We start from the raw sequence: 72,089 nt of genomic DNA, 5'->3' as shown, positions 1-72,089 counted from the left end.
TGATGGCTCAGAGCCTGGAGCCTGTTTCCGATTCTGTGTCTCCCTCTCTCTCTGCCCCTCCCCCGTTCATGCTCTGTCTCTCTCTGTCCCCAAAATAAATAAACGTTGAAAAAAAAAAACATATAATATTTATTCATTTTTGAGAGAGAGAGAGAGAGACAGATTGTGAGCAGGTGAGGGACAGAGAGAGAGGGAGACAGAGAATCTGAAACAGGCTCCAAAGTCTGAGCTGTCAGCACAGAGCCTGATGGGGGGCTCGAACCCATGAACCCTGAGATCATGACCTGAGCTGAAGTCAGATGCTTAACAAACTGAGACTCCCAGGCGCCCCCTGACTCCCTTTTAAAAGCATTCATTTGTGGGATTTTGCAAATTTACTACTTAAATTACAAATGTGGATTTTTTATAGTCTTGTTTAAAGCACGTATAGTTTGGACTGTCTGCATTGGAAATCAAGCCACCCCTCTGAGGAGTTCATTCAGTTTATTTGTTTATTCACCGAATATTAACTGAGCACCTGTGATTTTCTGAGGTACTATATTAGCCTTGAGGCCAGAACAGTGAATAATACTGAGATTCTGTCTTCAAGGATTTCATGGTTTAGTAGGAGAGATAGACGTATAAATAGATAAATTGCAATACAATGTGATAAGTGCTTTAATAAAGATAAGAAATGATTAATATAAATGAAAACCAAATTAAGCACATTAAGCTCTTCTCAAAAGAAGAGAAATTTGTTCATGTAAAATATTATTATTAAACTGTATTATTCTTCAATTCCCTAAATGATATTTGAAGATAATGTCTTGCTCTTTTCTCTTCTAGCCCCATTAGTTTTCATTTTTACTCCACTAGGATGGTTGTGTGCAAGCAGACACATGAGATACATGCATAGGTGGACTTTGTTTTGTCATTTTACCTCCATTTCCCTTAAAAATGTCAACAATTTTCACAGTTAAAATAAGAACTGTAATTAAGAGAGACAAATCTTAAGACATGAGAGTATTCCCTCTCTCTCTCTTTCTCTCTCTCTCTCTCTCTCTCTCTCTCTCTCTCTGTTTCTCTCTCTCTCTGTCTCTCTTTTTCTCCCTACCAGTCTTGTCCTCTTTGAGGCAACTAGAAGATACTAATGGGAAAGAAAAGAGAAAAATAAAGAAAGAAAGGAAAAAAAAACTGAGCAGGGAATAGAAATGTGGAAGGAATGAAAGAATACCAGAAATAATAACAACTAATATTTATTGAGTTTTTACTATGTGCTAGAGAGAGCTCTACCCTTTAGGTATTTTAATTCTTTAAGTCCTAACAACAACCCTATAAGGCAGATCTATTATTATTTCTGTCGTATTAATCAGGAAGCTGGGGCATAGGGAGGTTGATTAACATCCCTAATGTCACATAATCAGGAAATTCAGAGCCACAAGTTGAATCTAGCTGACCCCAGAATTCATGATTTAACAACTGCACTAGGCTATGTTGAAAAATGATACCTCACACAAATTTTTTTGTTAAAAATTCCAGAAGTGATATTCATATGAAATATTTATTAATAGAATGGAACACAGCTAGCAGGAGAAGGAAATGAAAGAATGAGCACTCTGTAACATCTCGTTTCCTCCTCTGTATTTTTCGTTTGTTGCTTTATCTTGCAGACAGCATAAATCATGACTATAGAAAGGATTAGAATTTTCAAGAACAGTAAATGTCTACTTGGTATCTATACTTCAATTTTTTTTTGGTAGAAATCTTCCTATCTACCACACAAGCCAAATATAAGAGGGAAAACAGCTTTCTACTTTTGTATTTACTAGAACAATACAGTTAATTGAGAATAGGATCACCTTAAAAAGGATTACCATAATACTAATTGTATTTCATTTGTTCAGGTCCACTTTTCCATGAATACAAATATTAATTAAAGGACTGGATTATCCCCACTCTCCTTGTAAGGAAGACTGAGGCACCAGGCAGTTAAGTGACTGACCCCCATCCCATGGAAGTGGTCAATTTTGGGCAGAAGAAGAAGTGAAATAGATGGGCTCTAACTAATATCTCATTGCTCTAGTTCAGGATATTGTTCTTCCATTTAACTGGTAGGCAGGGAGTTCAGAAAACTGACACATATGTACCCATTTGAGATCCTTTTGAATACACTCCTACCAAGTCATCAGCTTTTTCTAGTAAGAACATACAGCTCAATTCTGCCCTGATTCTTCTGCCCTTGGCCTCTCATCTAGATGTGCAAATAGTTTTTCCTTGACTCTCAGGAACTGATGCTCCCTTGATTGTTAGTTTCTAGTGGTGGCCTGATGTGTATGATGCCACATTATCCTGTGTCCTGAGCCTGAAGGGTCTTGTATTTTTGAACTGAGGGGGAAAAAAAAGCCTGGAGATTGTCCAATCACCTCTTCCCCCATTTTATCAATAAAGAGGCAGAGACTCCTCAAGAATCTGACTCCTCAAGTAGATGTCTTGTCTCTGATCCCTTCAACTGCTAGCAGTAATTACAGGAAGACTTCAAGGCTATCAGGAAGCCTTTGGGCTCTTGTAGCAGGATTCTTGCACAGAGAGTTGTGATACTGAGGCTTTTCTTTCCAGGAAGCAATTTTATTCATGCCAGCACAGCTCAATTGGGTTCGTACCAGAAGAGCTGAGTCCCGAATGCCACGTGGTGTAGTTTTCTATATATTTTCTACTTCTTTGTCTCCATATATGGTAACACAGGAACATGTAGTCTGATTAAGTGGTCTCATGTTACAAGGTCATGAGAGAGATCGTCACGTATTAGAGTATGGCGTATAGCCAGGTCGCCTTGAGGTTTTTTGTTTTTGTTCTTTTTTTCTTAGCGAGGAAGCCCTACCACACTCTCCTTTTTCACTTGCATATTTTTCGCTCTAATACCAAACAGTATGAGGAGCTTCCCTACCCACAGGATCCTGCTAATGAAAATACCCTGCCACTCATGGCAATGGTTTCCCTATGGAAGAGCACTGAACTTAAAACAAACAAACAAAAAAAAAACGAAAAAACAAAAACAAAACATAACAAAACCCCTAGGATCCAAAACCTGCCTGTGATATCATGCTGTGTGACGTTGGGCATTTGGGTTAATCTCTGATTTTCAGCATCCACATCTGTAGAGTCACATATATACAGGGTTGTTGTGAGGATTTACTGAAATGATAATCACAAAGATTCTGCTATTTTTCTCTGCTCAGAAGCTTTCGTTTGCCTTTCATTGCCTTTATGATAAAGTTCCAAGTCCTTAATTTGGCCTCAATGCCCTGACATGATTTCTCTTGCCTGCCTTATCCTTGTTCTCTTGTTCCCAAGAGTTCTAGAATTCCTTCAGTTCTTCTTTAAGTCCAGAGGTCCATGTTATCTCTTGTCAGTGGGTCTCTTGTTTTCTCTGTCTGAAACTCTGTCCTTAGCCTAGCTAATTCACATATCGGGACTCAGCAAACACGTCATTTCGGTTGGTGGGGTTACGTGTTTTCTCTTCCCAAGGCCTCATTCTGTGTTTTGTCAGTGTCCACCATTCTAATGAGCACTTCTGCTCTTCCTCTCTAAGTTGTAAGTATCACAAAATTAGACTCTGTGTGCATCTTGTAAACATCTATATCCCCAGCACCTAGGGAAGTATCTGACATCAGGTACAAGGACATCTGTAGGCTCTTTGATTGTCTGTATATACCTATCGCACATAAATGCATTACCAAGTGCATGAATATACCTACAGAGTAGGGCTAAATAAGTGGCATTTGTCTGTCTAGGCTAAATAATTGCTAAAGCTCTGTGGCTGCTCTTGGTAACCACCCTCCTGGCCGTAGCAACCATAATATATACAAGACATCATTGCATTAACCTTTCTACTCCAAGCGAATAAAGTATAGCTTAGACTTCTTAGACATTCCCTCTGGCCTGTGTACTGAGTTGGACTCATTCTGCTGCAACTCCCAAGTCCGCAGAAAACCTCATCCGGCTCCATTGTCAGCTAACAAAGGATCAACCCATCTCTTATCTCCTTTAAACTGGCGGCTTCAAAGTAAGAGCAATGTGCATCAATGTAAGCTCCAATCAGAGTTGCAAGTCACTTTCCAACAACTTTATCTTTTCACCAGTTTATCTTTTCCAACAACTTTATCTTTTCACCAGCTGGCATAAGTTTGACAGCATTGCTAGCAGTCTACGCTGTGGTTATGCCATTGTGCATAATACCATTCAGTAAGACTGATTTTAAAAATATCATACATGGCCCAAGAATAATCATCCCATTCTTTTGCTACCCTTACTTAATTATCTGCATAGCTTTTGATTGTCTTAGAGTTGAATTTCATCTTAAGGAATAAAAAAGCCTAAGAGTAAATAGTAGATATTTATGTAAATATTTTACTTCCCCCAAACTGTTTACTTGGACTTAATATGACCCTGGTTTTCTTATGTTTTACACAAATTTAGCAGGTGTTAGTGCTTTGGAGTCCATTTTGCAGTCACACACATGAATTCCAGTTAAACAAATGAAGTGAAATTTATTTAAACAGACTGGATTATTTGTATCCAAGGAGACTCACTTGGACTAATTTAGTTTATGCGAGAATAGGTTAATCTCTTCAAATAAGTCATTGCTTTATTCTGAATTGCCATTGCATCCCCAGCTTCCTCACCATTTTGCCTGAACTATAGATGGATGCTGAATTCACCTGTTGCTACTGCAGTCAACTGTTATGTTACCTTGGCAACTTGGGATACTCTAGTTTCAAAGAAAACTAGAAAGCTTTCAAAGAAAAATGAGACAGTTAAAAAATAAGTATGGAGATTCTTTTCATCTGAATAGCTGTGTCTTTGAGAGCTCTTCCTGAAAAGCAGCCTGTTGTTAGCTGATGTGACCAGATTATTGAGTACTAAATCCGTGTTTCCAGAGGAGAGTGTGTGTGTATGTCTTAAATTGATCATTCAGGTAGTATGATTCATCTGTCTCTCAGTAATTTTAGATCATCTTCCCTCGTTGTTTGAAACTCATTTTTTAACTTAGTGAAAAGCAAAATGTAGTTATGCAAAATATATTTTTTCCTTCAATTCTGAGACTTCTTATTTACTGCAGAATTTTATGGATAAACTTATCTTTGGAAGGAACAATTCCTTCCCCTAATTGGGGTTGTGTTCACATAAGATAAAACCAAAAAGGAAGATGTTAAGAAAAAAGGGAGGGGGGGTAGATTTAAAAGGGAAAGGAAACCTTTTACATTTGTTTTATTGTGGAAGTATTTTTACAAGACCTGTTTCATAGAAAATATTTTTGTGGATGAGTGTTTATGACAAAATAACTGTGTTCTTTTTTTGTGACACTAGGAAGTAAGAAGGTATTTTTAGTTGTGTGAGATTTTCTCTTTGTTGGAAGGTGTAAAACATGCTGTGATCACATTGCTGCACCTATCTGTTTTCTATGGAGGACTGGGTCAGAGGGGTCAAAAAGCACGTCGAGGGCTTCCCTTTATTCTCTCCTTAATCCAGGCATAGTATTTCTATTAATTTCGAGATTGTTAGGATTCTTTTTCAAGTCTCAGACAAAAAACAATTATTGATAGTTTTTGGGACTGTCTCAACTTGAACCACTGGGCCTTTTCCATGAAAGCTTTCTTCATGCCAACTCTCTTTTCCTGTTTTGTTGTTGTTGTTGTTGTTGTTGTTGTTGTTGTTATTGTTGTTTTTAACATTGCATGACTGGCTATTTACTTCCTTAGTGATGCCATTGCAATCACCTGCTCCTTCTACCCAGGGAGGGCACTTCCTCCTCTGGACTCCTGCAGCACCCTTTCTTTCATGCTATACCATTTCATCACTTGGGTTGTTAATATGTTTTCATGCTTCTCTCTCTCTCTCTCTCTCTCTCTCTCTCTCTCTTTCTTCTTTGAGCATCTTGAGCCCTGGGACTGGCTTTTTTATCTTTGTATTCACATGCTTATAACAGTGAGTGGTACATAATAGGCTTTCAAATTGAGAGTCCCAATATGTATGATAATAAATGAAAAAAAAATAATGATTTCATATTTTAGGATCACTTTGAATTCTGATTCTGTCATCCATTCCAGTTTGGTGTTACCTACAAATTTCCCAAGATTCATTCTCTGTTTACATCCAAGCCATTGATAGATATAGAACAGACGATACAGAGGTAGGTATAGATATAGATTGGGATGGCCTATGGCACATCTTGGAAAACATACCTTCCGTCTACATTTTACCCCCGATCAATGTAACATTTTGAGAAGAGAAGGTCATTAAATATTTCAAATAATTTCACATCTATCAGTCAGTCAAGTGAAATAGTACCTTGACTATATTCTCTTTATATTTTTCATATGCTTTTTCATATTACTTGGCTGAAAATGGGCAAAAAGGATCAAAAGACTTCTCCTGTTTGCTGCTTTATGGAAGAAAATTTATTTCCATCATAACTAGTAATAAGCACTCATAACTAATGTGTCTCCCAGTTCATTCTAGAATTTTGCTAGAAATCAACATTGAATTCAGCAATCCATAATTTTTCCCATTTCTTAAAATTGGGATTTTTGTCCACCTTTAATCTCTATGATTTAGTGCCTATTCTTTTACGTTCTTGCAATAAAATCTTTCCGGGCCTGGAAATTTGAAGACATTTAAATTGCCCAGGTAATAATTTACTGCCACCTCATCTGCCAGAACTTTAATTCGTTTTTACAATGTTTATCTTACCCCTTCTACAGGGAAGATTTACTTTCTTGCTAGAGAAGATGGATGAAACACAGGAGTTGAAAATCCTGGCTTTCCTCTTAAATTTGTTGCTAGGTCACTATCTTCCTTAAGTCACAAGCTTTTCTGAATAAACCTCACAAATATAGATACTTTTCTTTTTTGATTTCAGGATATTTCATGAACCTGAATCTCATTCTGGCCAGAAGCCTTCTTGACACTATGTATACACGTTCACAGCACATATAATATCTGTCTCTTATGTCTCACTTTTCATTTTTTATTGCACGGTTTTTAAGATATGAACAAAAGACCCTTGTATGATTATATTAACTTAATCACATCCTTCTTTTCTGAAAATAGTGATTCAAATCATTTCTACAATTTGTCATCTTCGTTAGATGCAATTATTTTTAAGCAATTTTGATTTGGGGTGGAAGGGGTATTCTATGCAAATTTACTCTGTACAAAATTACTTCCTTCAGAAACTTCACTTTTCTGTGAATCTGGCTTTATTTGCCTTTGATAGAGACATGGCTGTAATTATTCGAGCCCCTGCTTTGTTAGGTTCCTGAATTTTTATGGAAAGTCAATCCTCTTCCCAGCTGCCCTACTTATTACATCCTATACAACTACATACATATGTGGGAACAGAAACACACTTCCCTCCAGGAACTTTTTATGGAGTATAAATTCAAACTCATTGTCCCTGGACGGTTTTAAAGACTGAACGGAGAGAAACAGTCATTTCACAATAGATTGAACTTCAAAGTATTTCTTTAACTGAATTTCATTTTGATATAATATCATGTCCTATAAAGTATATCACAAAACAAGAAACATCCCTATGGAATTCATTGCTTTGCTAACTCACAGGATATTGCTGAGGCTGCTGTCATATTTCTATGCCCCCCACTATAAGCTACTTCTATATTATGTACTAGAAGAGTTATAATTTCCCAGTGAATCTTTAAATTGATTCTGCTTTCCTCTTCAAGAAAGTTAAGATGCAAATTTGTGACTCTCATTAAAAGTGTGCAGTATATTGGGGCGCCTGGGTGGCTCAGTCAGTTAAGCGGCCGACTTCGGCTCAGGTCACGATCTCGCGGTCCGTGAGTTCGAGCCCCGCGTCGGGCTCTGTGCTGACAGCTCAGAGCCTGGAGCCTGTTTCAGATTCTGTGTCTCCCTCTCTCTGCCCCTCCCCCGTTCATGCTCTGTCTCTCTCTGTCCCAAAAATAAATAAACGTTAAAAAAAATTTAAAAAAAGTGTGCAGTATAAAGGGGTGCCTGTGTGGCTCAGTCTGTTAAGCATCTGACTCTCGATTTTGGATCAGGTCATGATCTTGAGGTCTTGAAACTGAGTTCTGTGTAGAGCTCCCCACTAAGCATGGAGCCTGCTTGTGATTCTTTCTCTCCCTATGTCCCTGCCTCCCCCCACCCCATTCATGCTTGCACTCTCTCAGAATAAACTTAAAAAAAAAGTGTGCAGTATAGGACTTCATGCTTTGCATTTTAGTATTAGCTTCGTATTTTGAGCTTATACCTCCAGTTACTTGCCATGTCCACATCTTTGTGAATCGCCACAAATTCTTTTTGTGATAGTGTAAGATAAAAATAAGATAAAACTATCCTGTATTTCTTCTTCCTCCTATTATAAAGTTACAATGGTACTTTCTCCTAAGGGCCCCTACTTTTTCCAGTCCAATCCTGTTTCTTATTGGTCGTCATTGAAACCAACTATCATATACATCATCTGTGAAATCAGCAGATAGAATATTTTCATGTCCATTATAAACTTACTAACACATAAATATATCCAGTGGGCATTAAAATCAAATGCCATCTGGGTACTTGACATGCTTTTCCTTCTTCTAGCCTGTCAAAAGTTTATCAGATGCTTTACTTTGGGTATAATATTTTCTGCAGAAGTACAATTAATTGAAATTTTTCATCATTACTGTATTATACCTCTGTGCTAGCCCTATAATATATATTAGGAAAACATACATCCCTGCTTGTGAAATTCCCATAACAATATCACCTGTTTGTTTTTCATCCATTTGTGTAGTGTGTGTGTGTTTTAACTTCAGTTCTTATGTCAGGTGGATTATTGCAAAACTAGAAAGGAGGCAAAAACTCTTATTTATTTACCTGAAATGCACATTTTGTGGAGTTTTTTGATGTTGGCTTCGGGGTAGAGTCTGAAGATTATACTCAGGAAGCATATTCTATGAAGCATGTTAAATAAGCAGCATGTTTATATTCTTTTATTTTCAATAATCCAAATGGTTTGCAAGTTTTAATCTAATCAGATATTAGATTTAGCCTGACCTCATTTCTCATTAAAATTAGGCCAACTTTTTTTATAGCTGTTTCCAACTCTCTCTTTCATGTTTTTGAGGATTTAAAAAAAAATTTTTTTTTCAACGTTTATTTATTTTTGGGACAGAGAGAGACAGAGCATGAACGGGGGAGGGGCAGAGAGAGAGGGAGACACAGAATCAGAAACAGGCTCCAGGCTCTGAGCCATCAGCCCAGAGCCTGACGCAGGGCTCGAACTCCCGGACCGGGAGATCGTGACCTGGCTGAAGTCGGACGCTTAACCGACTGCGCCACCCAGGCGCCCCATCATGTTTTTGAGGATTTTAATAGGAGTGTTTGATTTTGGTCATCTGTATTAGATTCAAATCCAGTTCCCATTTACTTTCTGTTTTGAGGCAGCCTCTGGTCAGCACTTCCTTGAGATTCACAACGTCCCTCAGTTTTGGCAGGAGAAAGAAAAAAGAGAAAAGCACAGAAGTAGAAGAGGGAACATATCAAGGGACTGTGTCCTGGCATAGTCACGTCACGTCGGTGTCCTTACCTGTTCATAAGCCAACTCTGAAGACAGTTCCCAGTAGGAAGCTTAAAAATGCTTTGTGCTCCAAGGAAACATTGTTGAGGAACCCAAGGCGACTGAGAGTCAACAATCATGAGGGCGAAAGTTATAAACATATTGTTGACATGTATAAGAATATAAAATACATAGGCATCATTACTTTTATAAACCTAAGCAATTTGGATGGAAAAGTAGAAAGCCATTGTTACTAATCGCCACTTCTATTGTTATAAGACAACCAGCAAAATGTGTGGCTGCAGTGGGAAGGTTTTTGATTTTGTGGTTTCAGGATCAAACTTCGCACTGGGTGCCTTTGAGTTTGGACATTCAAGCCAAACCTTTCAAGCTTTTTGACATTGTGAAGTAACAGTCTTATAAGAAATCAAAGGATGAAAAATTCCGTGCAAGTGAAGGTTGGCTCATGCATTTTAAAGGCAGGTTTGACTTGAATATATTAGGGTGCAGGGTGAAGCTGCTGGTGGAGATAAGATGGCTACTCAAGAAATAAAAAAGAGAGACATTCTGTTTTCAAACCCAGAAGGAAGACAACAACTTGATCTCTAATATCTATTCCTGCTGCAGGGAAATTTACAGTGAGAAAAGAGGGCAACAAAATAACTCTCGGAATTATTTTATCTGAATTACATCAAATGATCCAAATTCTTCTCGAAAATGGTTTTCAAAATCCCTCAGACATGTTTTTCTAAATGCTAATAATTTCATAGAGATGGTATTTAAACACCTTTGTTTCCTAATTTGTTGACAAAAAAGCAGAAAATCATAATAAATGTTAGTATGTATCTCCTGTATCATTCTAGTACATTTTTTATGATTTATTAAAGTACTAACCTGTACAGTTCAAATATGAACAATAACTTTATGGAGAATTTATTAAACTGTTCTAAAATAGGAATTTTGTTGTGACATAAACTTTACAAGGTAAGATTGCTAGATCAGCCCTGGAATTTTCCTCATCAGATTTCATAATTCTTACTTAAGGAAAAGTTTTAACTTTGTTGTTGAGATAGAATTTCTTGGATAACTACAGCTCCTGTTTAAGGAAATTATTATTTTTTATCTGGTGCATTCACTGTAGTTAATAAGGCGTGATTGGATCCATGGTGATGAAGAGCATATAAAAGTGTAATATATTATTAAATTCACCATCTCATGTTGATGCAGGGTCAAAGTTGAGAAATTAAGCACTCATAAGCCAAAAGAAACTTTAGAATTTTAAGCTCTGAAACAAAATGCATTATGCATTTAAAAAATAAATGCCATATATTATGATAAGCATTTACCAGGAAAGGGAAAGAGTATGCAAAATATAAATTTATATATGTAGGAGTCTGCAAGAATTGAAAAATCACCATATTAATAACATTGGAAAAAAGTATTTTGGCATGCTAAATCCTCAGTTTTAATGCTGCTTGAATCCTGTATTCACTATTTTTATTATTCTACTTAGATAAAGTCAGTATGCAATTGAAAAGAAAATATGAAAAGCAAAGCATATACAAAGCCACATAATAGAAAACACATTTTTTATACCCTCCCCCAGATTAATTCAGGATTTCATTCCCACCAACCATCATGATTTACGGACAGCCTTCAATTAATTGCAGTCATCACACTATATTATAATTATATATTTCCTTGCTTTATTCATTTATATCCACTGAGCCCTCTATGTGAAAGGAATGTCTACCTCTGCATCCCAGTGCCTAATCTCTACACCTATTCAGTGTATGACACATAATCAGTAGTCATTATAAGTTGTTTGATCACGGAACAAATATATGTATATGTGAATGTAGGATAAAGCACGGAGTAGGCAGAATGTATGGTGCTTTGGGCAGAACTATAAATTTGAAATATTTTTAGATGTTGTGGAATTCACGTACTAAAAAAATTCACTTCCAGATGTTATTTAACTGTAACTTAAGGGAAAGAGTACACTTCCACCAGTCCTTTGTGCAAAGGCCATTCGATCCAATGGAAAATTTCTTAATTTTATCATCTTTGGAAGAAACCCTTCCATCCTGACCGTGCTAATTAATCTGGATCCTGTCTAGTTCCATTCTGTATCCTGGAAAGTGATGTGCAAATGCATGATGTACCCATGTGTTGTCACACTATGTTTTGTTTTGCTTTGTTTGCAGTGCAAGGTTGGGTGTAATGCTTTTGGTTCTTTTCATACAAAATTCCAGAGAAAGCACAGCATTTCATGCGTCTCTTGGCCCAGGCAGCATTTTCAGCCATTGTGTTCAGTGAATAATGCACTTGCAGGTTTTCGTTTTGCTAGTGATCACTTAGAGCCCGTAATCTTGTAGTTTGGATTATTTCCCCCAAAACTTATTACCTTACATCTACTCTCGCTAGATGAAGCTCATATGCTGATATGCCACTTTCATGCCCACTTACCGGGACACGGAGGAGTCTTCCTGAATGCCATCCCTGTCACTTCAGCATTTCCGTACCCACTAGAGCTTACTGTCATGTGAGCATATAGAGATTTCACGACATATAACCTCTTTAACTGCATTTAAAAAGATACTAGAAGTACTAATTGGTTTCCGAGCAAATGCCTTAGATGGTTCAGTGTGGGGTACAGTAAACAGGGTTTGTGGCACAATTCTGAGACTCTTTGTTTCACAGAAGTTAGTCTTTTTTTCCCCTCCGCATCTGTCAGAACCAACAGGCATTTCCTCCTGTGCATCTGTCTACTTTTTTTGCATCTGTGAGCTTTGGGCTGCCTGCCTTCTTGGGTTAGCTTGCTTCTGGCAGAGAATGGATATGTGCTTGTAGATGCAGGGTCCTTGACCTTGCTAATCTTTTTGACTGGCTTTTTTTTTTTTTTTTTTTTTTTGCTATCACAAGCTTTATTGATGTATGATTGACACATAAAAACTATATATATATCTGTGGCATACTGTGCAATGTTTTGATATACATATACATTGTGAAATGATTGCTTTTGAGCTGTTTGCTTAAAGTGTGTGATCTATCAGGAAAGGGGACCTGACTGTAGAATTAAATAGTAACATAGACCTTGACTTTACCTTCTATTTGCACATGAATGAGTAATTTCGTTGGGGTTTCTCCCCCCATCTGCAGAGGAGATCCTAATGTCTAAATACAAGGTTTGGAAGATTACATGAGAGAGCATATTGCGTATCATGGTGTATCGTATTTTATATCATTTACACAATGAAGCACAGTCTTCAGGATACTTTATTCCCTTCTTGTCTTATAGCTGTTTCTCCTTTAATCTGAACCTCATTATTTTCCCCACTGCCCTGATGAGGCCCGCTCTCTTTTACGATGCCCATCTGACCTCTTGTCCTTGTTTTCCTGATTCTGTCATCTACCAGGTGACTTCTGTCCAGTGTGGCTAATTTCTGACTAAACATCCCCCTCATTAGGTAGCTTTGAAAAGAAAACAACCTCACAAACAGGTTTTAGAAATTCTTTGATTCTCTATAAATCATGCTTGCCTATTTATTTTTTATTTTCCCAGATCATGCGTGTCAACTACTTGGGCGTAATTTCCCCTTACATTATCACCAGCATATACTGAACAAAACACTCCTGCCCAGATGCAGGGGTCTTGGGAATACAGCATGGAAGTGATCTTTGAAAGTGCTGCCAGCATTGGAGACTTTGGGGTGGTTCTGGTTTGGGCGGGAACGTTCCCCATAAAGGGCTAGAGTTAAAAATAATATGAAGGGCAAGTTGCTATTTTGGTGGAGGAGAGGACTTATAAATCAAAATCCTCTGTCAGAAGGATAATCTATAATTAGGAGGGTCTAGTGAAAGGCAAGGTGACAAGTATATCCTATCCAGGCTGGCCAGCCACACACAAAGTAAGATAAGGTGATAAGGTTAAACGGAACAATTCTAGGCTATTAGGGAGATCCCTTCTATTTTTTTCTTTTCTTTTTTAATTTTTTTTAGAGATAGAGAACAAGCGAGTCAGGGAAAGGAGCAGAGGAAGAGAGAGAATCTTAAGCAGGCTCCATGATCAGTGTGGAGCCCAACATGGGGCTCTATCCTACAACCTTGCAATGCTGGCCTGAGCCAAGCTCAAGAGTCAGACGCTCAGCTGACTGAGCCACCCAGGTGCCCCAAGGAGAACCCTTTTAGAGAGTACGCAATCCAGTGGCACAGAGGAAGTCATCAAGGTTAGAGTAGCAGTGTGAACTGAAGCAGAGCACTCCACGCCTAGTTCCAAAATGTATACAGTAAACATGAGGAGATTTGGAAACCTGAAAAATATAGAACAGTAACTTACTGAGCATCTGAGGGCTTTATGTACATTGGCTTAAATTCTCAAAACAAAAAATATTCTTAAGATAATAAAGATGGCTTAGTTTGGGTTGTTCCCAAATATGACTCTTAGAAAATATTTGGGTGCAAGCCAGTAAAGAGTCCATTAATAAACCCGTGACCGCTGTGAGAGATCCTACCGGAGACCTCTGAGTAACTATGTAGAATATACTTCAGAATTGTTCCTAAGAAGCAAGGACAATGAAGTGTTTAGCCACAAACTCCCATCTTTCCTTGGTTGAGGACTACTCCTGGAAACACTAATTTCCCTGAACTACTGTTTTGCTCTACATGTTGGAAGAAGCTTTCAATGACTAAAGAAACAGAGAAACATAGGTGCTAGAGGGTAGGGAATTGTCCATGGCAGCTATCAATGACTTCCAACGTTGACTAAGAAGCATATGGGTGGGGCAATGACAGTGTCTGCTACCAAGGGGAAGTATATAATCCTTTCCATGTAAGCAGCTGAAGAGAGGGAGAGGCTCTGTTCAAAAACACTGATATCAACATATGATATTGTCTTACTTCAGCCACTCAGATCCAGGACCCGTGGTTAAGTTGCATCAGTGCATTTCAGTCTTTTCCACAAAAATTAACATTACATCAGGACCAGGAACTAGCATTTACTTTATGTGCTTCTTTACTACCCAGCGCAGTGTTTTCCTGAAACGAACTATGTTCATTTCCAGTGAGATTAGAAAGCAGCTGCTCCATAAGATCCCCTTTTCCCTAAAAAATCAGAGCATTTGCTAATGGTAACCTGCTTCCCCATGTCTATTTCCATAATGCTTCCAATCCCAGAGGATCCAAATACACAGAATTAGCAATTACCGTACAGCACATTTAGCGTGCTTAGAAGCCTCTTTGCCCACCGTTGGAATGCGGCCACAGGGATGGAGCACAACAGCTGTGCAGTAGCTACAATAACACACTGTAAAAACGTGCGATGCATAGCCTGACTGGTATGTGTTTCCCATATAGCAGGTTGCACATTTGCAGTCTCAGAGTCGCCTCTAGATCACATTTGAACTTCTAGTATCAAGAGTACATAGTAATATTTAAAGTAATTATCTTTAGGAGGATAAGAGCAATTCATACTATCCTTTAATCTTGCCCATTAGAATCGGAAGTGAGAGCAGCAGTCCACAAAGGGCCAATGTCTTTGTTATGAAACTGAATGCCCAGTAAGCAGGAACCTGTGTCCTGGGAGGTATGTATGCTGTGCCGTGTAGGGTGATGATGGTGACATCACAGGCACGTAAGTGGTTATTTGTAGTATGCAGACTCTTACACATATGCTATTTACTGCTCATAAAGCACCCACTTTGCAGATGGGGATATAAAGACCCAAAGAAGAGATGCATATCACACAGGGTCACAGAATTGTAGCAAGAAAAGTGTAGGCTTCAAGCCTGTTTGTTGCTTTTGTACCCTATGTCATTCCCACCACACGGGACCACTTCTGTATGTAGTGAGACATGGGCCTGTGGAGGGTTCAGTGGCTAACCAAGTGAAGTAAAAGCCCACTACTTCCTTTTAAAGCATCTTATACATTGTAAGTGGAGAGTTCCGTGGACTCAAAAATGTACTAAACTAGGTATCAGAAGATGATTCTTCTAGCCCTGGCACTTGTGCTTACTGGTGTATGATCTTGGATTAGTCACTTTATATACATGAGTCTCCGGTTCCTCTCTGTAAGTCTGTGAATTTTGATTGCTTCCATGGTAATTTTCCATACTTTTGTAACAGAGATCGTAGACATTTAAAGTGCTATATAAAAGGAAGGTAACCATCACTCATTGAGGACCAGACACTACCCAGAATTCTTTGTACATTTTGGTTTTCATTAACTTTTCCTACAGTTAGTTGTAGGTAATGAAACCTATTTTACATGAGGAAAAATTAAAGCTCATTGAGTTGTAGTTTCTTACCAGAGATCACAAAGCTTCTAAGTGGGAACAGAACTTAAACTCAAGCGTATGTGATTTTGAGCCCTGTGCTGTCTTCAGTGCATCTGAGGCCAATCCCAGGGTCTTCCCTATCATGGTGTGGAATGGGAATGTTTACCTGAATCTGTACTAATGCAGATCATCAATGAAAGTAGAAAGTCTGCAAATGTTCAGACAATCAGGATTTCCACCTCTCATGGAAAGAGGGTTAGCCAACTCAAGTTTTAGACACCAACAGGTCTGTCTCTTCTCCCTGACCATGATCTTTTCTCCTTTGCCCTCCCCATTCTCTTGTCCCAACATTAATGCTTTATCTCACTGTCCACCACTGATTAGAACCTCCATTAGGCCCTTGGGAAGGAGTAGTTCTTGCCCTCAAGAAGAGATGACAAGCAAACAGGCAGGTATAAAACAGCATGCTCATTATGCACCTCAAGAGAGGTAAGCTTGGGAAAGTGCTATTGGAGACAACCTGGAGACTCAATCTGGAGAACAGCTCCCTCCCCACCCACCAATGAAAAGAAACCCCTAACTCCTATTCATAATAAGGCACAAACATGTGAATGATAGGGTTGGAAATGTTCCCTTTCATCAGAAGTGTTTCCAGACTTGTAATAAAAACATGTAGCAACCTGAGTGACTTGAGGACTAACCAATCAGAGTAGAGACGGGTATGCAATGAGACCCCCTGCTCTGCCAATGTGAATTTAGCTGCTGGAGCACAGGGAAGGCCAGGAGGTCCCAGGAGAGGGCTGTGGTGGCCACAGCTGAGGAGGGGGGTAGGGACAGAGGTACTAGAGGGTCAAGATGGTGGCTTGATTCTGCAACTGATGTTGAGATATACCAGAGTTTTCACAACTAACAACTCCTCTAGTACCAGTTGAATACCAGTCCTACTATTTGCTTTTAGAGGCCACTCCTCTATTTGCATTAAGCTTTCCTGAGATCTGCCTTAAGCCCTGCTATGATATTTCATGCATCTATAGGCCACAGAAAGAGGTGCCCCAGTAATCACTCCATGTGCACAGCCACCTGCTTTATGAGTGGGTAATACCACATATCTACAGGCTATGAGAGAAACCTTAGAAAATTATTCCAAGTTAAGACTTGATCAGAGGAGAATCGATTGGTGACTTGTGAACACTCCTTGTTTAACTTCAGTGAAATGGTAAAAAGCATAACAGCATTAAAACACTTTTACGCTCTATCATTGAGAAAGCAGTTTCATATATACGATGTTATTTCCTTTTCACTGCATTTCTGTGGATTGAGCAGGGCTGTTATCATTATTATCCCAAATTAACAGATAAGGAAATGGAGATGCAGGAAGTATAACTAACAGAGTCAAGCAGTGAGCAAATGATAAGATCTGGTGACTCCTGAGGAGGTGAAAATGGGCTTTGGGTCTGAGAGCCTGAAACTGAAGTCTGGCTCCACCTCTATTGCTGGATGACCATAAACAAGATCTCCTTGAATCACATTAGCATCAGCTCCTCTTTTGTCAATTAGGGAAGTGTCAGTTATCTACCTCTTCGGCTTGTCTTGAGGTTTCAGTGAGGCAATGTTGGGATGCTACACAGTGCTTGCCCACAGAAAGCGCTCGATCAGTGGTGGCTCCTCCTGTTAGAAAGCTGGTCAACAGACTCCTAACTCCATGTCCTTATCACTGTGCACCGCCTTTTTTACACCTACTCATGATACACCCACAAACCCCACCTCGTATTAGAAAATCAAAACAGAATCCTGAATAATTTCAAATACCAACGGTTGTTAGTATGTTCTTTTAGTACTAAGTGCTGTGTGATAATATTTACATATTTAGTGCCAATGACAAAAGTACTAAGGAAAACAAACCCATATAAGCAAATAAAAATATTTCACATTTTGATTTCTAATATGTGAATCTCTCCATTCTACAGAATAGTATTTGAAGCTCCTTATCATAGTAAGATATTGATTAATTTTACAGACAAAACATTGGGACTAGTAAAGTTCTAGAGAATGGCAATGCACATATCACATCCAGAACGATTTGTTCTCTCAAATCTGTCTTGTGCAATAAACCATTCTATACAATTTTTCCACTGGGTTTTCCAAGCTGTCAACCAGTGGACTTCAACTCCTCACATTTTGTTTTAGGAGTGGGGCAGGGGAGGGTATATTGGATAAAAAGATGAGTTTTTCATAGTCTCCTGAACCTAATAAGATTTGTGTGTATCTTTAGAAGGTGCAAATTTCACGGTCTAGGAAGGAAAATATTTCATTTGAAAACCTTTTCTGAGATGATTGAAAAAATTGCCAAAACAATTCAAAAATGGCTTAGAAGACAGAGTATGGGTTAAAATAGGGATGTAATTCCTATCTTTGTATTTTATTTGAGGCAATCTGTTCCTTGCTCTGTGAGTCAGTAAGCATTTTGCTTTACTCTGTATTTGGAAATTGCATACATATCCCTAGACACTGAATTCTTCCTAAGTTTCTTGGACACACAACTACTAGTCACTGCTACTAAAAATTCACTGCCATTGTAGGGTTCAGCACTAGCTGTTGAATAAGAACTGTTGTAGAGGACATACCCCATCTCTGTCTTAAAGCTCTGCAAATCTGGATTTCTCGGCCTACCACAACCACACATGTGACTCATTAGCTGTCTTAAGCTTATCAAAACTATAGGGTCAAATACCCAACCTAATTGTTTTCTGGTGCTTAAAAAATACTGGGCAGCTTCAAATCTCAGTGAGTGGCATCATATGAAATTTCTTCCCAAAGCAGAAATTCCTCTCTGAGGTATTTCAGGACTTCCAAAACTGGCCCCCTGTTTTTCAGAGGGAAGACTTAGGGGCCAAGTAAAATTTGCAGAAGTAATGCCTTATTTACCATTATTAGATCTGGTGCTCATTTGTTTTTAATGTTTATTTATTTTGAAGAGAGAGAGAGGGAGTAGGGGAGGGGCAGAGAGAGAAGGAGACACAGAATCCAAAGCAGGCTCCAGGTTCCAGGCTCGGATCTGTCTGCACAGAGCCCAGTGCAAGGCTGAAACCCACCAACCATGAAATCATGATCTGAGCTGAAGTCAGACACTTAAGCAACTAAACCACTCAGGTGCCCCAGATCTGGTCCTCGTTTGTAATAAAAAGTGTTATCTCTACAGTTAGCACCTTTCAAAGTGCAAGTAGTCCTGAGAGAGGGAATCTCTGAACTTCTAGCCTTCAGTTTTGCCTTAGCTTTGGCTGTGTTCTTCCCTGTTTCGGAGTATGCATTGTTCCCTTTTAGTTACTTAAATCCTGGGCATTCTTCCAAGCCCAGATCAAGCTTTCCTCACCTGCTACAGTTTTAGCTTCCCCTTTCCCTTCTCTGAACAATCAATGAATTCGCCTGTAAGTTTCACCATAACACATTTGAACGAATAACCACAAAGGGGAGAATTAAAGATAGAGAGGTAGATGCTACTGGGAAAGTTAATGTAAGGAAAACTTTTATTCAGAGCAGCCAAAAGGGGGAAATAGGTTGGCTTGTGAGGTAATAACATCCTGATCACAGAAGATAGCTAATAGTTGGCTGAACAGTGGTTTGGGGGCCCTGTTCCAGGGACTCATCTATTAGATGTGCCATGAAAAAGACTGTAGGATCCCTGAGATTATATCATTTTATACTTTCAATAACATGTAGATTCATTGAGAAGAAGGCTTTACCTTATGCTGCTTTTGAATCTTAAAAAGCAAGACATGTAGCAGGCAGCACTTAATTCAAAAGTGATTGATTTGTATTTGTTTTGCTAGTTCGTTTCCTCTTATATCAAGAGGTAGAGGGCAACAAGGAAAAGACTTGGAGAAGAAGCTTACAAAAAATGTCATACAAAACTTGCAGCATATATAAAATAAGCTTAAGTTATAGCTCTTCATGTGATATCTTTCATTACTTTTTACTAACAGAGACATGCAGTCTAGGCCTCCTGATTAAGGTGATGCCAGGTCTGGTCACAGGAAAAAACAAAAATCTGAAAAATTCATTTATAACTTGATACCACTCAGAAAAAAAGTTCTCTTTTATTCTGAATTCGTAATTCAATCTCATTGGTTTCTTGCCTTTTCTTAAGGATGATATGATAAAAAAGAACTCGTCCTTATGGTATTTTGTTGTGATTGTTGTTTCAAAGAGCTCACACCCTTTCTTATTTAATCCTCAGTAGAGTCCTATGTAGAAGTTTTCAGTAAAAGTAATACCTTGTCAATTTACCAGAGGAAACTAAGGCTCAAAGGGGTTAAATGACTTGGTCAAAATCATGCAGCCATTAATAACCACAACCCCAATCTTTACTCTTAAACCCACTGATTTAAATCCATAGTAACACTGGCAGCATAATATAATGTATTTTCTTAAATTTCTATTTATTTATTTTGAGAGACAGCATGCATGAGGGAGGGAGGGGCAGAGGGAGAGGGAGAGAGAGAATCCCAAGAAGGCTCTGCACCCTCAGCACAAAGCCCGACATGGGGCTTGATCCCACGAACCATGAGATCAGAGCCAAAATCAAGAGTCGGAGGCTTAACCTACTGAGCCACCCAGGTGCCTCTAATGTAATGTATACTGCAACTTGCAAGGGTTGATAAGTCAGCTTAATCTAGGCAAAAGAAACTTTAAATACAAATATTTATGTACTGGCAGAAGAACAGACACTCAGATCAATGGAACAGAATAGAGAACCCAGAAATGGACCCACAAATGTATGGCCAACTCATCTTTGACAAAGCAGGAAAGAATATCCAATGGAATAAAGACAGTCTCTTCAGCAAGTGGTGCTGGGAAAACTGAACAGCAACATGCATAAGAATGAACCTGGACCACTTTCTTAACACCATACACAAAAATAAACTCAAAGTGGATGAAAGACCTCAATGTAAGACAGGAAGCCATCAAAATCCTCGAGGAGAAAGCAGGCAAAACCTCTTTGATCTTGCCTGCAACAATTTCTTACTCAACACATCTCCGGAAGCAAGGGAAACAAAAGTAAAAATGAACTACTGGGACCTCATCAAAATAAAAAGCTTCTGCACAGCAAAGGAAACAATCAGCAAAACTAAAAGACAACCGACTGAATAGGAGAGGTTATTTGCAAATGACATATCAGATAAAGGGTTAGTATCCAAAATCTATAAAGAACTTACCAAATTCAACACCCAAAGAACAAATAATCCAGTGAAGAAATGGGCAAAAGACATGAATACACACTTCTCCAAGGAAGACATCCAGATGGCCAACCAACACATGAAAAAATGCTCAACATCACTCATCATCAGGGAAATACAAATCAAAACCACTATGAGATGCCACCTTACACCTGTCAGAATGACTAACATTAACCACTCAGGCAACAACAGATGTTGGCAAGGATGTGGAGAAAGAGGATCTCTTTTGCATTGTCGGTGGCAGTGCAAACTGGTGCAGCCACTCTGGAAAACAGTATGGAGGTTTCTCAGAAAACTAAAAATAGAACTACCCTATGACCCAGCAATTGCACTACTAGGCATTTATCCATGGGATACAGGTGTGCTGTTTTGAAGGGGCACATGCACCCCCATGTTTATAGCAGCACTATCAACAATAGCCAAAGTATGGAAAGAGCCCAAATGTCCATCAATGGATGAATGGATAAAGAAGATGTGGTATATATATACAATGGAGTATTACTCAGCAATCAAAAAGAATGAAATCTTGCCATTTGCAACTACGTGGATGGAACTGAAGGGTATTATGCTAAGTGAAATTAGTCAGAGAAAGACACAAATCATGTGACTTCACTCGTATGAGGACTTTAAGAGACAAAACAGATGAACATAAGGGAAGGGAAACAAAAATAATATAAAAACAGGGAGGGAGACAAAACAAAAGAGACTCATAAATATGGAGAACAAACTGAGAGTTGCTGGAGGGGTTGTGGGAGGGGGGATGGGCTAAATGGGTAAGGGGCATTAAGGAATCTACTGAAATCATTGCTTCACTATATACTAACTAATTTGGATATAAATTTAAAAAAATAAAAAAGTTAAATCAAAAATAAATAAATACAAATATTTTAATATGTGATATAAGACCATTTTCTGCAGTTAAATGTTGTTAGAGTGCATACATGTTTATGCATCTGAAAATGAGTTTTATTATACTAATCTCAAGGATTGTAGAGAAAATTTAAAAAAATCATGGTAATGTTAACAAAAATCACAGAACTGTGCAGTTGTGTTTTCATGTAAGAGATATCACCAGGAAAGATGCAGAGGAGAACGCACTTCTGTCAAAACTGTCAACATGTTGAAACTCAGAGTCATTTAGAAAATTATCAGAGGAAACAAAGAACAAAGGATAAATCAAAGAATGAAGCAAAAATATGAATTAGATTAAATGAATGAATGAATGAATGAATATAAACATAGGGAAATTTTAAACTGTAGTCTCTGAGGCAACTGGATGGCTCAGTTGATTAAGCACCAGACATCTGCTTAGGTCATGATCTCATAGTTTGTGGGTTCAAGCCCCGCGTCGGGATCTGTGCTGACAGCTCAGAGCCTGGAGCCTGCTTCAGTTTCTGTGTCTCCCTCTCTGTCTGCTCACTTGCTCTTTCTCTCTCTCAAAAATAAATAAACATTACATAAAAAATCTTAAACTGTAGTCTCTAGGGGTGCCTCGGTGGCTTAGTAGGTTAAGCATCCAACTTTGGCTCAGCTCATTATCTCACAGTCTGTGAGTTTGAGCCCCACCTCAGGCTCTGTGCCGATAGCTCTGAGCCTGGAGCTGCTTCCAGCCTGCATCTCCCTCTCTCTCTGCCCCTCCCCCATTCACGGCCTGTCTCTCTGTCTCTCTTTCTCAAAAAATAAATAAATATTTGAAAATACTTTAAAATAACTAAAAATAAACTATATTTTCCAATGCACAAACTTGGCGGGCACTTTCTCTTATTCTTTGTGTACAGAGTAGGAGTTTACACGCCTGACTGAGAGCACACACCAGAGTGGAAGGGATCTACTACTTAGTGCTTGACCACACTTTACCCTCAGCCACCCACATGTCATAAGAAACAGGCAGCAGGGCTCCCAAGAGCAGGTATGTATCCTCACTGGTGCTTCTTAAGTGGCCATAAAGAAGTTGGCTGAGCATGAAATTTCATCATTAAAGTTTATGCTTTTAGTTGGGAGGAGGGGAGAAGAAACAAAAATCAAGACTAGGAAAAAGAGGAGGAGGAGAAATCGCTAACAGCTCATATGAGAACATGATGTAGTTCCTAGGAGACAGGTAAATTTAGGGAGGGGGTGAAGAAAGACATTTGTGATTCTGAATCCAATGTGTGCTGGTGGCCCTGACCCTTCCCGTCATCCAGAATGGAAGAGCAGGGAGACTGAAGAGGCTCTTGAACATGATGTGACAGCTGGTGCTTTGCTCCATTGTGAGGAGGGAATGTGACAACCTTCTCTAATCGTGAGGGGAATGGGGTTCCATTCAGGGAACTCAAGGATAAAAGTGATAGTTGAGAGGAGAGTTTGTATTTCTGTAGGAATACCATTCTGTTGAATTGGTTTGGAAATGTACACAATGTTACTCAGATGACAAGAAATGCAGTTGCTCTAATATTTCTCCCAGTCTTCTTTGTGCTTAGCACACTTAGGGGGTATGGGAGGGGGGTGAGCAGGGGAGGATGTATTTAACCACTAATAGTTTCTTTGTCTCCTCAGGCCTAAATAGTCTATTTTGGATATCCAGGTATCTTTTACATAAATACAGGTCTTTCTCAACTTATGATGGGATTACATCCCAATAGAGGCATAAGTTCAAAATATCATAAGTTGACAATGCATTTATTACACCTGACCTACTGAACAATAGAGCTTAGTTTAGCCCACCTTACGTGTGCTCTTCCTTTAGCTCTTTTTTGGGCAAATTGCCTCGCACAAAGCCTATCTTATAATGAAGTGTTGCATATCTCACGTAATCTATTGAATACTGTGCTGGACGTGAACAACAGAATGGTTGCATGTCCATTATTCACCCTTGTAATCATGGGTATGCCCTGCCAGAATCATGGAGAAGTATCGTACTACGTATCTATAGCCCAGGAGAAGATCACAATTCAAAATTCTAAGTACAGTTTCTGCTAAATGTATATTGCTTTCGCTCCATTGTCAAGTGGGAAAACCGTTAAATTGAATCTTTGTTAAATTAGGGACCATCTGTGGTGCCATTCACATTCACACTACTTTCTCCAGCAGTGGCCTAAGGTGGCATCTAGAAGCACAACATAATTTTGGAATGGGTCCTGAATGTCAACAGCGGGGCTCATTTCTGCAGTGGGGTGACTGCTCTGGCCTGGGCTCTGGCCTGGGCTTTGGACAGATATAATGCTCTGGTCCTGCATGACTTTTGGGAGGGATGTGCTGACAGGAACTGCTGGACCTGGTTCCAAACCTCCACTTCTTCATTCCAACCCTGGCCTCTGGTGATTGCTCTGTCCTCTCCGCACCCTCACATCAATGCAACAGAACCCACACAAATGTCCAGATCCCCAGCATGCCACATACAAGAGACAAGGATCCAGGAGCACTGTCTCAGAATCATCTCTCTGGTCAACTTTCATCACAAGACCATTACCACCCTCCCCTAATTAGACTGGAGCAATCTAGTACAACTCTCTTTTTCCAGGCAAAAAAAAACAAACAAACAAACAAAAAAAAAAAACACAAAGAAAAAGGGTAACTGATCTAATGTTTCTAGATTTCTATTCAACCTTTCCAGTACAGCAATGGCAAAAGCCACCTGTCTAACTTGCCTGATTTCTCTTCTTCCACGGTCCACCAGCCAGCCAAAAGAGGTCATCTCTCCTTTTCCTCTCTAGAAGGAACTTGCCCAAACTTTATCTTCCAGTTTCCCAGAGACACTAAACATCAGGCTTCACTGTAATGGTAAATGGCTTCACTGTAATGGTAAACAAATCTGTTTACCAATAAGAGATCACGTAGCAAGGGATATTTACAAATTATTATCATTATATTTATACCCTGTCATAAATTTGAGTCTGTTATAGTAGTATAAAGTTCATGAATTACTTGCCACTATTGGAAGCCTGAGATAGAATGAGATGTTAAGTGAAAAATCATATATATTCATTCTTTAAGGAACATTTTTGAAATGCAATGTCGGGAAAACTCATATGGCTTCACATGAGACAAAACATTCTTTCGCTAAAGGGAAGTAAAAAAAAAGATTGAAATGCTTGATTAAAACACACACACACATTTAAAACAATGGTGACAGTGGGGCGCCTGGGTGGCTCAGTCGGTTAAGCGTCTGACTTCAGCTCAGGTCATGATCTCGCAGTCCGTGAGTTCAAACCCCACATCGGGCTCTGTGCTGACCGCTCAGAGCCTGGAGCCTGTTTCGGATTCTGTGTCTCCCTCTCTCTCTGACCCTCCCCCGTTCATGCTCTGTCTCTCTCTGTCTCAAAAATAAATAAATGTTAAAAAAATAAAAAAAAATAAAACAATGGTGACAGTAAATATTTAGCATCTGAAAAGAGTGTCCAATTTCATCCCAGAGAGAGCATTTTCAGTAGTTTATCACTCCTACTGCCACTAAGGCATTTACACAGACACACACACACACACACACACACACACACACACAGAAATATTGCTCTAAATCACCATTCTTCAGGACTGTAAAGCTTTACTTTTACACTGGCCTCATTTTATTTAGTTCAGAAGCAGCTGCAAGATTTACCTAGTTCTGTCTTTGGGAATCATTAAGAATGGGTAGACAACTCTTTGTACTGTTAGTTGAAACATTTTCTTGAAATAATTGACTAGCATAATACTAAGACGTTGATCTTAATGATTCAACTACTGGATATCCCTTAAGTTTGAGAAAGACTTTATAAGAATAGAAACAAAAATAATTGTTATCTACTGATGCTTCTACCAAAGATGCTACTTTCATTAAAATATTTATCGAATGTTAACAGTAGTTTGGGCACCTTGATTGGCCCTAGATATACAGAATAGAAAGACCATTCTGATCTTCAGAGCTCAAATACAATTCTATTTAGCAAGTTGTTTCATTTCATGATTCTTCTTTATGTCTTTTTTATTTCCGCCCCCCCAAAAAAATAAAATTAACACACACACACAAATTTAATTACCAGTTCTTTTTCACCTTGGATATCTGACAGTTGTGCACTATGGATTCATAAATGAGTCACATGCACATATACATCATTTTGAATATGGTCTCTCAGTAATTATATTTTTTTGCATACTTGTTCATTTACTAGGAATAAATTATTAAGAATTTAAGATAATAGACACAGTTATGATTCTTTGGTACCACAATGCGATTCTTGTTTTTAAAAAGAGGGGGGAAAAAGGCTGATGTTTCAGGACCTCATTTTTAATCATATTCTGAGTAAACATGTCCTTGAACTATTCTGTCTTTGAACTTTTTCTGTTTTCGTTAGGGCAAAACTCCCTTAAGACTGTACATGCCAGTGTCATTAAAATACTGCTTTGTATCTATTTTTTTAAACCCAAAGTGAGCACAAATAAACACATGCAACATTAGTACACAGTTGTGCTTTTACACTGGTTAAGGGAGAACCAGAAATACTTTTTCCCTGCCTGAGATTTTAATTGCAAAAACCCCTTCATGGGTTTACATTGCATATCCAAGATTCTGTAAACTCCTGTCTCCATTTTATATTCTGCTGGCCTCCTCCCTGTGCATTTCAAAATCAGAACAAAGAGCCAGTCAAGGAAAGAAAATCCTTACAAAGTGCTGTTCTAATACAGCTGCCTCCTACTCTTCTTCAACCTAATGTTTATTAGCTTTTTGGTTTTGTAATGAATTGATAAGGAGTTTATAGAGATTAAAAGTCCTCACAAGAGTCATCACCTACCAAAGCAAATTCCACTGGCTTTGTAGGTGAAATGTGGTTGTAAATGGAAGATGGATGAAAGAAGCAGAACAATGTTAGCCTTATGATCCTACTGCAGAGAAGGTGGGGGAAAAAAGTGGTATTTAATTCCTTCAGTGTCTTGAGAATCTATCACTCAGACAGAACCCTTAACAGAAATCTAATTCTCCAGTTGCTGGACAAAGTTAATTAATTTGCAAATATATTTCATCTTCTAAGTGACAGCCTTGTCTACTGTAGGCAGTGAGGAAATAGAGGGCTGAAACTGGAGCATGAAGTGCTGTCGGGCTCACATGACATGACTCTAACCCTGGAGAATCGAGGTGACACCAGCTCGTTACATCTCCTCTAAATGAGCTCCTCGTAAAAGGGAAATATTTTGATTAAGGTAGTGAGGGGGGCACTTGCAATGCTCTCCATGTGCTGCTTCTAATTGCTTTGCCATACACTTAAGTTTCTTCAAAGGAATGATGCCTGCAGGGACAGGTGCCCTTCTGATTTTTGTCATCAGCCTCAAGGTGGGTGGGGAGTTGTTTACTTTTGTTTCCTGATCCCTCTAGTCACTGCTTTAATCTCCAGGGCCTTCATTTTGGATCTACTCATCCTGAATGGGAGTCTTTCTAATTACTTTAGTTAGAGACTTGCACTGCCAACTTTCTAGCACAAGATTCAGTAAAGACCCTGGGATTCTAGGTTGGTGCTGTTTCTATGTATAGATTTCCAACTGTGAGGATCCCTTCCCAGTGTCCGAATCACTTTATAGACCTGTATGTTTCTATGGCATTGGCAGAATAATTACAAAGTCAAAACTGAGGGGGAGGGGGAAATAAAGTCTACATTCAGACTAGAGTCAGGCTCTCTCTCATTCCCAACCTAGGCAGTTCTGTCGTTTGTAAGGCTGGACTTCTTGGCCCCATCTGCTGACTCTGTAACATCCCAGATGCTAGTACACAAATCAGGAGAGCATGGTTATCAGCATAATGAGCAATGAGGAGGACAAAGTTGGACAAGGACAAAGTTGGAGAGTTATAAAGGAAAGATACCATGCAGAGCTTTGTGCCATATGATAGACCATGGCTTGTACTGCAAGTGCAATGAGAGGCCAATGAAGATATTTAGATAGAGAAATTAAATGACTTGAATTTATGTTTTTACATATACTGTGGATATTGTATGGAGGATGGATGAGCAAGGAGAAAAGTAGAATCAGGGTTGCTGTTTTGAGAGGACTAGTCCCTGAAGATGGTGGGTTGGAAATGTTGACAGACTGAAGATGTATACTGGAAGTAGAAACAACAGGCCTTGCTAAAGGATTGAATGTAGAAAATGAGGGAATTGAAGGAAAAATGGGAGCATCAAATATGGCTACTAGGTTTTTGGTTTTGAGCAACTGAATAGACATAAACACCAAAGAACTCAGTCTTCTTACAACATGGGCCTTAACATGATTTTATTGGTTCCTGTCCAAAGGGGAGCATGGCCACTAACACTCAGTTTGGTGATCAGACCTTTAAAACAAACTTTTCTGGTGTTTTCTCTCTGTTTTCTGCCCTTGAGATATTATTGTTCTTTTCAGCAACTGCATTGGCTAGGACCACCCTTGTTACTCCATTCTGGATATCCTCATAGGTACACTGAGACTTAATCAGTTCACAAATCCCTCTTGGAAAAACCCTGTCTTTTGCACAGACACATGCCTCCATCCTCTGCTATTGTTTATTCTAGTCCCACACCCAGCACTTGCCCTGCCTTTGTGATGGGTATAGTTTTAGATTCTATCTCCTTTCATCTTGAATCTATTTCATTCTGGTTTACTGAGCCTTTTCCTGCTTAGTCTTGAAATAGAAAAGATAAATACAGTGGTACCAAAATCTGTATCAAGTTTTTACAAAAATTTACCCTCACTTTGTATCCAGCACAGCCAGAAAAACATACTCTGAAAAGCACCCGCCCCCCCTTTGGCTGTCCCTAAGCACCACCAGCATTATAGAAATATCAATTGCTTTATCTAAAGCACTCAGTTCATTAATAACCAAAGGCATACACTCTAGAAATAATTACACAATTGTGAAAAACTATAATTAAAAGGATTCCTAAGAAAAAAAGGAAAGAGAAATTTTATTTAAAAGAGAAAAGGAAAATAAAGAGAGAGAACTGTGTGTGTTCCTTTCCAAAGACCAGAACTATTCCATGCCTTGTTAGTGGGCATCCATTTGAAAATTTTAAGATGTACATCTCATTTACTATCTTGCAAAGGAGAAAAGCAAAAGTTCTGTTTCTCTTCATTTGGCAACCATAGATTTATTTCTAGGAGACCTTTGCAATATACCAATCAAATGAGTTGTAGCTAAATGATCATTTTATTCACATGCTGTAGGTCCAGTGAACTAATGAACAGGAGAACTATTTTCTTCATTCACAACTGTAGAATTCTGCTACACAAAGGGGCGGGGGGAGGAGGAGGCATAAGGGGGAAGAAAAGAAAAAAACACTTTTTCAAAATTGGTGTTAAAAGAATCCGTAGCCAGTTAAAAAAAAAAAATGATCAATCACCTCCTGCAATCTAAAAATGGGGATATAAAGCAATTTTTATAATTCCAGATAGCACTAAAAAGCTTGAAATTGCTTCATTCTTTTCAAAGAAAACATTATTCTAGCTAAACTTTCCACCCAGTTGTCATGACAACCTTGCGGTTTTCTACCATGTAGAGACAATTAGATATTAACCTAGGCATTTAAGAAAGACACTTCTAAGTTCAAGAAAGACTTGTTGATTTGTGTTTGGCTGAGTGGACCAAAGAATGACTATTATAATTTTGCCTGGAGCTAATATTATTTGAGCCTTCCAGGCTATTGTCTTAGAAAGGAGTAGCTCTGATTTTTATAGTACAATAAACACAGTCAAGAGAAAGAAGATATAAATGGGTGTGTTAAACAGTACACTACCAACTGGAAAACTAGAGAAAGTTGTATTTTTTTGTATTTCTTTAATATGACTGACATCACTGTAGATTTATACAAAATGGGAGAGTAATTTACCTAAGATTTAATTGGAGAAAGAAGTGGCAGGGAACTGTATCTCTATGCTTTAACAAACAACAGTTATTAAATCTGCAGCCCTCTTTCATTTTCTTATATATCTTGTTAGAGACAGCAAGGGAAGCAATGAGATGGAAACCACCTGAGAATGCAGAAATTAATCCTTCCTTTATTAGGGTTTTTGTCTAACTGGCACTCTTCCTTTTTCAATTCAGGTAATAAAATTCTTTTTTTTTTTTTTTTTTTCATTATCTTCCTTGCTATTAAAGTTTTTTTTTTTTTTTTTTCCAACTTACCTAATACAGCCAGAGTAGAAGGGTGGGTGCATATGGTTGGGAAGGAAGAACTTTTTAGATTAAATGGACTCCTAAAATGGATCTGAGGCATTGTTGTCATTGAGTATTTAACTCTAATACCATGCTATTTCCCTGTTTAATGTAGATGTTTACATAGACTAGAGCTATCACCCAAATATGTGCCATAAAGATGAGGAACGTGGTAAAATGCATTTAAAAATGTGACTATAAAAGAACAGTAATTTTTGTTTGAAAAAAAAAGTTAGGGTTTTTCTCTTCAATGTACTAACCCAAGGAAGCAATATATTTTCTCATTATGCTGTCATTGTTCAAAATATTTAGGGAGCTCTTCTCTTGGAAATTGCTTCTAGAGTCTCTTGCATGTTATTTCAATTGTCCTAAGAAAAGCAAATCTGTATTCTTTGAGAGTAAGCCAAGTCTATTAAAAAGGTGGATATTAAAGTTTGGAAAAACCATTTTTACTTTACTGGGTTTTTTCATATTTTTAAGGAGCAATGAAGATGGTATTTATGTGTGCCTGAGTGAGGGGACATGGGTGGCTATATTAGTTTTCTAGGACTGCCATAACAAAATACCACAGATTGGATGGCTTAAAAAACAAAAATGTATTTCCTCACGGTTTTTGGGCTGGAAGTCCTAGATCAAGGTTCTCACTGGCAGGGTTGTTTTCTTCTGAGGGACATGAGAAAAAGATCTATTCCAGGCTTCTATCCTCAACAATGATGGCTGTTTTCTCCCTGTGTCTTTACATAGTCTTCCCTCTGTTCATGTCTGCATCTAAATTTCCTCTTCTTATCAGGACATTAGTCACATTGGATTAGTGCTTCCTTTAATGACACCATTTTAACTTAATTACCTCTTTAAAGACTCTAGCTCCGAACACAGTTACATTCTGAGGTACTGGGGTTAGCACTTCAACCTATGAATTTGGGGTGGGAGGAACACAATTCATTCCATAACAATGGATATGACTTCTTAATAGGATTTGATTACAGTTCCCACAGAGAAGTTTCTGTGAAGGAAAATATTCATTGGATGTTGTATTAGTTATCATTTGCTGCATAACAACACATCCCGACATTTAGTGGCTTAAAAAAAGTGTTGTTGTGTTTCATAGTTCTGTGGGATGGTTAGATGATTCTTTTGCTGGCTCACCCAGGCTCACTTATATGGCTGCATTCAGCTTGAGAGCCTTCTGTATTGGAAGATACACCATGGATTTATTGACCTGTTTGGCAATTAGTTCGAGAGGAGGGATACTAAATTCTCTTCGTAGGGACTCTCATCCACCAGTAGGCTAGGCCTACTTTTTTACATGCCAGTCTCAGAGCAGTGCCCCAGGAAAGCACAGGAAAAATCTATAAGGTGTCTTGCGGCCCAGACTCTGGAACTCATGTCCTTTATTTCTAGTGAAATAAATAAGCCTTGGAAATACAATGTACAGCATGGTGACTATAGTTAATAATCCTGTATTGCATGTCTAAAAATTGCTTAAGAGAGTAGATCTTACAAGTTCTCCTCACAAGAAAAAAACCTGCAACTATGTATGGTGATGAATGTTAACTAGACTTATTACGGGGATCAGTTCACAATATATACAAATATTGGATTATTATGTTATACACCTAAAATTAATATAATGTTATATGTCAATGATTCCTCAATTTTTGAGCAATGGATTTTCTTTTGGTCAGAGTAAGTCATAAGTTAGTCCAAATTCAAGGAGTTGGGAATAGATTTTACCTTTGATGGGAGGAAATACAAATAAATTATATTCATATTTAATTTAACACACATGTATAAATTCTGTAATTTTATGCCATACTTTTTAATGGCATATGAACTTTTTGGAGGGAAATAGTGGCCCACATAAGTTGAAGTTTAGTTAGAGGTTTCTTTATTTTTTTATTTTTTAAAATGTTTATTATTGAGAGAGTGTGAACTTGCAAATGGGGGAGGGGCACAGAAAGTAGGACAGCGGGGGGCGCCTGGGTGGCTCAGTCGGTTGAGCGGCCAACTTCAGCTCAGGTCATGATCTCGTGGTCTATGAGTTTGAGCCCCGCGTCGGGCTCTGTGCTGATGGCTCAGAGCCTGGAGCCTGTTTCAGATTCTGTGTCTCCCTCTCTCTGACCCTCCCCCGTTCATGCTCTGTCTCTCTCTGTCTCAAAAAAATAAATAAACGTTAAAAAAATTTTTTTTTTAAAAAAGAAAGTAGGACAGCGGGTCTAAAGAAGGTTCTGCACTGACAACAGCGAGCCCCATACAGGGCTTGAACCCATAAACCACAAGATCATGACCTGAGCCAAAGTTGGTTACTCAACCATCTGAGCCACCCAGGCACCACAGTGGCACACATAAATTGAAACAGAATTTATTTTTTTTAATTCCCATTATTTAGCATTTGAAAACATTTTATTCCTATTTTGTTTTTAAATCTTACTGATTTTGATTAAGTATTGAATAAATCTTTAATAAAAGTAGTTTGCATTCTTCAAGCACACACTAGCTAAATGATGAAAGAGACAACCAAGGAAGTTGCTGAAGAGCAGAAAACAGAGGCTCATAGATAGAGTGTCTTAGATTATTTCATGTTCTAAGGAACAGAAAGATATCATCACTCAGGTAATAAAGCCTTATTGTAAAGAAACTTGAACAAATAAAGAAACATTGAAAATGACCTCTCCATTGAGATCCAGCCCCAGGATAATACCTAGAGTATTGGTACATCTTAGTAGGCACATGATATGGGGTATGGCAACTGTATTAGTTTCCTGAGACTTCTATAACAAATTACCACAAATCTGGTGGCTTAAAGCAAAAGATATTTAAGTTTTCTGGAGGCCAGAAGTCCAAAATCCAGTAAAGGCTATGCTTCCTTTAGGAAGTCTAGGAGAAAATCTTTCCTTACCTCTTTGGCTTCTGGTAGCTGCTCCAGAATTCTTGGCTTGTGGTTGTATCACTACCATCTCTGCCATTATTTTTACATTGCCTTGTCCTCTGTGTGTCTGTGTTGTATCTGCTTGCCTTCTCTTACCAGGACTTTTGTGATGGCATCTAGGCCCTACCCAGATAATCCAGGGCAATCTACTCATGTCAAAATCCTTAATTACATCTGCAAATAATTTTTTTTTCCAAATAAGAAAATTTACTAATTGCAGGGATTAGGGCTTGATATCTTTGGGTGGCCATTATTCAATGTACTACAGCTATCACCAACTCCAAGCATTGTCACATCTCTTAAACTGACCTGTTGTAGAAGACCAATAAAATGTAAGAAGGCAAGAAATGGAACTGGAGGGTATTATGCTAAGTGAAATAAGTCAGTCAGAGAAAGATATCATATGTTTACACTGATATGTGGAACTTGAGAAACTTAACAGAAGACCATGGTTGAAACAGAAGGGTGGAAAATAGTTATAAACAGGGAAGCAAATCATAAGAGACTCTTAAATACAGAGAACAATCTGAGGGTTTATGGGGGTGGGGTGGAGGAGAGGGGAAACGGGTGACTGGCATTGAGGAGGGCACTTGTTGGGATCAGCACTGGGTGTTGTATGTAAGCAATGAATCACGGGAATCTACCCCCAAAACCAAGAGCACACTGCATATGCTGTATGTTAGCCAACTTGACAATAAATTATATTAAAAAATTTTAGAAATGAAAAACCATTAAAAAAAAAAAAAAGAAAGAAAGAAATGTGTGGATATTCAACTGTGTCAGCCTGGCCATGTTTATCCTTATCATCAGACCCAGGACTATAGTCCTCCACTCACCCATGTTCCATATAAATATATGCAGCTCATTATCATTTAGGATTCCTCTAATTTAGGATTCAGAGGACTTTCTCAGTTGCAGTAACTAGAAGATGGGAGGATATGACCCACATTTGTGTATGTGTGTGTGTGTGTGTGTGTGTGTGTGTCTGTGTCTGTGTGTGTAAATCCCCTTGTGTTAGAATACCTGCATTAATTCTCCTGAATCCCAGTTTAGAAAAAGCAGCAAAACTCAGAAGAAAGAAGAGCTGAACCTTCCTCTGAGTTTTAAGGAGACACAGAAATGTCCACTGATGCCTTCCTAGATGACAACCAGACCACAGAACTCTAACTCTTGTATCCCAGAGACAATCTAGAAGGGCAGGAATGGCTCCATGTATTTTGGAGGCCAACTGATCCCATCTTTGTTCTGTTAAAATCTTTGGGCCAACTCTTATCTCTCATAAAAGTGCATATTCATGATATTTCACATATAATTTTGGGAGATATGGTAATTGCAAGTGTAACCTAAGATAGATTATATGTTTTACGAGAGCAGGAATCTTGGAATATTTGTATTTCAAGTGCCTAGAACAGAACCAGGGTATCTGAAGCCTTGTAAAAACCTTGCTTTGAGAGACTTTAGCAGGGACAAGAGATTTAATAAAAGCTTTTCTGTGCAGCACATTCCCTGAAATGTAGTTAATGATTTTAGGTTTATGGCTACTGGTTACCACATATAAGCATACTTAACTAAAGCCCGAGGCCATTCTAGTACTTTCTTTCAAAGACTTTAATTTATTTGTAACAGAGTCATCATATATAAGTCAGGGCAAGTTTGATAAGACAATCTGTAAAGGCTGTAAAATTTTCCATATGCCTAAGAATCACCTAGATGGTTTGCTTAAAATCTGCTTCCTGAGCCAACCACTCCAGAAACTGCAATTCAGTAGAGATGTGCCACAAACGTGATTCAGATTCAGATGGTAGAGGAGAGCATTTTGAGAAACACTGTCTGCAACAACATTCCAGAACTTCCAGGTTTGATATGCCATGTTCTAGCAAAGGCAACATAGGATAGTACTCAATAGGTGGCATGGGTGATATGGTGAACACAGTAATGCCAAAAACAGTGCCATTCTAAATTGTTTCCATGATGCTTTGAAGAAACGTGTCCTTTAAGTTGTGAGCCCCTCTTCTGGCCATAATAATAAGATATTGTTTACTACAACAAAGTAGCTACATTTGAACCTTCATCAAAAGAGAAAATTTTTTTGTTTTACAAGAAAAAGAAATGGAACTCTATCTTCCTTGATGTTTGGTTCACTCCTAGACATCTGTCATTTCAGGATCCATGTCATTTTTTTCAGCCCCACTTTGTAATCCTTTATCAAAGAACATGCTGGCAGTTTTTGAAAAGATTTGAGACACACATCCACACAAAAGGACCTAGAGAGAAAGCTGTACTTTTATTGATGGAAATGAGCTGTCTGTGTGATCATCATGTTTCCATCTCTACATCTGGAGAGTAGTTCTCCATTACAGACAGTTATGATACTTTAATGAAACTACATGTTCACATTTCACTTATATCATCTATCTTTATCTAAGTTAACTATGTCAAAAAACAAAATAAAATAAATATTAGAGGAAAGTATTGAACCTATATTTGAACTCCTTTTTTTTTTTTTCTTTGTGGGGATTTCAGAAGCAAGGTCATGCTTTAAAAATTTAGAGTAATGGGTTATTTGCTAAGATTGTAATGATCAGATTATCCTCAGGCAAACCAGTAGAAAAAGGGCCATGCTTAGCAAACCCTGCTTCTAACAGAGAGCATCAAGAGCTGACTGACGAAAGTGGCTGACCTGGCTTTTTCTTCTTTGAATTGAGGGTTATTAGTTACAACCTGTAGATGCTTCCTGAGGTGACTGTTTCTGGGTTTGTCTTTGACAAAGTATCAAGAAACCTGAAAAAAAAAACTAAAAATATGCCACTATGGTCTCTCAGTATACACATATAAGTGACAAACCTTTAGACAGCTCGGATTTTAGAAGACACATAATTTGAATACATATGTACATTGTCCCTTTTGTAAAAATGTAGCGTTTGGGGTGTCTGGGTGGCTTAGTTGGTTGAGCATCCAACTATTTTGGCTCAAGTCATGATCCCAGCTTCTTGGCATCGAATCTCACATCAGGCTCCATGCTGATGCTCCCCTTCTGCCCCTTTCCTCTGCTTACACACTGTCACTCTAAAATCAAAATCAAATCAAATCAAATAATGTAGCATTACATGCTATATTTATTTTTTTAAGTCACAATCCTCTCAATTATGTCTTTGATCAGATTTTGTTATTCACTTCTAATAAATCATAATTATAATCAAGTCCTAGAGAATTTGAATAATATAATTAATACATTTGCTCTGATAGGTATATATCAAACTGAAGTCCCTGGAAACAGAGAACAGAACTTATTTTTAATCATGTATACAATATTTATAAAAATGGACCCTGTGTTAGCTTCAAAGAAAATCCTCAATGAATTTGAAACCAAAAAAAAAAAAAAATAAATAACACAGATTTTTTTTTTTTTTAGCTAAGCTGTGATTATTTTTAGAAACCATTGGCAAAAAATACAATCTGGAATACCCAATGACATGGGAATTAAACAAAATCAGCAAAACATATATTTTGAACAACTTATATCTAAAACAAAATGGAAGTATAGAATGCCTAAAAATAGTGATTACATTAAAATGTTTATAATTTATATTAAAGATGTGTTTGAAAGAAAATGCATAGCCTAAAACTATTACATTACTAAACAACAATACTTGAGAAGTATTCAACTGAAAATATAGAAAAAGAGAAACAGAAAAATCTAAAGAAATTAAAACTTTAAAATTGACTGATTAAAAATGAATGACAAATCTAGGTGCTGATTTATTTATTTTTTATTTTTATTAAAAAAAAATTTAATGTGTATTTACTTTTGAGAGAGAGAGAAGGGAGAGAGAGATGGGCAGAGAGAAAGGGAGACACAGAATCCAAAGCAGGCTCCAGGCTCTGAGTGGTCAGCACAGAGCCTGACATGGGGTTCGAACCCACAAACCATGAGATCATGACCTGAGCTGAAATTGGACACCCAACTGACTGAGCCACCCAGGTGCCCCGGTGCTGATTTATTTTAATTTTTTTTTTTTTTACATTTATTTATTTTTGAGAGACAGAGAGAGACAGAGCGTGAGCAGGGTAGGGGCAGAGAGAGAGGGAGACACAGACTCAGAAGCAGGTTCCAGGCTCTGAGCTGTCAGCACAGAGCCCGACGCAGGCCTTGAACCCAGGAACCGTGAGATCATGACCTGAACCAAAGTCAGACTCTCAACTGATTGAGACACCCAGGCACCCCCTGGTGCTGATTTAAAAAGAAAAAAAAAAAAGAAGTAAAGATATCATTATAGCAAAGAAAGCACAAAATCAGAAACAAGGACAGATGAAATAGACCTTGGAAAAAAGGAAGTTAAAGAATAATAAATATTTTCTAAACTTCTTTCAAAAATACTCTGAAAACATAAATGAAAGGAAACAATTTTTTTCAGATTAGAAATTATCTAAATTTAAATAGGTATATATATATATATATATATATATATATATATATATATATATATATATATTATCAGGTAGATTATGAAGAATAAACTTTGAGAAAGTTATCAAACAGGCAAACATCATGAAGGAGGCAGGCCCAAAAACTTGCTGAGGTACTTTTTTTTTTCCAAGTCTTCAATGAAGACACTTTTAATACTATATACAAGAAGGAAACCACTTATTTCCTTCTTAAAAACAAGTCTGAACATAGCCCTTAAAAAAAGAAAGAAAAGATTGTTTTATCATATGAATATTGACACAAACATCATGAAGAAAATATTACCAAAATGATTTCAGGAGGAATTAATATAATATTATACTATGATCAGGTGGAGTCAATTTCAAAAATGCAAGGATGGCAAGTTTGGGATTAACTGATTGCTAGGCAGCTGCCTGGGATGGGAAGGCTAAATTGATTACCTACCCAGTACAGCATCTTACAAGAAAAGCATAGCATTTCCTAGAGGAATATGAACATAACAGGAAGGTGTCATTGACTCTGAATAATTTTTTCTTTTTAACTAGGCTCCGTGCTGGGCATGGAGCTTGAATGTGGGGTTTGAACTCACAACCCTGAGATTAAGAACTGAGCTGATGTAAAGAGTGAGACACTTAACTGAGCCACCTAGGCATACCTCTGAATTTTTAACCTGTCCCCTGGACAGCTACAAGATTTAGAAGCTGAATCAATGTTATCAGATTAGTTAGAATCAGAAATGCAAGGATGGTTCAATAATGAGAAATCTATTAAAATATTTCAAGTTTATGAAAAACTTAACAAAAGAAAATGTTTATCTTGATAAAGGCCAAAAGAAAATGGAAAGAACATATTCAACCTCCGCTTCAAACTTTAAAACAATTTATAACACCTTTGCCTCAATTGAAAATATGGAGACATTCCTGGCATGACGTGAATACATTTTGTATATTCAAAACCAGGATCTATGATTAATGGTAAAACATATAAGGCATTCTCATTGCTGCTTTCAAAGGAAACATTACCACTGTCTACCCCCCCCAAAAAAAAAAAAAGTCAAAAGACAAAGGTAAGTGATAAACTTGAGAATGTTTTATCATAGAGAAAATAAGACAAAGAGCTAATATCTATAATACAGAGTTCCTAAAATTAAAAAAGAAATCAAAAGGACAGCAAACAAAACAGTCATGAATAGGAGTCACACTAGAAAAGAAGTATAAATAAATCTTAGGTCATCTCAACTTATAATCAAATAAATGCAAATTTAGACAATTATATATCCATAAGATAGGCAAGATTAAAATTTTCTGTAATATCCCAAATGGGTAGGGGAATTGGGAAGTGTGCACTAACATATTCCTGTGATGAGAGTATAAATTGGCACATATTTTTGAAAAAAAATTGGCCATATCTAGCAAAATATTAGGCCTACATACTCAATGAGCCAGCAGTTCCATCTCTAAGATTTTTCTCCCATAGATTTACTTGTACCTGTGAACAAAGTTGAGTACAATGATTGTCATTGCAAAATGGTTTTTTTAATTCATTAATTTATTTTGATTGGGGGGGGGGCTTGAAGGAGCAGAGAGAGAGGGAGAGAGACAGAACCCAAAGCAGGCTCCACACCACTGGCGCAGAGCCTGATGAGGGGCTGGAATGCACAAACCATGAGATCATGACCTGGGTGGAAACCAAGAGTTGGAGACTTAACTGACTGAGCCACCCAGGCGCGGTGCAAGATTATTTTTAATAGCAATAAAACTGGCGATCTAAATACGTATAGAAACTGGTTACACTGTTACATTCATGTGCTGGACGAAGGAATGCTACATATACTAATATAAAAAGGTGATCATAATATATTGACAAGTAAATGAAGTAATTGATTCCATTTGTATAAAAAATACTAGAAATACTAGAAGAAAACAAAACTGAAGCAGGGGTTTTATTTTGGAAGTAGAAAAGGGGAGTCTAAAGGGGAAGAATTTTATTCTCCTTTTTTATAATCTCTGGCTTGTTGTTTGACCAACATGTATTAACTTAGTAGTAACCAAAATAATAATAATAATAATAATAATAATAATAATAATAATAAATATTTTTTAAGCTGTGAATAAGGAGGGAGAGATGAGCCAGCAGCAAAAGTGGTATGTCTTATTCCTTTTGGACTTGATAATGCTGTCAATAAGTATCTCATAAATTTTAGCATATAAGGTAGTACTTTTAATGACTATGGATCCATAATACTCAGTATCAAATGTCAAGCACTGAGTAACTATGTATCAAATAAGGAAGTGTATTCTCTACCTTTACCACAGAGGCATTTGGGCAAAGAAAATTAATTTGGGACCTTGGTGCAGAATATAATGGTTTGCTTTGATATTGGAGGAAATGCATTCTACTTTTTTTCAGATCTTTCTGTATCTCTGTCAGAGCAGATAGTGTTAATCAACATGGGTCCTAAGTCAGTTGTAGTAAAAAAAAAAAAATGCCTACTCCAGAATTTTCAGAGCCTTAAATCTGGGATAGATCTGTATGTGCTGAAATAATAAATAAATGAATATATATATATATATATTCATATTCTTTAAGTAGAGAAATATCTGAATGGTCAGGTTCTCATTTCACTGTTATCATGAGTCAAATGTTTGCTACACATATCTCCTCTTTCTTGTCCTGTTCTTTCTGGAATCTGTCATTTCCTATTATTTACTATTTTGCTTAGCTAAAATATTTTCTTTATCTCTGTTTATTGACATTTCTGAACATCAATTGTATGAGTGTGCTCTATTCAATCATTCCCTGAGCAATGATGTATCAAATTCATTAAAACCAGAGACTAACTTGGAAAATGAAAGAGGAATATAAAATTAACTCTAGAAAATCACTGTTAAAGTTTTGCTAATTTTAATGCTTTTTGCTTAGAATGGAGATGGGGTTAGCCTTTATGTCATTGATGATTTATCTGTTTACTGACAGAAAATATCCAACTTACCTTGCTTATAGGAACGCAAGGTTCTCCAAATGAAGTAAAAAAAAGAAAAGAAAAGAAAAGAAAATTCTAACATCTGTCAGGATTATTCCTTCCAACCCTGATTTTTCATTTCCCATAATGAACCTTCAGGTATATACAGTCATCTAATATGCCTTCTTAATTTACCCTCTTGATGTCTCTCCCAGTGTCTTTGTTAATGAAGACTTCTTACTGCACTCAGACCATTGTGATCTTTTCCTTCTTTATGTTTCCATGGAACCCTCTGTCACTCATTGTGAGTCTATTTACCTTCAACTTAATGGAATTTCATGCCACTAAGTTACTCTGACCTTGAAGCGACTTAGTCTCTCTAGGTTTCACTTTCCTTATCTACAAATTTAAGCAGCTGAAGGAATTCAACTGTTTAGTCAACAAGTATTATTATTATTATTATTATTATTATTATTATTATTTTTACTAATGCCCACTTTATGCTGGCCCCTCTTCTATGTGCTGGGGACCTAGCAATTAAAAACAATTTGCTACTCCCTTGAAGTTTCATTCCTGTGGGGAGAGAACACAATATTAGCAGAGTAAATATGTATGTTATATGGTGAGTTAAATGATGGTAAGTACTATGAAGACAATAGGTGAGGAGAAGTGGGATTGGAACACCAGAGGAAGGTCAGCAGTTTAAATGAAAATGAACTTCCAACCCTAATATTCTGAGTTTATATGTATTTATATATATATTTATATATATCCCTCAGGAGGATGATACGTTCCAGGAGAGTAGGAAATGCATCATCAAGGTCTGCTTTTTTGTTTGTTTGTTTATTTATTCATTTTGAGAGAGAGCACACATACACATGAGTGGGGGAGAGGCAGAGAGAGAGAGATGGAGAAGGTAGAATCCCAAGCAGGCTCTGCAGTGTCAGCCCAGAGCCCAATGTAGGGCTCAAACCCATGAACCACAAGATCATAACCCAGGCTAAAATCAAGAATTAGATGCCCACCTGACTGAGCTACCTGTGTGCCCCATCAGGGTCTGTTTCATGCTATGAAGAATATGGTAAAATGAGTGAGAGTTTAGGTTTTGAAGTCTTAAAGATTTGGACAATAATTCCAGGTCTGCAATTCACTTGCTCTTTGACCAAACAAGTTTCTGAATATCTCTGAGACCTTGTTTCTTCCTCTGGAAAATAATATCTAGCTTATAAGATTATTGTGAGCATGAAATTAGAACGTTCATATGAAGACATCGTAGTGCCTGACCCACTGTAAGCACCCAACAAGTGGGAGCTGTATCATTTACTCTATATAAAAAGTCGATATCCATTACCATTTTATTGAATTAAAAGGTATTGAATATGTTATGTACTAAAATTAAATGTATTCTTGGGGCACCTGGGCAGCTCAGTCAGTTCAGCATCAGACTTCGGTTCTTCATGATCTCACAGTTTTTGGGTTTGAGCCCTCGTTGGGCTCTGTGTGGGCAGCACAGAGTCTGGGATTCTCTGTCTCCCTCTCTCTCTGCCCCTCCCCTGCTCGCTTACTCTCTCTCTCTCTCCCTCTCTCTCTCTCTCTCTCTCTCAAGAATAAATAGTTTAAAAATATTTTAAAAAATAAAAATAAAGTGTATTCTCATAAATGAACCCTCTGGAATCTTTCACTTTCTCAGAACTCCTTTATCCTTATAGGCTACATATAACAGGGATATTAGGTATTCAAAAAGTGGTTCTTAGGGCAACAGGCAAAATCTAAATCAAATCTGTAAATTATATTATTTTATTAATGTTACTTATCTGACTCTGATCATTATATTTTAGTTGTGTAGAAGAATATCCTTGTATTTAGGACATTCATGCTGAAATATTTATGGGTAAAAGAGGATAATGTCTGCAACTGACTTTCAAGTGGTTCAAAATGTGCTTGTGTGGGTGTGTGGGTATGTGTTTCTGTATACATTTGGGAATCTGAGTAAAGGTAGTATGAGAAATCTTAAAACTTGATTATAAGTCTGTTATTACGTCACAATAAAAAGTTATAATTAAAACATATATTGTTGGATAAGTAAGTGTCTAAATAAGGGAATATGACCATGAATTAATCCTGTATCTTTAGGAATCACAGAATAAAATCACTTAAATATCTGATATGCTTGGTCTCCTCTGCTGGACCCTAAAACATTTGTAAGCTAATAATATAGGGGAAAATGAGTTTTCAGGTGTTTCATATTTAGGCATCACATCACTGAAATGGAAATCTTGTGCATATGATGAAGATTTTAATAGCTTTATATCAGCAGTATCAACAATAGCCAAATTATGGAAAAAGCCCAAATGTCCATCAACTAATGAATAGATTAAGAAGATGTGATATATATACAAGAGCCAAATTATGGAAAGAGCCTGAATGTCCATCAACTGATGAATGGATAAAGAAGATATGGTTTATATATACAATGGAATACTACTTGGCAATGAGAAAGAATGAAATCCTGACATTTACAGCAATGTGGATGGAACTGGAGGGTATTACGCTAAGTGAAATAAGTCATTCAGAGAAAGATATCATATGTTTTCATTCATATGTGGAACTTGAGAAACTTAGCGGAAGACCATGGGGGAAGGGAAAGGGGAAAAAATAGTTACAAACAGAGAGGGAGGGAGACAAACCATAAGAATCTCTTAAATACAGAGAACAAACTGACAATTGATGGGGGATGGTGGAGGAGAGGGGAAATTGGGTGATGGGCATTGAGGAGGGCACTTGTTGGGATGAGCACTGGGTATTGTATGTAAGCAATGAATCATGGGAATCTACCCACCAATCCAAGAGCACACTGTATACACTGTATGTTAGCCAACTTGATAATAAATTATATTTAAAAATGTGTATGTATGTGTACACACACACACACACACACACACACACACACACACACTGGAATACTACTCAGCGATGAAAAAGAATGAAATCTTGCCATTTACAACAATGTGGATGGAACTAGTAAGTGTTATGCTAAGTGAAATAAGTCTCTCAGAGAAAGACAGATATTATATGATTTCACTTATATGTGGAATTTGAGAAGCACAACAGATAACATAAAGGAAGGGAAGGAAATATAAGATAAAAACAGAGAGGGAGGCAAACCATAAGAGACTCCTAAATACAGAGAACAAACTGGGAGTTGCTGGAGGGGAGGTGTGTGGGGGATGGGTTTGGTGGGTGACAGGCATTAAGGAGGACACTTTTTGGGAGGAGCACTGGGTGTTGCATGTAAGAGATGAATCACTGGGCTCTGCTCCTAAAGCCAAGACTACACTGTATGTTGACTAACTTGATTAACTTGAATTTAAATAAAACAAGAAGAAGGAGAAGATGAAGAAGGAGAAGAAGGAGAGGAAGGAGAAGAAGGAGAAGAAGGAGAATGGGGGTGGGGGAGCCCTAATGTATGTGAGACACCTGAACGCTATAAAACCCAAGGCACAAGCACCAAAAAAAAAAAAAAAAAAAAAAGCAATCTTGATGATGAATGTTGCAAACTGTCATTATATAAAACTGCATTCACATTATGAAATTATATAGGAAAAATAGAAGTCATACTACAACTGATAAAGCCATGTCCTTATATTTCTTTGCCTTCAACAGAGGACAAATGTTGTGCCAACTCTGCATGCTTTCCCTATTTCAGCTTTATATGTAGTTTGATGTGACCTACTAGAGATTCACGTATTTGGCCGTCAAACTACATGAGATGTTTCATTATCACATTCTTGTAAGTTCTTTAAGAAAAAACAAAAATTAAAAATAAAAGGCTTTGAGCCTCCTATCCCCTTACTTTGGGCATTATCAACTCATTAAAATTTTATACTCTTTTCTAATTAGATGCAGAATTTCTCAATGTGACAGATATTCTAAGAAACTATGGATATGGAGCAATTGAATAAAACAAAATCATCCAAGGAAATACCTATACCTTTTTATATTTTCTTAATATGTTCTACATAATTTTTTGTTAGTCTATACATGTGTCTATTTTGATATGTCAAGAGCCCTTGTGTTTCTCTTTTCTAGTTTTATTGTCTGAAAACAGCCACAGTCATCCAATCAGAATTATATATATATATGTGTGTGTGTATATACATATATATATATATATATGTATGTATGTATAAACACACACACACACACTTTTCTCTCTAGAAAGACCCTTTCAAAGAAAGAAAAAAAGATATGCCTAAATAGAAGCCCCTTTAATCAGTTACAAGAGTGCTGTACCAATTACTTCCCTACAGGGTGACCTTTTCATCTTTTAATGGCATTTTGGAATAAAATCGCCCTAACACGTTGGGAGTGTTATGTGTGTCACATTTCCAATTCTATTTTTTCTCTTGTTGGCACTGAATAAGGCCTAATGTATTCATGACCTAATTAGAGTAATTTTTGAATAATAATGACCTCCTGGGGGAGACTTTTTTCTTAGTACTATTCAGACACATTAACTAGAACAAGTGTTTCTTAATTTTTAAGTGTTTCTCTGGTTATTGGAAGTATTTTTGCTTCATTTAAAATGGAAATTATGTAACAGGAGTCCCTAGAGGAAATGAGAAGCACTTTGTTTTAGTTTTCTTGATGCTTTCTTCTCTTGAAAATGCAGTATTCCTGTTATGTGCTGTTGCTGTGCTTGTGGTTTCTCTCATTCTTATGGATGACACTGCGTCCAAGAAACACCTATCACAGCACTTGGGAAAAGGAGCTTAAACAAGTCAGCCCCTTTTGCAGCAGTGTCTCTGGTTTTCAGAATTAGTGTCACAATGGCTTTTATTCCAACCACCTCCTCTTTTACTATCTTATCCTTTTCTTAGAAATAAATCATAAAGGACACAACAACAAATATACATATGATTCCCAATTCATGAACTATTAAGTAGTTTTAATTTGAGTAAAACTTACACTGTGTGTGTGTGTGTCTGTCTGTCTGTCTGTGTGTCTGCGCACCCACCCTCCTTCAAGACCAACATCATGCCCCTCATCCCCATCCAACTGGAAGTTTGTGCTGTCCACTCATCCTTCTCCCTGTAGGGATCTGCCCCTTCCCTAATCTGACTTGATGGCACTCACTCCCACAAGGTCCTGTCATATCCCTCTAACCATCTGTCATCATTAAAATACCTTACATCACTGAACTCCCTTCTACCTCTTCACTTTAATTTTTTTAATGTTTGTTTATTTTTGAGAGAGAAAGACAGAGAGTGAGCAGGGGAAGGGCACAGAGAGAGGGAGACACAGAATCAGAAGCAGGCCCCAAGCCGTCAGCACAGAGCCTTACACGAGGCTCGAACTCACGAACTGTGAGATCATGATCTGAGCTGATGTCAGACGCTCAACCGACTGAGCCACCCACGTGCCCCTCTACCTCTTCACTTTAGTGGAAACCTGACCATTCCTTGATAGCCCAGATAGTGCTCTATCTGTCTTAAATGGTAACTTTTCCCTCTATATCTCCCATCTAAAACAGGTCCTTAAGGTTGAATTAAGGTAGTTGGCTTTTCTTCCCTCCTCTTTCAAAAGCCTTAGCTCCTCTGCAGCTCCTCGTCAGGCTATATCATCCAACACCACTCTTTATTTCAATCATATAACAATCTTCTGTTTTCCAGATTCTGGGAACTGGCTCACATTTTGTTAAAGAAGCAGTACAAAGCCTATGATAGCACATGAAGTTGCTTTATACAAATTAGAAAAGATGTCACCTCTGGGTAAACCTTAAAATAATTCCTCTAAGTTACACAGACTGCCTCCTGTATGTGGACAAAGGGGGCATTTTCACATTGCAGTTGTGACTCTGGCCCACCTGTGTTCCCAAGGATGAGCAGCTTGGCAAGCAGGAGCACATAAAGTGTTCCAGATCCCATTGCGCCCCCTGGGCTGGGTGTTGTTGTGTAGGGCAGCGCATACATCCATAAGCAAGCCCCTAGCAGCAGGAACCTATTGTGTATGAATGTGTTAAGATAAGATAGGAATATTTAAGGTAAATCCTAACCCATTTAAGCAGATACCTCAAAGGATAATTAGTTACTTCCTCAGTGCTTGGAGTAACTATCAGAGATGGAGTAGTATCATGTTTAGAACAACTTCATTTAGCATGGCATTTCTTATATTGTTAAAAGCACTAGGGTTAATTTTCTAATTAAAAACAGTAGCCATTCATGAAAAAAGGAAATTCTCTTCCATGAAATGATCCTGGAACAAGTGGATATCTGCATGTGAAAAAAATGAAACTCAACCCCTACCTTGCAATATATAAAAACAGGAAGGATCATAGACCTAAACATAAAGACCAAACCATAAAACTTCTCAGAAGAAAACAGAGAATATAGTGAGATCTTGGGATATGCAAAGACTTCTTACATAGGACAGAGAAAGCACTAACCATAAAGAAAATGGATATTTAGACTTTATAACAATTTAAAACTTTTGCTCCTCAAATGACACCACTAAGAAAATAGGCAAGCCCTAGACTGATAATATATATGTAATATTTATTATTTTTATGTATAAGATTTAAATATATTATTTAATATATTATATATGTATATATCTGACAAAGGGCTAGTATTCAAAATATCTAAAGAATTTTTGCAATTGAATACTACAGAAATAAGCAAACAAATAAAACTATTAGGTAAAAGCCTTGAATAGCACTTCATAAGAAAAGGTATGGAGGGGCGCCTGGGTGGCTCAGTCGGTTAAGCTTCTGACTTCAGCTCAGGTCCCAATCTTGCGGTCTGTGAGTTCGAGCCCCGCGTCGGGCTCTGGGCTGATGGCTCAGAGCCTGGAGCCTGCTTCCGATTCTGTGTCTCCCTCTCTCTCTGCCCCTCCCCCGTTCATGCTCTGTCTCTCTCTGTCTCAAAAATAAATAAATGTTAAAAAAAAAAAGAAAAGGTATGGATATTTTATGTTCATAAGAAAGTAGTTGCCATCAGTCATCAGAAAAATTCAAACTAATTTCATGAGATATCATTTCCCACTGAATAGAATGGAAAAAATGTTGAAGATGAAAAATGTGAAACAACCAGAATTCCGTTGTTGCTGGTGAGAGTGTGTGAAATGGTATTATCATTTAAGAACACTTTTTGACTGTTCTTTATAAGATTAAACATTTACATACCCAGTGACTCCTTTCCAGAGAAATGAAAATATATCAGAATATATTAATTTTAATGGCATATTAATTCTGATCAAGAATGTTCACAGCAGCTTTATTCATAATTGCCCCAAACTGGAAAAGTGCAAGTGTCCATCAGTAAGAGGAGTAAGTAAATTTTGATATTTTCCTACAATGGAAAACTACCAATAATAAGAAAGAACAAACCACAACCATATGGACAACCTTCAGAAATATTTGAACAAAAGAAGCCAGAGACCAAAAAGTATGTACCATTGACTTCTACATAAATGAGGTTCTAGAACAAGGAAACGAACCTTCAGCAGTGGTAAAACAGAGCAGTGGTTAGAAGAGAGATTGACATAGAATATGCACAAGGAAACATTTTTGTAATGGAAATATTCTACATCTCAATGATGTGTGATTTATACAAGTGTCTTCCTATAATAAAAGTCATCAAATTGTACACTAAGATCTGTACATTTTACAGTATATAAATTATACCTCCAAAAAAAAAACCCATAAAAGTAACTATAGGAAATGCATCCTTACCCAGATACATAAAAGTCATTTTCTCTCCGGTTACACAGTTCTTACATTTATATCTGGGTACTCATCCACCTGTTACATTAGCCCAGTTGGCTAGTAAGGTTTTCACACCTTCCATCTTATTGGTAAACTCTCTGAACTATCTAGAATTTGGGCTCTAAACAAATTCCAGCCTAAGAACTTCTGGCAGACTCATGACTTTTGCTTTGAGAAACTGTTTCTTTTTTATCCTAAAAACTCCCCACACAAAATCACTCTGGCTACGATCACCCAGAGAAGAAAATGCATGTTGCAATTCTAGCCTGGAAGGGTCCAAATATTCACACAGATGTAATTGGCAGACTTTTGAAAGTTCAAGACTAACACAGTTCTGTGTGGCTCTGAATTCTGAGTTTCTAGTTTATTTCTGCTTCCCAGGTAAAAGTTTTCTTCTAGACCGATCTTCATGCCAGGCTTGATCCTGCCTTGAATTCAGAGTTCCCTACCTGATGGCTCAGAAGAGAATTTAAAATAAACCTTTATAAATAAATTCAGTGTTTCTCAGTAAGTATTTGAGTTTCTGGTCTGTGAAAGACACTGTACTAAGCCCTGTAAAAATGCCATGTCTTCTACTGCCATAGTTTTTTCTATCCACCTTGACCTTTTGTATAAGTACCAAAGCTGTGACGTAAAAGTCTTAAGAAGAGATAAAGGAAGGCTGTGACCATTTGAGGTATTTTAATTGCTATTGAACTATACAACTCAGTGTTCTTTTCTGTGTGAAATCCAGGTTTTATTAAACTGAATTAATCAATAGCAGTCTAGTTTCAGAGGGCTTCTAATGCAGTCCTGGGGGATGGGAACAATATGCCCCACTGTATCCCTCACAGTGATTTGTGATGACTGAATGATCAGGGCTGTCGGTCTGTGGTGATCATAACAAATTTACCAAGAGATCTCGCAGCACTGGTTATGAATGCATAGAGCAACTTACCATTACAGTCAGGAATACCCTAAATGACTTTGCTACATCTCCGTAGAACTTGGCATTTAGTTCCTACTATGACTCCTATAAAACAGAAATAACTCTTAATACCTTCTCCCATATTGTAGGTTCATTTTAAAAGGTGACAAAGTCACAGTTTGAAAATGCAGGCATCTTTCACTAACCAAATCTATTCAGTTCTTGAATTTGGATAATAAGAATTTCAATAGCATAGTCAGGCAGCAAGGGATTTAATTGCTTCTGCATCATCTTTGTTTCTTTTATATAGGAAGTTCAGAAAGCAAGGGATATTTTGTAAATATATCAAACTTGTCTCTATCCTACTTTTGGATAGTGAGAGTTTGGAGAACTAGAGGAGGAAGGTTTGCGGCTTTATGCTATACTTTTAGTTTTACTCTAAGGTATTCCAAAATACAAATCAGCCCCAATTTCTCACCAGGTGTATAGCTATAAGGGCCTGAGTATTTATGATAGAGTCTGAAATTGCAATCATCTCTTTAGCGCATGGTTTAATTGCACTGGAAAATTCGCTGTCTTAATAGAGTTATAAGCAGTGCACATGGATTATGAATTTATGTATATGGATTATGATTTTATGCATTTGAGGAAGAAAAAGGCACAGATGGTTGGGCTCCATAAAATATTTCATTGGTGAATCAAATAAGCACAGGTACAATTCAGGCAGGTGGGAGTGAAAGAAAAGAAAGGGAGAAGAAAAGATGTGCAGATAAATTCATTGGATTTTGACACTGTAGTAGGAAATTAGCTTTTGAATTGTTTTCTCCTTGTTATATTGTAGAAATAAAAGCATATCCTTCTTTGTTCTGGTTTTTTCCCCAGGTGAATTACACTCAGGCCAGTGGTCAGTGACTAAGAACCCCAGTGAAAGTATTTGTAAGCACACATGGAGAACACAGACATTCTTGAAGTTCACTGCAAGTGTATACTATTTCAAGTGCATGAGGCATTCATATTGTACTAAGAATTTTCTCTTGGCCTAAATGTACATGATACTGACCTCATGAACTAGGGTAAAAGCCACTTATTAGGAAGAAAATTAGAAATAAATTTCCACTTTCATAGCCAGGAAGACTGGGGCAAAAGAAGCTCGAAATGTTGTAAAGGAAACTCACAAACTGTTTGGTAGAGTCAAATTGCGATTGAACTTTACCATACCCTTGTCTGAAAAGAGAACTCTGTCTGAAGACTGATTAAATCCAGTTTCTACAAATTGCCCCAGGGTTGCTTTTCATTTATAGAAAGAGCCTGGTCAGAGAAGTAGAGAATCCTACTCTTAAAATATCACTCAAAGTAAAAGGTTCATTAATACTGAATTACTAAGAAAGGTAGTCTCTTTGTTGCTTGGTTTCCCTTGTGGCAATCTGCATGTTTTGTAATTTGGGAATTAAAAGATTGGGTGGTTTTAGATAAAGGGAACTATCCGGGCAATAGCAGCAGAATGTTAAGCCTAGGCTGATTTCCTGAGGACGCACAGCTCAAAGTGAAGCCAAAATTCTCACTGGGGCCCTGGGCTGCTGTTGTGGGGGTGCTTAGTGCCTCTTGAATTAAACAGTCTTAAAACTCCATCGGGGAAGGTTCACAGAGAAAGCCCATTTTCAAAGCATCTGGTTCCTACATTCACAAGCACATACATGTCAGTTTTATGCAAAAATACAGACAAGAGACTGGCATTCATTTATATCATCTGCACATGCATTTTTTATGTTCACTGTCTATCAGACTGTAGGCTTTGCTAAAAGTCTAGAGATATAATAGCAAAAACTGGCCCTTACATCATAGTTGGGGAAACAGAAATTAACACACAAAATAATATAGATAGCATGTAATTTTAAAATCATCAGTGCTAGAAAAAAAAATGAAGCAGGAAAAAGGATTCTGACAGGTGACAGGCTTGTCAGGGAAGATCTCTTAATGAGTTGACACAGGCAGAGGAAAGTAAGGGATGACCCATGTAAAGTTCTGGGAGAAGAACATTCTAGACAGGAGAAAGAAACAGCATGTGCAAGTGCCTTGAGATGAGAATAAACCTGGTGTATCTGAGGACAGTAGCAGGCCATTTTTGTAGGTGTGGATGAACAAGAAGTACATTTGTAGCAAATGAGTTTGGAGAAGTAAGTAGAAGACAGACAACACGGTCTTGTTCATAATATAGACTGATTATTTTCTTTAATGGAAAGAATGTCATTAATTCGATATGATCTCAGCAAATGACTTGTGAGATCACTTGAGTATAGATTCTTTGTAGGCAAGAATGGAAAACACAAGATGAGTTAAGGAGTTTGGGCAAAACTAAGGAGTTTGGGCAAAAGCTACATGGCCACTTCGGTAAAAGTGAGAGCTGTGAAAATGGTGAGAAGTGATTTTTTAAAATGCCATGTAATTTGGGGTAGCATGGGTGGTTCAGTCAGTTGAGCATCCAACTCTTGGTTTCAGCTCAAGTCATGATCCCAGGGTTATGGGATCTAGCCCTGTGTCAGGCATGGAGCCTGTTTTAGATATTCTCTCTCTCTCTCTCTCTCTCTCTTAGGGCACCTGGGTGGCTCAGTCAGTTAAGCATCCAGCTCTTGATTTCAGCTCAGGTCATGATCTCAGGGTTCATGAGTTTGAGCCCAGCACATGGGGCTCTGTGTCAGCGTGAAGCTTGCTTGGGATTCTCTTTCTTCCTCTCTCTCTCTCTGCCCCTCTCTTTTTAGTGCTCACTCTCTCTCTCTCTCTCTCTCTCTCTCAAAATAAATAAATAAACATTAAAAAGAAGATTCTTTCTCTCTCCTACCCCTTTCCCTCTCTCTCTCTCACTAAATAAATAAATAAATAAATAAATAATGCCATGTAATTTGAAAGATAAAACAACAATGCTTGTTGATAGATAGGCTGCAGTTTGTGAGGGAATAAAGATTAATCTGTAATGGCTTGTAAGTTTGGAGCCTACATAAATGGGATATAGTAATGCCATTGTTAAGACTGAGGATACAAGGGAGGAATAAGTATAAAGTAAAGGATGTCAGGAGTTTTCTTTTGGACATGTTATTGTTTATGTCTCTTAGAAATCCAAGCAGAAGTGTTGAATAGGAAACTGAATGTGTGTATCTAAAACTTGGAAGATATTGAGACTAGAGGAGAATATTTAAGATGATATTTAAAAATATATTTTTATGGTAAATCTCAAAACTATAAGATACAGAAGAGTATAATTAATTCAGATTCCCTATGACTTAGCTTTAATAATTATCAATTCATGGCCAATATTATCTCATCCATACCCCACCACATTTTTGGAGCAAACTCCAGACAGTGTATCATATTATCAGTAAATACGTAAATATATTTCTGTATATATATAGTTGGTATTTAAAACCGCGAGTCTAGACAAGATTACCTAAGGAGAGGAAATAGAATGAGAAGAATCATTAAGTTCTAGTCTCTTAACAAGTTTGATGATTATAATACAATATTATTGCCTATATTCACTGTACTGTGCACCATTCACTGTAAATCATAAATTTATACCGTTATACAACATCTGTCCTATCCTTCAACCCCATCCCCTGGTAACCATTTTACCTTCTGTTTTTATAAGTTTGGCTTTTTTTAGATTCCACATTTAAGTGATATCATATAATACTTGTCTTTCTCTGACTTATTTCACTTAGCATAATATGGTAAAAAAGTTAATGATTCCAACCACTAAAAAAAAAAAAAAATCATGTAATGTGATTGAGGTGCTAATCATCTCTACAATGGCAATCATATTATACTATTTAAGCATATCATATTAATATATTGTACACATTAAATTTGCAAAGTGTTGTATGTCAAGTATATTTTAATGAATACTGGAGGAAAAATTGAAATAAGGAGATGGATGAGGTTTGAGTCTTAACAATATTCCAAAACTTAGAGGTTAGGGAAAGACTTTAGTAAGGAAGACAAGAAGAAATTGCCACTGAAGTTGCAAAGAAACTAGGAAACATGAGAGCCAAGTAAAAATAGTATTTTGGTTGTGTCACCTGCTTCTGAGAGATAGAATTGGATAGGCACAAGTAATCGACTAAGGATTTAACATTGTTAATTTAACAAAAAATGGTTTCCCTCAAATGATCAGCACCAGGTCTTGATTGGAATAGGTTGAGGAGAAAATGCCAGAGGAAATTTAGACAGCAAATATAAATAACTCTGGGGATTTGTTGAGAGGAGGAACAGAGAAGAGGCGCAGAAGCTCTAAGACAGTCCTAGGTCAAAGGGAAATTTTACTCTTATATCATGGAAGATATTACTACATGTTAATATGCTGATAGAAATGATCTGCTATAGAGGAGAAAGTTGATGATGTAGGAGAGAGAGAGGACAAGTGCAAAGCAAAATCCATTAGTAGGTGAAAGGAAATGGCCTCCAGAGCACAAGTGCAGGGGTTGACCTGAGATAGAGTGGCGACAGTTCATCAATTTTAACAGGAGGAAAGGCAGAGTATATTGATCCAAATGCAAGCAGGTTGGTAGATTTGATGGAAGACAAGTGAGGATTATTTTATTCAGAACGCTTCTATTTTCTCAATTAAGTAAGTATTGAGATCATTGGTTGATAATGAAGTAGTGTTAGGCCTTACTGGGTATTTCAGGAGAGAGGAAAAGGTGTGAAATGTTCCTCCTAAAAATGAAATAGTAAACTGACTTGAGAGAAAGTATACACTTGCTAGCAGTGCTAAAATTCCATTTCATATATATGGCAAAAAATTAGGGGAGGTCGTCATCACAGTTTGGTGTTTTTCTCATCTATTTACACTGCTCATGTGCAGGGTCTTTAAATTAAGGAAACCAAGTTTGAGTTGAAGGTGTTTTCAAGGGATTACTGTAGGGATGAATCATGCCATCCAATCTTCATAGAAAAATAAATGAAAATAGGATAAGGAGAAAGAAACTGAAGACATGGAGATTAATGGATTAGCAGTTTCACTAAGGGCAAAGAATTAGACCAAAGAATTAGAGCTTTTAAGAATAGGAAATGGGAACAGAGTCTAGATTGATTAAAATCAAGATTTTGGAGTTGGTGATAATAATGTATAGTGACTACCACAGGAATTGTTTGCTGAGATTTGGGAAAAGATCACTGGAAGTGAAAAGAGCAAGAAATTGATAGCCCAGGCTTTTGAATTATATACCTATATGGTGAACAGAGCAATCATTCAAATCAATTCAAAGGTGGTAAGCTGATTCTAAATATTTTTAATGAAAGAAGGGATAACCAGTGGATCAGTAGATGATTCAAACAAGAAGCAATAGTAGATGTTGTGGAATGGTGACAGACTTCAAAAGTGTTTGAGTTATTGAGAGAGGAGGAAGGAGAAATAGTCTGGTATGGCAACGATGAGCATGAGAGAAGCCTACCCCACCTCCAGGACATGTTTTGATGGGTGAGGTTAGGCCATGGAAGGGCCCTCCACTGAGAGAACAACAAGGTCATCAGTGATCACAAGGAATATTTACATTACAGTTAAGGCAAGCACAAGAAGAGCATGTGGAGGGTAAAGGAGATTTTGCTGATGAGAGACTGACTATAGAAAGCAATTTAAGGGTTTAGGTAGAGAACTAAAAGGGGAAGAAGTTTAGGTCAGATTATGGATTGCATGGAGCTCTATGAGACTGAGTCCATGCACTGGTAGATGACTGGGAGGTTTATACTTCTGGTGGTGACTACAGCAAGCAGGAATGAGATCAAGATGGGTTAACACCTTCTGAATGCTGTTGTCCTATTATTATGGGTAGTTAGCTAATCACTGCCTCCTTTCTTCCCAGAACCAATCTCTTAAGTAGTTTGTAGTGGTAAAATGCTGATTTCATGGCTTGGGCATTGTGTCTTTACCATAATCACATGGGGTTCACTCAATTTCAGAGCAAACAAAGATCTATAAAGCTGTTTTATACACTTCATCAGACATTATCATGCCAAGAGGAGGGAAAGCTTTAGCAAAAGTAGATGGTCAGTAAATGGTCCCATCTCTTCCCTTCCCTTCCCTTCCCTTCCACCCTACCCCACCCTACCCGACCCCATCCCATCCCATCCCATCCCATCCCATCCCATCCCATCCTATCCCATCCTATCACTTTTTCTTCCCCATCACAAAGAAATGGAAGGAATGTTATGATATAAAACTCAGGAAATGAAAATATGCTACAAAATTCAGTCCCTGAGTTAAATTTTGTTAAAACAGCACAATTAAGACAGCCTTCTCAAACTTTATACCACAAAAGAATCATCTTGGAAACATAATAGAAATGAAAATTTCTGAGACTCCATCCCCAAAATGTTACAGATCTGGGATGTATAGGGGCACCCTGTGTTCTGTGCCATATAGGACAGTCCAGTTTATGCTTGTTAGCCTGGCATGATTATTTATAGCAATCCCTTTCACTCTCAAAAAAATACAGGTTTGGGGCACCTGGATGGCTCAGTCAGTTAAGCATCTGACTCTTGATTTTGGCTCATCTCATGATCTCATAGTTTGTGAGATAAAGCCCTATGTCGGCTCTGCACCGACATAATAGAACCTGCTTAGGACTCTCTCTCTCCCCCCTCTGTCTTCCCCTCCCCCGCTCGCTTGCGCACGCGCGCTCTCTCTCTCTCTCTCTCAAAATAAATAAATAAATAAACATTAAAAAAAAACATGGACTTATTTTTTTTTTTTAAATGTCCAGGTTTGAATAATATATAGTCACCTTAGGAATAGGCTCCTAGAATCTTTTTAAATGAAAATATTTCAGGTCATTCTCATGCAAGTGGCCCAAATTCCATGCTCCAAGAAACACCATTTTAAGGAATGACACTGTTTGTTTTGCCAATTCTGGGTATCATATCTTTCCTTAATTAGGTATGATTCCCCCACCCCAGCCTACACCCCTGTCTGCAAGAGCCAGAAGCTTTAGGAGAAAGGCAAATTGATTCATTCAGAAATGACTGGTCCCTCCTGTGATGTAACAACTGTTTGTAATGTATTATGACATCTTGAGCACGCACGCACACACACACACACAGACATGCATCCAGACACATGCACACATGCACACACGCGCACAGACAGGCTAAAACTGTCAAAGGGTGTTTGCCATGTCCCAAGCACTCATCTAAGCACTTTGCATGTATTTTTTTTTTAATTTTTTGTTTTTCAACGTTTATTTATTTTTGGGACAGAGAGAGACAGAGCATGAACGGGGGAGGGGCAGAGAGAGAGGGAGACACAGAATCGGAAACAGGCTCCAGGCTCTGAGCCATCAGCCCAGAGCCTGACGCGGGGCTCGAACTCCCGGACCGCGAGATCGTGACCTGGCTGAAGTTGGACGCTTAACCTACTGCGCCACCCAGGCGCCCCTACACTTTGCATGTATTAATTCAGGTAACCCTAAACACCATACCTTGAGCTTCCATTTCTATTATTTCCATTTTGGAGCAGGAAACGAAGAATAAAACAACTTATTCAAGATCACATGGCTAATAAGTGGTGGAACTTGTATTCAAAACCAGAGTCTCTGACTAGTAGCCTATGCTTTTAATGTTTTGTGATATTACCTCACAAACTCCTATTCTGGAGAAATACCGATCTCTGTTTCCTCCTGCCTAAGACTCTGGTGATAATCTTTAACTGTTACCCACTTGTCATCACTTTGTACTATCTTACTTGTACCTATGTATCTATGTGTCCCACTGAGTTCTAACCCATGTTTTATTTTATGAGTGACATTCAGGATCTTCAGTATTTTTAAATGGCCCTTGTCTTTTCGTTCACCAAAATCTACCAAAATTATAGGTTTTTGTCATTCTCAAATGTGCCCAGAGTAGGGAAAAGGGAACTAATATTCATTGAGTACTTAATATCAGCTACCCGGTTGGAGTTTACATAATTTTCTTATTCAGTCTCCATAATTCAGAGAGGTGATTTTTTTTATCACATTTTTTGAAATAAGGAAACTGGAGTTTAAAGGAATAAGTCATTTTCCCAGGGAAGAGAAAGTAGTGGAACCAAGATTTGAACTCGGCTGTCTATACACTGTGCTTTATTTTAACACCAGGAATGAATTAATTTTTCTATCTGGTTAACCCTGCTCCTCTTTCCTTGACCTGTGTGAATGATAGCAAAAGGAAGGATCTTATTCTATTCTCTTTGGTGAAGAGAGCTACTACTTTGATGACATCTAAGATGAAAGTAACAACATTAAAGATATCCTTTTTAGCGATATGGTGGTGTTGCTATTTGGCCATTTCACTGACAATGTTGTAAGGAATTCTAGGTCCTTCTCCTCAATCTATAAAGTACTTATTTTCTGGCATTTACCCATCTATATATGGGTTTATCCATTAGTAAATGGATATTATGACAATGTCCAGATGACTAATAATTAAATGGGAAAAAAAAATGAAACCTCCCCCACTCCTTGTTGGATATGTGTTAGGTGAGCATAGGGAGTGACAACACTAAAAACAGTGTTCTGCCTAGAACTCGTGCTTATCTATATGGTTATAAAATATTTATTCAAAGGAAGATAAATTCATCAATACCTTCCAAAAAAAATCCCTCAATACTGTGTTATAATAAGAAATATTGTCAGAATGACAGCATATAGTATACTAAGAAGAAAAAAGGTGAAGGAATAAAGCTGAAGAAAACTGACTATAGCAGACAAGGACACAGAACAAGTCCCCTGACAGTGATTGACCCTGACACAGCCCGAGTGTCTATAAGATTTTTAGGAAGGTTGAGTAACTGGGTATAACTCCTCAAAGCAATGTGACAACCTATACTATCTTGTATCTATAAAATACCTATCTTTTCATTCCTTAACTCCATGTAGAGTCATATTTTCCTCAATGGGGAAGCCCAGATTCAAGACATCAGTGGTTTTTATTCTCAAAAGGAACAAAAGATTGAATAGACAAAATATTCTTGTCATTTGCCAAAAAATGGGAAGGTCACTGAGTTTTATTGTTGGGCAAGACCCCAAAGTCCCTGCAGAGAGTATGCAGTTTGTCACCATTTCCTCAGACATTTCACCTAACAGTGCTGATGCTGCTAGTCTAGGTTGAAGGCTTCAGAATTCAGTGTGATCATGTCTGTTTCACATTAGTGCCTTTCCCAGTACAAGGCACGCAGTGCATATTCATTCATGATTTTGATTAATTCTGTGTCTGACAGATATATTACTCATGTTTCTGTGATTGTAAAACATGATGGGCTTGCATCAGTCTCTCTAGTTTATAGTTGCTTTTCACAGTGGAAAATGTGCTTGATAGATGTATGGAGAGAGAGAGATTGATAGACATATATAAGTATGTATGTCTGTATATATAAGTATGTGAATGTGTTTTAAAATATACAGTTACAAAAATTATTAGTACAGAATGAAATTAAGTAGGGCCTAACAAATAATATTTAGTTAAAATCTGAAGTGGGTGTGTGTGTGTGTGTGTGTGTGTGTGTGTGTGTGTGTCTGTCTGTCTGTCTATGTCTAATGACTAGAGATTATATGGCCCAGTGCAGAAATTACTTCTCCATCTTCTTCTTGGACAACCTGGAATTAATTTCCTCAGGTTTAGCACATGAAAAAATTACCTCTTTACCGATCCTGAAATAATTTTCTTATTCAACATCCAGTTATTTTTGGATCTTAAAAATGGATATGTGTATATATATGACTTCTAAAATATAGGTGTGTACACACATATAAATTCTGATATATATACATATATGTAAACTCTGATGTATATTTATACATCTATCTGACATATATGTGGGTGTTTCAGTTTTAGTTTAGGGAAGTTAAAATCCTTTCCTACCTATTTTTATTTTCATGAACACAAACTACATGCGTCATTCCCTGTACATGCTTCAAGGATTTTAAGATACGCTGACTAGAGTTCTCCATTCAGCATTCAGTCCACACTTGGTATCTCAGTAAAGTTTTGTTGATTGAAGCAAGAGCAGGGGTTAATGGAGTTTTCGTACCATTATATTATATATCCAATGATGATTTCAAAACTCTACAGAGACTTTTCTCAGGTTTCGAAGGCAGTTCCCACTTATTTATATTTGGCACAAGGGAGAAAATAATCATTTCATGACAATTCATGTCACAGTTCTATTTTAAGCACCAGGCTGCAATCTAAAGTGATCGTCCTTTTATTGTTGTTTTCAAAATGAGACCGAGGCTGCTTCCCATTAATCCATCTATAAAATTTGCAACAATAAGTGTGTTCTGTGTTAGATTTCCAGCTTTGCCATTTATTAGCAGTGTGACTTTGGACATATTCTATAACCATTATACACCTTGGATTTCCTATTTAAAAGAGGTGAGGGGACGATAACACATAATTTGTAGGAATAAGGATTACGTGACACGAAGCCTGAGACAGTGTCTTGTGATCTGTGGCCCTCCTGCTCTTTCACAAACTTCCCAATGAAAATGTAGAAGAGGGCTTTCAAGGCTTAAGGATCTCAGGAATCTGTTTAGTCCAACTTACTCATCTCACAGACAATGAATTGAAGGCCACAGGGGATGGAGTGACTCACACAGCTGGCTATCTGCTGGGCCAGGACAGAAAAGCTCTATGGGGGCTCCTGATTCCCCTATTGCAGAGATTCCCAAGCACTGGTTTAACCATGAGATCAAAGTGGTAACCCCAAATTTATTGTGTTCTTTCTGAATTCCTGAGTTTCTGAACATGGCAAACTAGGCAGACCTTGGCAGCAATGTGGTTTAAGGGAACAAAAGTGAGTTCTGAGCTTGTTACTAAGTAGTTATTCAGCCTTCGCTTCCCATCAGCACAATAGCTGGATCCTTTTCTTAGCTTGGTGGCATGGATCCCCACCCTTTATTGCCTCCCTGCTTTAGGAGCTCCAGGTAGCCCTACTCAATTCTCAAGCAGTTATTGAACACTTTCTATATGCCAGATGCAACACCAGGCTGAGCCTCCCATGGGTCTCTGAAAAACCACGGTCTTTTTTTTTTTTCCTCCTGGTACCTAGTTTCATCTTCTTTAGCCCTACAGGTCTCAGCAAACCAACACATTATTCTCTCAGACTTTTGCAAGATAAATTATTTAAAATCTTCCTTCTCTGGTCTTGGGAACATAGCATCCTTCTAGTGACTCTGAGTGATAACGTATCTTGGAGGAAAACTAGTTTTCAATGATCTTACCCCATAAGAACTCTGAATAGGCTATTGGCAGGTGGAGAGATATGGTAAAGTGGGAAGAAGGGGAAAACACTACTAAATAATAGTTTGGTGTCTCATTCCAGTTTGCATAAGAACCTGGCTGGTTTTTTGTGGTTTTTTTTGTTTGTTTGTTTGTTTGTCTTTTTTTTTTTTTTTTTTTTTTCTTCCCAGAAATCATGGAAGTAGAGCATCGAGGGATTATGGCTGACTAATTGGAATGAGCTAGAGTAGAGGCTATGACCCAGGGACCAAGCTGATGTCACTTTTAGCAACTTCACTTTTCCTATGCATAGGACAGGAAAAGTACATTCCAGAGATACGCTATTATGTGCTGCTGAGATTAAGGAAAACTTGGGCCCTAAAAATTCATGACAAAAGATGATTTTTAATGAGGGTTTTTGTTTACTTTCATTACTGATTGCTTACTGACCCAGTTAATGAGAAACCAGAACTTCAGTTGCAAAGGAAAATGAGGAGAAAAGTAAAAGCATAACATTATAAAATATTATCCAAAATTACTTGAAGGGAAAATATTTTTTAATCATGGAATAAAAATTGTATAAGTTGGGTATATTTTTAATTATATATGTCAGTCTTTTTTGGTACCATAGTTTTTAGAAACTGGGGTCTTACAGAGATAGAGCCAAAAAAGGCATACAAAAGGCCTCCAGAATAAATGAAAATGTATTGTCTTTAGCCTGAATTGTTCCAGCCTTCTCATATTTCTTGTAACTCTAAAAATCAAATATTTGATAACATCTTATAACTTGTGAACATATGGGTACCTGCATACACGTGCATGAGGTACTGACATAGAGAAGAATGAATGGTGTGGGAAGCAAGAATCATAGTTCCACTGTCTCTGTTCTTCCACTGTCCAACTCTGGGAGCCTCCACAGTACCTCTCTGGTTTTCCACACTCTCAAATAAACACATTGTCCTGGAAACCCACTGGTGTTCAGTGTGTTTCAACTCCACATGAGTATCAGTATGCTTCTATTTCAATAGATGCCTTTCTTCTATCAGACTTTTCCCACTTGCCCCATATTTAGGTAGAAATAAATGTCTTTAGAGTTCTTCCCCTCTCCCCTCCAGAACACTACTATTTTTTTTTATTTTATTTTTATTTAAAAAAAAATTTTTTTTCAACGTTTATTTATTTTTGGGACAGAGAGAGACAGAGCATGAACGGGGGAGGGGCAGAGAGAGAGGGAGACACAGAATCGGAAACAGGCTCCAGGCTCTGAGCCATCAGCCCAGATCCTGACGTGGGGCTCGAACTCCCGGACCGCGAGATCGTGACCTGGCTGAAGTCGGACGCTTAACCGATTGCGCCACCCAGGCGCCCCTTATTTTTATTTTTTAAATGTAATTTATTGTCAAGTGAGCTAACATACAGTGTATATAGTGTATTCTTGGTTTTGGGGGTAGATTCCCGTGATTCATCACTTACATGTAACACCTGTGCTCATCCCAGCAAGTGCCTTCCTCAATGCCCATCACCCATAGATCACTTTATAAAACAGAAAGGAACTTTGTTGCTGGGGAAATAACCTACAGGTGTCTGAAGTGTGTTTGTAGTATTTGTTTGTTGTTGTTGTTGTTGTTATTGTTGTCTGGGGAATGGGCTTATCATCAGAATTAAAGAGCTAGAAAAGGGTAGATTGGTATAAAGGAGCTTGTAGAGGATGATAGGGATGGATCAGTAAAACTGGTCAGCCAGAGCTGGAGGTTGGGGTGTGGAGGAAGAGGCAGGGGCATGTTTGCTAGTTTTATTATTTTGAGAAGCTCCTTGGAAGACTTTGAGAAATTGGATGGGACTCCTTACTCTCAAAGGGATTTTGTGGCGATCTTTTGGATTTTCTCTTGTCAAAACTTGAAATATTTTAATGATAACTGAAATGTCTTTTTAATGATTGTTAGATCCTATTTGACTCTAGCCTCATGTTGAAAAGGACATGAGGCAACACAGGTTATTAGGGTGTGTAAAGATATGATGCATAATGATTAAGTTCTTATTCCCATATAAATCTTGTTCAGCTCCCTAATGACCAGCTGCCCTGGTACCACTAAATTTGTTATAGGACTTTATCCTTTCTTTAGTGACATCACACCACACTTCCAGTGTCAGATCTGCTTTTTAGCCTCTCCTACTTCTCATTTCAGTTTCTGTCATTCATCTGCCTTGTGGGTGATTGTGTTGGCCTCACCCATGCACTGTAGCTGGAAGACAACAGCTCCAGGGTAGAGAATATCACAAAGCTGAATGCATTTTGTTTCACAACAGAGTCTGGTAATTCTGCTGAGGAAGCTATGCAGGTATCTTGCAGCAGTAGCTACAATAATCTTTCACAGACATGTACATGTTCCTGGCATAGGTTTCATTCTATTCAGCCTTTCTTTAAATAAAAGAACCTCAGATGTCACCATGGAGAAGGTGACTTTTACAGAGATAGAATGGGGTCAAATATCCTACAGACTAGGTACTCTATGTGTCTGTTTCTGTAGCATTTCACACTTTCCAATACTCTCATGTATTGTTTCATTTGATCCTCTTTGCAACCCTGTGAAGCAGGCAAGGCAAGAGCTATGGCCCTAGATGAGGAGTCAAGCTTAGAAAGGTTAAGTTAGTTGCCAAAGCCAAATAAGCTCTGTGAAACAGTCCATAGTAGGACTCTGGACTTTGGATTTGAGTCCATTTCTCTATCAACTGCAAGATGCTCTCTCTGAGTAAGTCTGGCAGAGGTCAGAACCACTGCTTTGTGTTTCACAGGGCTTTGTAGTCAGTGGTCATGTAGGATCATTTGATCTCTTTGCTTCGTTTGGTTGTTTTCAAGTTCATAACCCTTTCATCAAGGACCAATTCTAGAAAATTCAGAAACAAGGAAAAACCAGACGTTTCTTTAAGAACTTCCTTATTTGAGATAGATACCACTCAATTGCAACATATTAGAGGAGTTTGTTTATCTAGATTGCAACTCATTAATGAATAAGAATAATTAGCCCTAGATTGCAAATGGGGAAAGTGAGGCATAGAATATTGCCTGACTCTTCTATTAGTCTTTTCTTCCTTTCTTATTCTAATCACCTCCATCACATTCTAGTTATATGACTTTTGGGAGAAAGAATGCACTGATTCAATGGAAAATATAGTGCAGCCAATTAAGGCCAATTGCCTGATGTTTTGTGATGAAATTCATTGCTGTCAAAATATAGGCCTTGGACCTATGGTTTGGTTATAAAATTTAAAGATATATTAATTTCTTATTTTGAAAAGACATTAAATAAGCTCTTACTTCAGTGGCGGCTTAAAAATGATTTGTCTGGGGGACACAGTGCGGAGCCTGCTTGGGTTCTTTCTCTCTCTCCCCCTCTTTCTGCCCCTCCACTACTTGCACACTCTCTCCCTCTTAAAATAAATAAACATTATTTTAATGATTTATCTGGGAGTAGAACCTCAGTTGGGAAAAAAAAAAAACAGTTTTGGAATTTCCTTGTTTCTTGATAGAACTTATTGATAATTGTGAAACAGTAAATTCAATACATGTTTGATTCAGAGCAATTCTTCTGTTAAGTTTGTCAAAACTTCCTTACCCAGCTATGGCTGATTATTTGTCTTTCTTTTGCACTCTTTATCTTTAGTTATTTTCAATCCATTAGAAAACCTATACTCACTGAGATCCTTGTTACTTTCCACCTAGAAGCTGGAGAGATCAAACACTCAGTTTCTAGAGTAGCATGCCATAGGTTGAGAAACAAGAATTGAGGTGTCTGCCTTTGAATCTTGGGCAACCACTAAGTTCTTAAGGATTCTCTAGCCACTAATTTCACAACGTATCGATTTCCTCTTTATGAAACAAGAATTATATTCTTCTTGAAGAAGGGTTGTGAAAATAAACAATTGAACCTGCTTTAGGACTATAAGCTCATGACAATCAAGTGATTGAAAAAGACATTGATTTCACAAATATTGAACAAATAAATTCCATAAAAAATCCTGTTTTATTTTATTTTTTATTTTATTCCTGAGAATAAACTTCTAAAGATAGAGGAAATAAATATCATTTATTTGTTTTTCCTCCTTTCTTAGAATATGATGTGTATGGACTCCTTGGGAGTAATTCCAGGAAAACTTTCCCCCAAGAATCCCCCTTGAGTATTTGAACTATTAAATATTACAGGGCTGTGATGCCTCCCCCATCCTCTTATTCATAAATGATAGTTCTTGTTCCCTTCTGAGAGACCCAGAGATATTGTCCCCTGTGAAATGCTACTGAATGCGGAGAAACCCACTTCAAGGTAAAAGTGTAACTTTGGTGGTAGTAAAAGGCTGTGAGGCAAAATAAACAGCACTGTAGAGTTAGAATACTGATTTATAATTTTAGCTTTACTCCTTGATTTTGTCATATTGGTCAAATCATGTAACCCCTCAGAACTCAATTCCTTCACCTTTAATATGAGATAATAAGGTCTATCTCCCTATTCTTTTGTGAGAGTTGAGGAAGGTTATGTTTGAAATAACTTTTCCAGGGGAGGCCCTCAATAAGGATGTATGGAATTAGCTGGAATATTAGTTGCTGTGACAAGTTCTGTCTAAGGGCTATCAGGGAATTTTCAAAATCAAAGGTCAATGTCCCAAACTCTATTCTCTGGGATGTGATCATGCTTTTAGTTGTTGATAGACTTTTCATAAAAGTAAAGAATTTCATAGTCAGATAAGCTTGATGGGATCTTATGGTACAGTCACAAAATGCACATTCGTATGCTAAAGTCATCAAAAGTCCTACAATTTTTTAAATCATTTTTTATCTCAGTTTTTAGCAAACTTCCTTTTTGATGGGACACATTCTCACAGAACGTTTACTAAGTTCTTCCAGCACGTATTGTGGTTGATGCTGTCACCAAGTCTGAGAACTTTAAGAGGTCATAGAAATTATCTCGTTGAAATGCTCCTCTGTTTTCTTTTATGGCTGAGGATGTTGGAGTTCACAAAGGTTGAGGAAATTATCTGAGGTCATACCACTAATTAATGGCAGATTCAAGATCATAATAGATAAATACTCTTTTCACTATACTACCTGCTATGGATCTAGATTAGCTCTCCCTTGGCTCACCATAAACCACTCATCAAAGGTCTTTGGAACAACGATATATATGCTTTCCCCTATGTGTGAATCATCTACCATTCCTTAATGAGATCCTCAACATTTGAGCCCAATGATCCATTCCCCCACCCGCCCCCCACATCCATTTGCCTGTGCAGAGTCAATGGCATGCCCATGCTGAGTAGAGAAATAGCTAATTTAAATATCAGTTTATTCAACTAGATTCATTCAGTTCCTCTGGACAAGTGTTTATTGAGCCCCCCTTTTAATCTAGTAATGCTACAGGAGATCCCAAACTGAGAAAGATCTAGTGCTTAAGACATCTGAACCAAAAAGCCATGTTCAGAGGCTCCTGGCAGTTTTAGGAGTTCTTTAGTGATGTGTAGCAAACCTGTTAGACTTAGAAATGCATATTTTTTGTATATGTTTGGGCAGAGATTAATATCTATAATCAATGACAGAAACTATGCCCTGTGGCAAAATACACAAAAATACCACAATTTTTAGACTAAGTATCCTTGCTTAAAGTAATTATCACATTCTACCTCCTTGCTCTGATTTTTTTTGTGCTCTATTTTCTCAAATAGAATTTAGAAACTTCATGAAATTAGGGGCTTTGTCTAAACATACCTTCACATAAAGAGGTTTAAGATATATATACTTGCTTTTTATATTATGTAGAGTTCAAGTGCATTTTTAAAATCATATTTGCACAGGTGGAAGAGAAAGAGAAGTCTCTGAGCTGAAAACTGGCACCATTCATGAGAAAAATGGATTAATTAAACCTAATATAGTGTTTTCCCTTCAAAACACACTTCATGACCCTTTGAATGACAACTCTAACCACATTGTTGTTTGGATTAACAATATAAACCTTAGATCTTGAGGGACGCCTGGGTGGCACAGTCGGTTAAGTGTCCGACTTCAGCCAGGTCACGATCTCGTGGTCCGTGAGTTCGAGCCCCGCGTCGGGCTCTGGGCTGATGGCTCAGAGCCTGGAGCCTGTTTCCGATTCTGTGTCTCCCTCTCTCTCTGCCCCTCCCCCGTTCATGCTCTGTCTCTCTCTGTCCCAAAAATAAAATAAACGTTGGAAAAAAAAAAAAAAAAAAAAAAAACCTTAGATCTTGAATAAATGCCTTGCTGCTATCCAAATGACTTTTTTTTACTATTATATTTTTTATACAAAATAATCTCTGAAGTCACATGTCTTTCTAATATAGAAGTAAAAGCTCCTGCATTGCAAATGACAAATGCATTTACCTTTGCTAAGAAGTTGAGTTCCCTCATTTAAGGGCACAGGTGGCTATCTTAAAGTTACTCTTGAACTCCAAATTGCCACATACTGGAACAATCATTCATTGTTTGCTGAAAGAAAGTTTTTTAGCACTCAGATCCTGATACAAGTATGGAATAATATATTTAGGTCATTTACTAAACATAAAAGCAAATAATTTCATGGGTAATAATCTCATCATTGCCTATCACAGAAGACTAATGCTCTCAGTGCTCATGTGTCTGATTCCTTAAGTCCACTCTCCTTAACCTATCCATTGATCCACCGAAAATAATTTATTAAAAATAGTCTATTGGAAGTATTTTGGGGAAAAAATGTTATTTTTAACTTATTGGCAGTTTTGTTTGTTTATTTTGGAAGAGAAGAGAGATCACACAAGCAGGGGAGGGGCAGAGAAAGAAGGAGAGAGAGAGGATCCCAAGCAGGCCCTGCAGTCAGTACAGAGCCTGATGCAGGACTTGAACTCACTAACTGTGAAATCCTACCTGAGTGGAAATCGAGAGTCAGACACTTAACTGATAGAGCCACCCAGGCACCCCTGTTATTTTTAGCTTAAAACTGATGTGTTACACATTGGAGATTAAATATATGTTTTGTATTTCAGTAAGTATTGGGACCATCAAAAATGTCCAGTTATTGGGTCATACTGAGGCATTAATCCAGGTAAGAAATAGGGAAGGATATTAAAAACAGTAGAAGTTAACAAAAAGAAAGAAGGGAATGAAGGGAAAATTGCTCCAGAAAACATTAGAATTAAGAAAAGATTGCTGTGAAAAATAAGAAAGAATCCTACCAGTGAATATGATAAAGGTTGGTAAGATGTGCCTCTTAGGAACTAGCAAGAGTGTTTTTAAGTATTTAAACTCTGTGTCTGTCAGTGCCTCTTCGACCTCTTGAATTTTTGCTCTAAACTCATCTTCTCTGATTTCTAAAATCATAGGTAAATTTTAAGCTGACATAAATAGGTGTTTCTTAAAAACATTCTTTTTCATTCTATCATACACTCTTTAAATTTCAAACATAAGCTTTATTCTCTTTTGTATTTATGGCAACATTCGTTCATTCTTCATCTCAACTATTGGCCTAAAAACTAAATAAACAATTTTGACTTAATTTGCTATGGATTGAATTGTTGTATTTTCCCCCACCCCAAATTCATGTGTCAAAGTCCTAATCTCCAGTTATGGTATTCAGAGGTAGGACCTGTGGGAGGTAACTGGTTTAGATGAGAATGGGATTAATGATAAAAAGAGAGATGCTAGATTTCCCCCTCTCCACCATGTGAGGATACACCTAGAAGGAAGCCACCTACAAATCAGGAAGTGTTTCTCACGTGACTGAATCTGCCAGCACGTTGATCTTATCCTTAGCCTTTAGATAGGTGAGATAAAAGCATTTGTTGTTTAAGCTAATGTATGGTATTTGTTGTAGCAACACAAACTGACTGAGACAGTAATATTGTTCTTAAGTCTTGGATTTCCTATATTAAAGAGCTAGGCATGTTAGCAGCCAGGCTCACTGAAACAACCTACATTCCTTCCTTAGTTACAGTGTTACCTGAAACATTATCATTTCTTGTTTTCCACTCTGTTCTATAAAATTCTGAAATTCCTAAGACAGTGTAGCTTGTGCCGTTAAAACATATCTATTTTAAAAGTCAAAAACTTCTTCATTAAAGCCCAAAAATATTATACCCAACATATTGAGGGTGATTATTAATTGTCAAGCTCATGAGTTTCCAAGAGGTACCCTTATGAGATAAGTTTAATTAAGCAAGGCATTCTATTAATCATTTCTAATTACTCATGCAAATCACAGACGCTCTGGACTGTGGTTTAATAGCCTGATTTGTTCCCAAATGCAGCCGATGTCTGTGGCCCAATGGGTATTTCAATGAACCTATCTTCACTGATCTTGTTACTCTATCTAGATATGATACTTGTCAGAAAACCACAGCTTGATTTGTTAGGCATTACAAGTGTTTTAATGCTGAATTAAAGAGACAAAGGTAAAAGAACACAAGAAAAGGTTGTGTTGTTACATGTGGCAATACAGCTCAACAATTAACGCACATATCCATCTGGCTATATGTGCACTACCCAAGGTACTGATGCAGAAACCCATGCTTTTCTCTTCCTACATGCAATTTCTTATCTATTCACTCCAAATATGATACTGATGAAAAGATGCTATCTTGAGTTTAGCATCATCATTTATGTAAGTAAATAAGACACATAGAAGAATACCAAACTTAATTAATGTAATTCCAGATTCTTCTTTATACTAGTGGTTCATAATTCAAATATGATGTCAAAAGATATAGCTACTTCTTCCATCCCCACTCCAAATTGCTAGAGAAAATCCATGATGGCAAAAATACAATTAACTTATTTCCAAATAAATTTGTAATTTATAATCTATACATTTTGAGAAATAAAGAGTGGCACTTACTATTTATACATTCAAAAGGTGATGTTTGGTGAACACATACATTCAAGGATTGCTTATAATGATTCCACAACTTCCTAGGGGGTTTATCATAGGGATTAAGACCTTCAGACCTTCTCTGATCGATGGCAAATTTAGGTCTTTTTTTTTCAACATTTTTACTTATATAAAAATATTGAAACTTCCAGTACACCAAAAAAAAAAAAAAAAAAAAAAGTCTCTATCCTTTCTTCTCCCACACAAAGTGAAACTTACCCTCACCCCCACCTCAATCTACATAGCCAGTCTAGACAAGCCTGGGATGCCAATCACAACCTCAGTCTGCCTTCCTCTGACCCCTCTCTTTTCTGAATGCTTCTGCTTTATAATCTCAGTCTCAGTATCTCCTCTGGACACCCTCACCATCAAAATCTGCTGTCACAAAAAGTCTTGCTAAATCAATTTGTACTAAAGTATAAAGGACAGATAAGGTTATATTTGCATTTGAATAGAGATCATTGTGTTTCACTAAAGGGATTAAGCTCTGACCTGGAATTTTAGGCATCAGCAAATATGTGATCAGAGTGCCCATTCAAGGAAATTGAGCCTTCCTAGTACCCATGAAATCACACTAACTGTGTAATCACTTTTTCACCCACCAGAGAAACAGTGTGACCAGGTGGTTAGGGGCCTAGTTTCTGGGGCCAGACTCCTTGAGTTTAAATTTGGTCTCAGGCACTTTCTTCCTTATGTGACTTTTGGCATGTTTTTCCCTGTGCCTCAGCTACCCCATCTATATAAAGGGGATGAAGATAATAGAATCTACATTGTACAGTTGTAAATTGTGAAAATCCATGTGCATTGGGAGTGCTTAGACAATGCCATGTACCTTGTAGTGCTCTGTATGTGTTTGATAAAGAAAATAAATACTAGTAACAGTGGCCTTGAATCTTTGTGGTGTTTCTGTCAGCAACAAGCATTAGGTCCCTGAAGATGTCTCAGTTATTCCTTAGGACTAGACTATACAGTTGTATAAGTGATTAGGGTAGATTAGGCAAACAAGTTAAAATGATACTCTTTAAAGTATGTCCTAATTGGAAGGACATCCAAAAGGGAAAGGTAAATGTCAATACAGAGGGACAGAGTTTTCCTGAAATATGACTTAAAACATGTTAAACCATAGTTCTTTGTGACCATAAATAAATACTGCAGAACAGTTCAATGAATGTTAATATTGTACTCTTCAAACTCACAATTTCTGCCTTCTTCCCTTTTTATTTTCCCACTCCCCCTTTATTTCCTTCTTTTACTCATTTCACAAATATTATTTGGACAAATAAATATTATTTGGACAAAAAGAGTGGGAATAAGTTGTCTGGGAATGATTGGTAGGTAAAGAGCTCAGTTTTAGACACTTGGGTGTGAATTGCCAGTTGAACAATTACTTGACTATGTCCAGCCAGTGAGGAATTCCAGATCTGAGCCCAAGAGGGGACATATGCCCAAGATAGAAAAGATATTCATCAATGGGTAAATAGGAGTTAAAGATAGGCTGCCCTAGTAGAAAACATGTAGATAAAAGGAAAGGTCAAGGGAAGATCATAGAAAAATGCTAATTACCAGCTTTAATGGGGAGGGTAGAAGAGGATCCAATGAAGAAAAGTAAGATAAGATTTTTTAAAAATAGGTTAGTGAGCACCTGGGTGGGTCAGTCAGTTGAGTATCCAACTCTTGGTTTCAGCTCAGGTCATGATTTCAGGGTTCCTGAATTGGGCTCCCTGCTGGTATTGTAGAGCCTGCTTGGGATTCTCTCTCATTCTCTCTCTCTTCTTTGTCCCTCCCTGATTTGTATGTACATGTGATGTGTTCTCTCTCTCTCTCAATGAATAGATTAATTTTAAAAAATAGGACAAGAACCCAATATATTTCATGGAGAGCAAATAACTGTATATTTGGAAAAAATTTAAATGTTGAAGCTTTTTCTGGTAAGTCAAGGACTAAACTGCCCATGGGATTTTCATTGAAGTTGTCTTGATGATTTTGACTATTGTCAAAATACTTTCAAGGAAGCAGTGGAAATGAAAGCCATATTTCAGTAAGCTAAGGAGTGGATTGCAGGTTAGAAAGTAGACAGAATAAGTTCTACTGAGAAAGAAGAAAGCAGACAGCTTAAAAGCCTCAATAATATGGATTAATATGGTATTTAATGCCTACACTATTTTTTTATTGTTTCAAACGTCTGTCTCTTCTTTTGTCTGAGGCTGAAATTCCAGCACTCTGACTCCATCCTCCCAAATCTTAGTTCCATAAACATCTTTGCCTAAGAGAGACTTAAAGAGAGACAGGTAGTATGCAACAATTGTCTGGTATGTCGAAGCCAAATTTACCTGTAAATTAGGACATCCAGACAAAGACAGCCAACAGTGCCAAGTCTCGGTCTTAGGAGTAGGATCATGATAGGACATATGTAGATAGATGTCATTAAAAGAAAGTAAATAATTGAAGTGGTAAGAGGAAATGGGTAGCTTAGAGAGTACACAGAAGAGGAAAAATATACAGATCTTTGTAGAAGGCTCCTCATTTGGTGGTGATAAGAGGGAAGAGCCTTTGTAGAAGGCTCCTTATTTGGTGGTGATAAAAGGTGGTGATAAGAGGGACAGAGATGGAGTGGGAGCAGTCTGAGAGACAGGAGCACTAGAATACTGCAGCACAACAGAAGCCTACAAAGAGTGAGTCAAACATACAAGAGATGAAGGACAAACAGAAAACAAACAGCTGGCTCAAGGAGAGATGC

Source organism: Leopardus geoffroyi, chromosome C2 (assembly GCF_018350155.1).
Source record: "Leopardus geoffroyi isolate Oge1 chromosome C2, O.geoffroyi_Oge1_pat1.0, whole genome shotgun sequence".
NCBI lineage: Eukaryota > Metazoa > Chordata > Mammalia > Carnivora > Felidae > Leopardus > Leopardus geoffroyi.
The sequence above is the reverse complement of the archived record's forward strand: the minus strand, read 5'-3'. Positions refer to the sequence as shown.